Consider the following 72,089-nt stretch of genomic DNA (forward strand, 5'->3'; position numbering starts at 1 on the left):
TAAAATAAAAGAGACAATTGGAAACTATGAGTTGAATGATGATCTTGAGAAGAAAATATTGTATTTGACAAAGTTAGAGGAAGAGAGAATGTCATGCCCAAAATATCAGGGCAAAAGCACATGGATTTTTTTCAGTTTTTTTCTTTTTAAAGTTAATTAATCCACTGTGTTAATACATGCTACACTAAAAAGGTTATGGAAAGTTGACAAAGGATTAAGATAGTTTCGGTTATTTTCAATAAGATCCATAGTTGTATTTTAAACCATACTATATGAGTTCAAAATATTTAAATCAAGGTGCTATAGGAACACTGGGTTTGAGTTGACTAAACCCTAATTGTTGACCAAGTCAACATTTTTGACTTCTTAGCAATTTAAAATATCATGTTCATTAAATTTCATAAGATACATTAGGTTATTATTTCATCTTCTATTTGTTTCAATGAGTTAGTTCAATCTCCTAGGTGAAAAAGTTTGCATCTTCAACAAGTTTATCAAATACCTTAACATTTAATTTCTAATATTAAAAACAAAATTTAAACTTATTAAAACAAAATTTTAAACTAGTTAAAATAATTAAATATTGATTTATTAAATTATTCATGAATTTCATTTCATCCCTCAATCATATCCTCAAACACTACCAGGTTATCAATCTAAGGTTCTTTCAATGACACTTTAATTCGACAATCCTCAAAATTTGAATTAAAAGAACTTCCATTATTTCTTTCCTTATCTCCCAAAAATAAAATTAGTTTGTATTGAAAAGTAAGGGCCCATAACACCTTACTTTCTCCCTCTCCTCAACATGAGGAGAGACTCTACACTGACCTGAAGTCCAACCAAGCCCTCCTCCCATGCATGGCCACTTCTATCCTATTTGAGGGTGAGTAATGTCAACACGCCCTTAATAGTTTTCCCCATGAAACAAAAAGGAAAACATGAAAGGAATAAAATAGAAAACCCACATATCATCCATCCCTCACATGTTACAACACAAACAAGAAATACACATATGAAAGAGATTTACATAAGAAAGCAATGAAAAATGCATGAAAAACATAGCCATGAAAAATCCTACCTTCACAAAGGTTATGGCAATGGAGTTTGAGATGAGCTAGATCCTTCTTCCTCTTCAATTCCAAGTTTGACTTTCTCTAAATACAGAGAATGGGTGAACAAACTTCAACTCTCAAAATGGCCACTAAATGGGCTTCTAAACTCACCCACCTAAAATGACAATAACTTTAGACTTGACTTAAACCTTCTATGGTCTTCCCACTTGATCCTACCATCAAGGCAACCTTTTAGGAGAAGTGTAAACTTGACAAACGTCATGGAGATGGTCAATTTTCGCACCAAAGGGAAAAATGGATATTTAAGGGGTCATAAATGCTATTAGGAAGTTCTAGAAGGGTGCAAAATGTTCCCAACCCATACACATACCCCTTGGAAACTTGGATTACATAAAATTTGGCCTCAAGGATCATTTTAGGACCTATATAATTGGCTTGAAATATTTGATCTTTTAAAATCCTCAGGATGCAACCTTTCCACTAAACCCTGATTAGGGTAATTAATCTAGGTTACCAACTAATTAGTCTTAGATCAACATGTTACTCTGTTAACCCAAAATAACATGATGATACACATATATGTATTATGAGTGTCAAGTGACACCATAAGATTCATTGTTACGTAACATTAAACACTTTACAAATACATAATGATACACACATTCAGATTTTGATACAATTAAAACACTTGAAAATGAGGTTCGAATAACTTTATTGGATTCAACCTTAGTCTTACAATTTGCACATAGGGTCAATTACTGATTCTCCAATAAATTCTATGGTTGATTATCTTGCACATTTAATTTGAACATCAGTAGTTCGAGAAAAATCACATCATGTATATGTTTAAATATCTTTTGGATAATCACATTAATCAAAACATTAAACTTTCATTTAAATAACCTTTTTCTCATTTCTACATACATATTTGATCATTACTAATTGCATAATTTAACATATTCAAAATTCTGAATCATTTATTAAATTACATCATCATAATGCAACATGTCTACACATAAACATCAAATAACCTATTTAAACATTTTTAAAGTAAAGCATCACACAACATAAAACAATATAAATAATGTCCAGTCCATTAGATAATGTCTCAACATATCAAGCCATAATGTGTCAAAATAAAATTTATTAGATGTGCTATGATGGATCAAGACGAGGCCTCACAAAGAGAAACAATGGTGGATAGAATTCAGGAACATCAGGCTCATGTAAAGAAATTGTTTGACAAAAAGGCCTAGAAAAGGGTGTTCCAAGAAGGTGACCTAGTTCTTCTTTGGGATAAGCATTAAAATATTGTCATATTTTTTTTGGTAGACTTAGGGCCAAAGGCTTGCCCAAGTATCAAACCTTCCTCCTTGTAGACTTGGGACCAAAGGCTTGCAATTTTGAAACCATCTCCTTAGAGGGTTTTTTTTTTCAACTTTCACTATCAATTATTACTTTCCAAACATTATCTGTAACTCTACATCTTCTCTTGAAAAAAAACTTTCTCATAGGATAATTTGGACTTCTCACTCTATAGTGCTCTTCTAACCATCAAGTTACTTTCCTTCTCAGGTTCATTTGGTGAGTCTTCATGCACCAAAGAATTTTTATTGCTACCAACCTTCTTAATCAGATTCTTACATTCAAATGATCTACAATCTTAATCACCACAATTCTAACAAGTTCCTTGAAATCCTCCTATGTTCCTCCTCTATTATGACCACCTAGCTAATAACCTCCTCTACCTTAGGATGAACTTTCACATTTCTACTTGACCTTTCCTTTGTCTTTAATTTTCCACTCAATTTTGCTTTTGTCTTGATTTGTCCTTTCTTGATAAGTTCTACTACTTTCACCATAATATATGCCTCTTCTCCTAGGGAATCTACCACCTCTTCCTCTCTATCTTTTCTCATGTCTTTTATTCAATTTCTCCTCAGCTTTCAAGGAAAACTGATAAACTTCCTCAATGCTTTCCATCTTGACTAAATAGATCTCCTCTTGTATAGAAGATGTCAATCCATTCAGGTACCTTGCAATTTTTTTTGCACTTCATCTTCAATAAGTCCAGATGTAATGTCCAATTTGTAAAATTCCTCAGTGTATTCCTTCACAGAGCTATACTTTTGATTCAGACTTTGCTTTCTCCTAACTAGGTCAATTTGATAATCATAAGGAAGAAACTTTCCTTTCAAGTTATGTACCATATTATCCCATACCTTGATTTTAGTTTTACATCTTTTCTATATGTCTTGTTGTAAATGCTCCCACCACAAGGATGCATGACCTTTCAACCTTGTCCTTGCAATTTTCACCTTCTTCTTATCTGCTATGTTTTCATATTCAAAGTATTTATTCATCTTTGTGATCTAGTCCATCAACACATCTAAATCCAACTTTCCATTATACTTCGAAAGATTGAATTGCAGTGTAGACTTCAAAAATTTCAATGCCTTCGACAATATCTCATCTCCCTGATCCATCAAGGGTGCAAGTGCAACCATCTCTTGTACTTCTTTAGTTCCATCACCACTAACATCATCAAGATGTCTTTCATGACATTGAGTTGTCTTAGCAACATCTAAGCTAACAACAATCTACCTTAGCATATCAACCAATCCTAGATTTTCATCTCTCCTTCCACAAAGCATCTTGAAACCCTCTATAATTGCAGGTCAGATCACAATCTACTTCCCTACAATAAATCAACCAAGTAGGGTTTACAAGAAGGCTGCTGCAAGACCTAGATTCACAAACCTAGATCCAATCCTGCTTTGATACCACCTGTCCTAGGATCAAGACTAATAAATGGGGACAAAGGCTCACCTAAGTACAAAACCTCCCTACTTGAAACAAGCACAAAGAAATAACACATGAAGGAGAGATAAGAATGTGGATCTAGTTTATATATTTATTCAAAGTCTTGATACATGCCAGACTATGAGGCCTTCCCAGTTACAGTCATTACAAAATGAAGCAATTACAGTATTGTCCTTATACATGCTAGCTCCACGATCCCTAAATTCTAAACTCCTAACCCTTTTATCCTCTAAATACCTCTAAACCTACAATATATACTAGATGAAAAAACTCCAAGAACATTCTAGATCCAACATAAGAGAAAGAGATGGCCCAAAATAGGTTCACATGCTTCCCAATAAAAGGTCCCTTTATTCAATGATGACTCAAATTACATGCACAGTTGTTCCAGAAAGAAGAGCCAACACAACACCACTCTGTGAGGCTAGGAACTAAGCAACAACAACAATGAATATAAGATGCCAAGACAACTTGATGATAATGACAACCGACCACCACTTGGTGACATCAACAACTGATCAACTCCGTGAACAACAACATTCCACCAAAGTAGCTACTAAGAAAACCAAACAAATGTAACTAAGAACAACTGCCAAGTTACTGAGATACAAGATTGCTAATAAACCTAAGCATCATCCACATATAAAGGGCTATTGGGAATATTGTGAAGACGATTTCAAGGTGAGAATGCGTGATTGGATGAGGTTCACAATCCAACAAATTGTTGACTTCAAGATGGGGTTGAATGTAATAGGTATATTAGAAGACATATATGATTTGATTGATCCCTTTTATTTTGAGAGAATATAGATTTTAGAGATGCCTCGTATAAATTATTCCTTGCCAGAATTAAAGAATTTAAAAGAAAGAACCTTCGATGTGATTCAGAGCGGAAAGATGGCTATAAGGGAAAATTAGGGAAGTCACAACTACTAGGCCAACAAACAAGATAAAATCTTCCAGAAGTAATAACTTGCAAGAAGGAACTTCTAGGACAACCACCTCTTGTGCTTCATTAGTTTCCTCTAGCTCTCAATAGAATGTCAAAGGCAAGGATGACAATGAGGATCCCAATAAAGTAGTAGATTTGGCATCAACATGCAAGCTCGATGTTGTAACTTGGAAGAAAATATGTGAACCCAAAGAAAAGGCCTTGAATATTCCTATAGAGAAGATGAAAAATAAAGCCCATGAAATAAACACTCTAGCATTGTCATTTGTAGACCAAATGATTTATTATATAGCCTCACCTACAAACACTACTTATCCACATTAAGTTAATGTGTCTCAAGAGGTCTCAGTCCTAGAAAATATTGATGATCAAATATCCTCAGCTATGATTCTAAATGATCCAACAAAGACAAAAACATCATCAACATTCTCAACCCCTTGGTTGTAGTAAAGGTTGGAAAGGAAAATAAAGAGAGTTATACAACTGGAAACACCCAAAATTGATGCTGTAGTTGATTTATTACATGGAGATACAAAAATGAAGAAGAATAAGGTGGATTGCATTTTGACTGTGAACCTAGTTACAAGTAACCACTTTGTTTGAGTGGCCCAACCTATCACAAAAAATGATGTCATTGAAGGTACAAAACTTGATTTTAACATGTCCTAAGTGGATTTGGGAAAGCTAACACACAAAGATAAGGCTCATAACTTTCGAGTATTAACAACTATCTTAGTGGAGCAATCAAATAGCTCGATAAACAAACCAAAGATCAACTAAAGTGTTAAGTTTGAGCTCTACCTTCATGCATCTGATCAACGATGGGTTATTCATTTCCATCTATTGAGTCTTCTCCTACAGAGATAATTAGTGAACCCAAAAAGATGTTCGATGAAGATATTATTGAGAACACTCAAAAAAATCAAACATATGATAAGATGTTGGATGCTTGAATGAATTACATGAAGGAATGAGCCTCAAGTTTGTTTCAAGGGTAAAAGTCACATATGCCAAAGTGAAACACAGAGCAAGGGATTAAAAAAGAATTCGGAATCCTTAAAGAGTAACAATTATTCTAAAATGAAAATGACAGTAATTTGACATAAATAAATGGAATGAACAATAATTCAGTAAAATCTCTCAAATTGTTCCCAAGTGGAGAAGAGGAAAATGCTGACATGTGGTTTGAAAAATTAAATGGAAATGTGTTAGCGTTGATCAATAAACAAGTAAACAAGAAGACTTCCTATACACTTATAGGCAGCTGCAAACAAAAGCATTAAGAAGCATACTAGAAATTATAGAAAATATTCCTATCAATGAACATACTCAAGAGCCAGATATACCTACCATCTTAGGAAGCATAGAACTGAAAATTAGCTCAGAAATTGATGACAAACAATGTTCAGATGCAAATGTCATGGTAAGATTGAGTACTCTTTTGGTGGCATTTTATTCTTACATTCAATGCTTTCCCAATTATAGAAATGAGTTAGATGAAGTTAGGAAAGGCCATGATATGTGCAAGATGAAAATGTGAATTATGATTATCATTAAAAATAAGTCCTTGGCACAAGTGATCAAGTTATTCAGAGCATACAAAGCAAACTCACCTCAAGCACAACTATCACTTGCAAGTCAAAAAATAGTCACGAGAGATGCCAGAGCGGGCTCCTAAAAAGTTGGCTTATTTTTTTGTGCAAGTTGACCAAAGTTCTTGTTTTGGTTTTGTAGTCATTGTTTATAATTTTGTAAAGTGTTAACTTGGGTCAAATTTTGGTTTGAAGTTAGAAAGTTGACTTAATGTTGGGAAAATTAGAATTTAGAGATCGATTTTGCATAAGTTAAAATTAGTTATAAAAACACATTTGTAACTTCCCAACTCTAACTTTTATTAGTTTCTAACTTAGAGTTAGTTATGAAGAGGTGATGTATAAATGCCTCAAAAGCGTCATGTAAAGGGACTTTCTAATACTTTTATGAACAACCATATCATCGAAGTAGTATAATCTCATTTATTGAATACAAATTGATTTTGAAGGTACTTTCAATTATCATTGGGTGTTCAAACCTCATTTGTTATATGCATCGTATTGGAATATAATATACTTCATTGTTCTCTATTTCATATAGGTAAATTGTCATTGGAATTTGGTTTATGTGATTAAATATCTTTCTTAGGTATCATGGAAGTATGCTAGTTATACAAAAACATATTTTCTTCATTAGTGATTCACACGTGTAGTTCATTGGTGTTGATAATAAAGTTTAAATGGTCCTTTGTTTAAGTTCTTGTTAATAATTTCTAAATTCATTCTCAAGAACGATTGTTATAAGTCTTTGTATTTGTTATCTTTTCAAACTCGAAAAATTAAATTAAATTATACGAAGGAGATGCTCCTCTAAACATGGAGGAAGGTCATATATCAAATACCTATCCAACTGTTGGGAAAATAGTTTGCCACATACATTCCATTGTGCCAAACTACATAAATTTTAAGGTGAAATTTTGTTCACTAACATATTAAAGTAGTAAAATTAGAAAAAAATGCATTGATTATTATGCAAGCCTACATTAAGCATGTAATAACAAGGAATAAACATGGCAAAAATGATATTTCCTACCAACTTGAAAAAGAGTATAGGATTTGTAAACCACAAAGAATAAACTAGGAGTGACTAGATAAGGAAATCTCAAAGAATAACATGGCATTGTATCTTCTTATAAGAATTTGGCCATTGAAGAAATGACTAGTCAATTTGAAATTCAAATTGTGGTGGGAACAAATAGATTATTTCATTCAATGAATTGCATTTAATGTTTGCTTCATACGATGGATTTTTTATTTCAAATTTGTATTATTTGCTCTATATATATATTTTAATATATTGAAAAAGTTAAAAAATCTTGTGCTCATTTAAGCAATGAAATGAGAACTACAAGCTTATTCAAGCTCATTTCGAACAACCACACTAGAAACAACATTTGGAAGACCAATAGTCGCAACTTAGAATCCACCTTTTACAATGAGACAAATAGAACCAATAGCTTGACCAAGAGTCGCAACTTAGAATTCCACAATGAGAACTCATTGCTTCAACCAAGCTAAACCCCTTGGACACTCTTTTACTTTTTTTGCTTCTATTTGTTTGATTTAATTCTTTTAGTGAGCCTTACACCATTAGCTGCATGCAATACTAAAAGAAGTTGGCTTAAATGCTTGAAGCTATCACACCTTTTCAGGTTAATGTGCATATAAGAGTTTTTGAAAAGTGGTTATGCACCAATAACTATGTATGTTTGTATTTCACCAAATATGTAATGCACCAATTATCTTACATGTGTGAATATGAATGTAATATAGAAATTACATTAATATAATCATCTTGTATTCTTCAACCAATCATTGACTTTGTAAATATGTACAATATATTTTTTTAGCCAACATGTCACAATTTTTGTACAATGAATTGTGTAATAAAACATTATTGCACCCAAAGTACTTGTTTATGTATTAATTTTAAAGCAAATGATTATTAGATTTTCATAGTGAATCTTTTTGGCAAAACTTTGCCCTCATTTAGCTCCATTCAAAACATATAAATACCCTAATTAAAGGAAGGAGACTTTTTATTTTTATTTTTTATAGAAGGTTCAAGATTTGCGAGGCAACCAAACGAAGGCACGAGCCTTGTGATCTACCAACCAGTGAAGGCCACCACTCAAATAACTTAAGAACCTAATACACATCCACTCGTACTTGAAACCTCTTTGACTTGGAGCCAAGGACTCAGGGGCATCTATGTTGTCAAAATCACATGGAGCACTATCCCAGCCTCATCCCTTATGATGTCAAAGCCTTGCACTGAGCGAACCTTGATCCCTCACCATTCAACTTCACCAATAGACCAAAAGCCCATTAACAAGCAACATAACTTTGATTAGAAACTCTCGTATAAATATTTGTAAATATTACCCGCGTTTGTGACTGCTCCACGATACTTCACGTTTTAGTTGGCTATTTAGCCTTATGCCCGCAAACACTGGCTAGAGCTACAAAATGCGAGTGCAGTCGAGAACTCGCAGAACACATCTCGTTCATTTGTCTTTTGTTCATGGCTCTTGGTGCGGTTAAATCCTCGATTACAGCCCACAACAATGGCATTCACATCGAAGTGCCATTTCATAAACCCAACAGTTTTAGCTTACGAAAATCGCTGCAGCCATCTCCTCCCATCATTCAGACGACCAGCGGGGGGAACAAAAGGAAGTACTCTTCCATCAAGATACTCACCCGCAAGCCCTCTAACAATAGAGACACAGATCTTGTCTTTTACAGCAAAAGAATCTACATGCTCTGCAAAAATGCACAGGTCGATGAAGCCATCGGATTATTACGTTCAATGGAGAAGAATAAGGGGCTGGTTCCGGACACGGTAACATACAATGTTCTCATCAATGCCCTCTGCAGAGACGGTCAGCTTGAATTGGGTCTCTCGCTGCTGGGTGAAATGCAGGACAAGGGCTTCACTCCCACAGTTATAACATATACTACACTCATTCATGGCTTCTGCGAAGCAGGCCGACTGGAATGTGCCTTAGAGCTCCTGGAGTTGATGCAAAGCAGGGAGATTGGGATTACCCCCAGTACGGTCACATGCACGGCTCTGATCCAGGGACTATGTGCCCGAGGGGAGCTGAAGACAGCCCTGGATTTGTTTGATCAGATGAAATCTATGGGCCCTTATTCCGGCCCCAATGAACTAACATATAAGAAGATCATCCATGGGCTATGCCAAGGGGGGTTATATGAATTGGGTGTGGAGCTTTTGCACGAAATGATTCTAGGAGGCTTCACGCCCGATGAGAATATTTATAGTGCAATCACTAATGGTTTGTGCCAGTTGGGGGATTTTTCCAGAGCGGTTTATCTTGTCAGTGAGATGGTTCACGAGGGGCTTAAGCTTGATCATGCGACCTACAGTTGTCTTCTATATGCTCTTTGCAAGGCGGATGAGGCAGCCCTTGTGAGGGATATGCTAGGGCTAATGTGTGAAAGGGATGTGGGTCTCAATTCATCTAGTTGCAGTGGTTTGATTCAGAGGCTGTGCGGCGAAGGCATGGTGGATGAGGCCGTGGGATTATTGGAGGAGATGAGAAGGAAGGGAATTGAGCCCAACTGCGTGGCTTATACCTGTCTCGTTGACGGACTCAGACAAGCAGGGAAAAATAGCCGTGCATTGGAACTGGTTCATGAAATGGAGAGCAAGGGGCTTGAGCCTGTTGGTAACATTTTTAAAGTCTTGTTTCAGAGTTTTTACAGTTCGATTCGAGCTACTTCTAATGGGTGAGATCACGAGTCTTTTTCATTTGGAATGTTGTTATTTTCAAAATGTATAAAGCTTAGGAATTGTGGTGTCTAGGATATTGCTGGGCTCAGTTCGGGTTTCTTAGAAGATTATGTGCAAAATGTAACTACATGGATTCTAATATTTCGAGCTTATCAGTTTCAAAAAGACTAGCAGAGCGCCAATTATAGTCAACCATGGAACCATTTTACAACGAAAATGTAACAGAATTGTCTTTGAGTGAATTGGGGATTTCAGCTTTAATGAGACCACTAAGAAAGATACTTAGATTTTATTGTTTGCCGGGTTGTGGCGATTTCTATCAGGATTCGATTCAATCCTCAGGTCATCAGGATCAACTACCCAACTTTCAAGCGGTGCGTACCTCCACTTTAAGCTTAACTCCTAATTGAGCTATGAGCCTCATTAGCTGGAATGTGGCAGAGAGTAAAACCAAGAGCTTATCTCGGATATTTCAGTTTTATACATGCTATGCTTTTACAGACAGCCATGCTTGTGATATCTTTTAGACTTTTCCCTAGTTTATACCCTACAGACACAATTACAATAACTAGCGTTAGAGAGGTGTCCTACCAAGTAAGGTATTTCGTCCATTGTGCTTTGAATACAAGTCATGCAATCACATCATAAGGAACCAGTGCATACATATAAACTAACTATACTGTTTGTACTCAATGCTTCCTTAATGGAAGATCCCAAACTGGTCTCAAGGCAAATAACTTTCTTGTTTAAAGAACTTATCTTTGACCAGTGTTTAAATCCTTGTCCGGATAAGTGCCAAATTCTGATTTTTTTGTTGTTTTTTTTCTCTAATATTCACTTTTTTTGTTTTGGTCTTTTGGAAATACAAATAATTGCATAGAAAACAGTATACAAATTCCAGCAAGAACAATAAGCAAAATGCTAAGAATTTAATAGTAGTTTAATTCTGAAACAATACATAACCCATACAGGCAAACGATCTGATTTTTCTTTTATTCAATAATGGATCCTTGAATTAGTTTGATGCCTTCAACAATCTGAATTAATGTCAACTTGAGGAAGATTAACAGCCGTAAACAAGATGATACAATTTGCTGTCTATAACCTCTTCTCAGCAATACTCAACAATGGAATCAGCTACAAGATGGATGACGCCTCCAAGAACACTCAGGTGAGCTGCTATAGAGGCACGTGTAAGCTGAAATTATCTGGCTACCCAGCTGAAACCCACTCTACCAAACTAAATCTGCAGACAATGGTGAAATCGATCTCTACCTCTGACAATCTGAATGCCTTATCGAACAATTGCAACAACCAATCCTTGCCGAGGGTTATGTCCTAGCAATTCCAGTCCCCGGGTTTGTGTCCCAGACCTCCAATTCGCTGCACCAGAGCAATGGCAAATTTCAGAATTGTAATGTTCAAAAGATACTCAGAAAATAGGGTTGCTTCTCCTTGTATCCCCTTTCCAAAGCAATTCGAACCCTAAAAGGGAATTTCCCACTTTGCACTTTAATTAAAATAACATTTCCCATATATATGGCATCCAAACTTAGGAAAATGTTACTTTATTAAATTATCATAACTCAATGCATCAAATAAACTCCTGGTAGAGAAAATAAGTTATAATAAGTCAAGACCTTTTCAACAAGCTATCACACATAGGTATACAAACCCAAATTATTAAATTATTCCCTTATTACTCCAAAATGACCATAAATATAGCCTTATTCTAATTTATTTAATAATCAACTTTAGAAATATTAAAATATTTCCCTTTATGCCTCCAAAAGCCCAAATCAATTAGATAATCATAAAATTGACCATATCACCTGTTTGTGATTGACACTGAACAAGATGGGTCAACTGGCAGTCTTATCCCTAAAATATATAGATGCTCCTAAAAACTAGGGAACTCACCCAATCATCCTGAGGTTGAGGAGCCACATATTTGGAAGTTGCCACATCCTCTCCTAAATTTTAGGGAAACCTCCTAAAATCAAGGAACTGCTCCAAATTGGCCTAAAACTGCCTGAAATGCCATGTTCAACCACTGAATATCCTATGTGAGTCTCTGTCCAATATTGCTAGCCTACGAGACTCCCATGATAGGCTAACTCTCATGACCCTGATAGTCCAACTAAGGAGGGGGCATGATAGTCCTCCCCTCTCGGAGATGCCTGCCCTCAAGCTATTGCAATGTTGGGTGCTATAAAATGGATTCACCCCTCCCAGGTGGCATCCTCTATGGGAAGATCTCTCCAGTGCACCAAATACTCCCAAATCATCCTGCTCCTCCTCTGTCATTCCTTTACCTCAAGAATCTCATCAGGAACCAAAGTCAGCCTGCCTTCCTCATCCAAGGGAGGTAAATCAGGTGATGCTGAAATATGTTGTCCCAATGCCTTTTTTAGGCATGACATGTGGAATACATTATGAATCCTACTAACTCAATCTCATAGGCAACCTCTCAAACCCACTTGAGTACTCTGTATGGACCGTAAAAACAAGTTTTCAGCTTTTCAGCTCCTCTCCCTTTAAAGTGCTTTGTCTGTAGGGTTGTAAGTGAAGGAAAACCATGTCACCCACCTCGAATGCCTTCTTAGTCCTATGCTGATCAACGTGCATCTTTTTCTGATTCGGAGCATGCTATAAGTTCTCCCTGAGAGATCTCGTGATATCCTGGTTCTCCTATAACCAGTCCTATGCCAAAAGAACTCTATTGTCACTCAACACCAAATTAACAAAAGATAATGCATCGTAGACATAAAGGGCCTTGAAAGGAGTTATATCTATAGACATGTGGTGCGTAAAAATATAACAATACTTGCACAAATACAACCAACGCATCCATGCCTTCTGTTACCTTGACACATAATTGCGTAGACACCCCTCAATCCACTTATTAACTATCTCGGTCTATCCATCCATCTGAGGGTAGTAGCTTGTACTAGATGTCAACTCAGTGCCCGCAAGCCTAAAAAGTTCCTGCCAAAAAGAACTCATGAACCTGCAGTCCCTGTCACTCACTATAGTCTTAAGAAGACCATAGAGTCTAAACACCTCTTCGAAGAATAGATTGGCTATCTGAGATGTTGTGAAATCAACTACAATCAGAAAGAAGTGGGCATATTTAGTCAATCTGTCCACCACTACATAAATACAATCCTTCCCTTGAACTCGGGGAAGACCTGAAATGAAATCCATAGAGATTCTTGTCCACTTTTGTTCCGGTATAAGCAAGGGCTGCGACAAACCAGCAGGAAAAGTACGTTTTGACTTGTTTTGCTGGCAAGTCATGCACTCACGAACATGGTGTAAGAGATCATCCTTGAGACCTTTCCAAGACAATTTCTTGCGAACTGCTCTATATGTCTTACCATATCGTGGATGCCCTGCAGTAGGAGTATCGTGAAAGGCATGCAAAATTTGTTCCTTCAGCTGTGATTGAGGAACAAGATAGACTCTGTTTTTGTAGTAGGCAACGTCATCAACCACACTGTATTTGTCATCCTATATCAATCCATCCATGACCTCACAAGCATGCTGATTTTTGGAATACTCAACTAAAAGTTGACCCTTATAATCTGCTGAAAATGAACATAGGGCAACAAGTGACGGTTTTCTAGGAAGTGCATCAGCTGCAGTATTGTTCTTCCTTTTGACAAACTCTATGTCAAAATCATAGGCTTGGACCTTGGTTACCCATTTTTGCTGACGATCATTGAGCTCTTTTTGATCAAGGAAATATTTCAGACTATTGTGGTCCGTCCTTCCCACAAATTTGTTGCCAACAAGATATTGTCTGAGTTTGGCTAATGCATGCATAATAGCCAACATTTTCTTATCATGTGTAGAATACAATCTCTCACTATCACGCAGCTTCCTACTCTTGTAGGCAATGGGATGTTTGTTTTGCATTAAAACTACTCCAATGCCTTCACCCGAAGCATCACACTCAAGTATAAAAGGCTGTGAGAAATCAGGAAGTGCCAAAATTGAACAAGTGCTCATAACCTCCTTGAGCCTATCAAAAACTTTGCGCTTGCTTTGTCCATCTGATGCCCCCTTCTTCGTGAGATCTGTCAAAGGTGCTGACAAAATCGCTTCATGAACCTCCTATTATAAGCACATAAACCAAGGAATCCACATAACTCTGTAATGTTCATGGGATAGGGCTAGTCTCGAATTGCCTAGATCTTCTCATCATGCACTTTCACCCCATTAGCACTGATCACATGGCCTAAATATAAGATCTCCGTAAGTCCAAGTTCACATTTGGACAACTTAGCAAATAGAGACTAACTCTGCATGATGCTAAGTATCTCCTATAGGTGCCTGAGATGATCCTCCCATGTACGACTGTAGATCAGTATATCATCAAAAAACACTAGAACAGATTTTCTCAGTTGTTTGTTGAAGATGTGGTTCATACAGGACTGGAAAGTGGTAGGTGCATTTGTAAGGCCAAAAGACATCACCAAGAACTCAGTGCCCATAATGCCAACGAAAGACAGTCTTGCGTACGTCCTCGTCCCATACACGAATATGATGATAGCCTGAACGAATATCAATCTTAGAGAAGTAGATAGCTCCATGGAGCTCATCTATGCATGGAATGAGATATTTGTTTTTGATTGTCTTTTTGTTCAAAGCTCTATAATCTATACACATCCGCAGAGTCCCCATCCTTCTTCTTAACCAACACCACAAAAGAAGCAAAAGGACTAGAGCTAGGGCGAATGAACCCAATGTTCAACAACTCATGAATGGTCTTCTCAATTTCATCCTTGTATGCTCTAGGATGATGATATGGGGTAGTAATCATTGACTTAGCACCATCCTCCAACTCCATCACATGCTCAAAACCTCTACTTGGAGGTATACCAGGGGACATGTCATCAAAAACTCTACCATGCCGGTCCATCATTGATTGTATATCAACATGAAATGCCCTGCCATCCTAAGATGTGGGAGTTTTGGACTTCACATAACAGTTTGTAGCCCAAATCACATCATCATGTCTAATAATAGACTCCATCCTGCGGGAAGACACCTCCATAGGTCTACCATCTGAAGCTGCTCTCAAAACTCTCTTCTTCCCTCCAAAAATGAACTCTAACTGCATATGGTGGTGGTCAATAATGTATCATCCAATACCCTGTAACCACTGCATGCCAAAAACCACATCATAATCCTCTCATGGTAGCACATAGAAATCATTTGTCAAAGTGTAATCCCCCATTTGGATGCTAAGCTGAGAAATCCTCATAGTACAACAATAAAATATCCCACTAATGCTACTATACTGTTTGTACTCAATGCTTCCTTCATGAAAGATCCCAAACCAGTCTCAAGGAAAAGAGCTGTCTTGTTTGAAGAACTTATCTTTGATCAGTGTTTAAACCCTTGTCCGGGTAAGTGCCAAATTCTGATTTTTTTTTTGTTTTTTTCCTCTAATATTCACTTTTTTTTTTGGTCTTTTGGAAATACAAATAATTGCATAGAAAATAGTAAACAAATTCTAGCTAGAACAATAACCAAAATGCTAAGAATTAAATAGTACTTCAATTTTGAAACAATACATATCCGTACAGGCAAACAATCTTATTTTTCTTTAATTCAACAATGGATCCTTGCATTAGTTTGATGCCTTCAACAATCTGAATCAACGTCAACTTGACGAAGATTAACAATCGTAAAGAAGATGATATAATTTTCTGTCTATAACCTCTTATCAACAATACTCAAAAATGGTGTCAGCTACAAGATGAATGACGCCTCCAAGAACACTCACGTGAGCCGGTACAAAGGTACGTGGAAGCTGAAATGAGCTGGCCGCCCAGCTGAAACCCACACTACCTGTTGGAAATATTCAAGACTATGCTAAGTTACTGAGAGGTGAGGGGTGAATCAGTAACTTCAAAAACAATTACAGATCTTAATTGCAATATCCCAATTACCATCTAGATCATCATATCTGATCTAATTGCATGCATGAGAAATTGAAAACATAAAAGCATCCATAACACTTGAACACACAGATTTGGTGACCCAGAAATCTTCCAAATAGACAGTAAAACTGGGGTGGGGATGATACCCACAAACTTCAATACTGCAGCACAAAGTTGGCTGGTTAAGACTTACATTGATCACTTCTGATGATCTGCCCTGTTAGGAGCAATTAGGACTGCTAGGTCCATCTTGTTAGAGGTTTTACAAACATACAATGAAGTATGCACTCGGTAAAGAGATTTATGAAAGATTGTTAAGTCTACCTTGTTAAAGGATTTTGACTGGTTCACCTGTTAGGATGAAGCAGTAGATCTCTGATCTGCAACTGAATTTGCTGAATGAGATTCCTTGAATGTACTGATCACCTTTCTGTGATGGATATGTCTTTGCTGCTCCTTATGCTGATATGGCCTTTACAATTTGCTCTTCTTATGCTTACTTGCACAATTGCATTCACATGCATATACTTCCTCTAATTATGCTATGAAATGATACAACACATTACATATATATACCAATCCAAATTACATAATTACAAAGTCGGCTATCATACAAGTTAACACCAAAATTACAAAGTCGGCCCATATGAAGACACTCGGGTTCTGAAGATTGATTTGGTGAATTTCTGATACACGGCATCTATAGTCATTACTTGACATCGTCATGCACTCGGTAGACGTAGAGGCTCGGTCATACTAATCACTTCAAAGTAGTCTTGAACTCGGTCTGCACTAGTGACTCGGTAGATACTGTGCAACTCGGCATAAACTAAATTACTTGTTTACCATGATTGAACTCAGTAAACACTATCACCATAAGCTCGGTTAACACTAGCTTTGCATTGCATGAACTGCGAACTCGGTAGATACTGCAATGCTCGGTAACCACTGATAAACTTGGTGTATATTGAAATGCTCAGTTTGAACTGCTGGACTTCTCATTGACTGAATCTGCTTGGTGACCACTGATATACTTGGCAAACACTATAAATTGTACAATGAGCTTAGTAGCCATACAAAATCTAAGTGTGTTGTCACTAATAAAAAACTTCACTGATATGTCAACAATCTCCCCCTTTGGCATTAGTAACAAAAGCACTTATCAGCCAAAAACTAAATACCTTGTATTCATCACCACGTGATATTAGCTCGGTAGAATATACTGTTTTTGAGATTTTTCAAAACTGATTTTGTAAGGTATACTATACATCATATCTGCAAATTCTCCTCTGCCATATACATTCTGCCCCATAGCATGTTTCTCTCTCAAAACAATATATGTGTCTCTCCCCCTTTTTGACAGTAATGCCAAAGATTTATTCTGACTAATTTACATAGAGACACCAAAATGAGATAAGAAATCAGAATGTACTTTGAGAATGGCTGCCAAGGTTTTATCCCAATTCTCTTATAGAATTTTGCATATATGAATTGCAATTTGTACCTCTGCAGATAGTTCAATCATGTGCTCTGCAACAGAGAAGTTGTTATCATGGATCAAGGTTTTTGAGTATATAATATGTTTTTGCATTGTATCCATGTTTGGAAGGATCATATTTTGAATATCAATCAATGTTGACCGGATCTTTGCTTCTTCTCTTAACAATTTCACCTGCATATTTGACAAAAATCGGATCTTCTTGTGATATGTAGAGCTTGAACTAGGGTCAAGTTGCAACTGTTGAGCACTGGCTTTTAGATCCTCATCGATTTTGGACAATTTGCCCTTTATTTCCTTTGTGAATTTGGAAACATCACATAACTTCCCAAAAAGTGATGTCACATTAGAACAGGGTGTCTCAAGATTGACCAAAATTGTTGAAAGCTCAACTTGATGAATGGCAATTTGCTGAGCCATGTGCTCCAACACTTCAGTATTGAATTGCTTTTCAGCCTTTTCAATTAGCTTGTCCTAACCATCTGTGTCTTCATTGAATTTTTGGATTGCATTTGCTAATTGAAACAAAATAGGTTGAGAAGAATCAATCTCAACTTCTATTGCCTCTGCTAAAATGTTCTTGGCATCATCTATAATCTTATACTCCTTATCTCTTTCCTCTCTTAATCTTTACTGTTTTGCCTTTTTTTGGAGGAGTTCACCAAATATCTACATTTGGTCTGGAGTAAGCTTGTAGATATCCCAATTTGGGAATACTATCTCCTCATCTAAATCAATATCATCCACTATCTCCTTTCCTTTTCCCAAAAATTTTGTACTCGGTTGAGCCTTAGGTTCAATTGTCCTTGTACTTAATGCCTTCGTGTCCGGAATGGAAACAATAGTAGATATACTTGGACTTGCAGTAAAAATTGATACTATACTTATTGATGGAATACTTACAGGAATATTTGACGAATCCAAAATTGTTGAAGTCAAAATTGTAGAATCCAAAACTGAAGTAGATTAAATTGTAGAATTTACCGCTGAAGCACTCAAAACTATAGAAGTCAAAATTGGAGAGCTGAAGACTGAAGAGCTCAACTCGGTAGCTGAAGAAGGAGTTTGCAGCTCAGTAGATGAAGTGGAAGTTACTTCTGTCATAGATACACTGAGTTGAGTTGGGGCAAAGAGTGATTGGACATTTGATGTATCTGTAGTAGTCACAACCAAACTTGCTGAAGCTGTCTCCATACTTGATGTAACTAATGGTTTGCTTGGAGAGTGAGGAAGTGAGGCAATGACTGCCGCAACTATCTTGACTAGGTCAGTTTCCTCATCATCTTCCTTATCTTCCTCGGTAGCTTCTTGCTCCTTGAATTCCTGGTAATCAATTGCAACAAACTGAGTTGATTCTTCATCATCTTCTTCATCCTTGTCATCATCATCATCATCCTTTATTTCAACTGGATGTTCACTTGGCTTGTGAAGATGATAGATGTTTTTCCAGGTATTTGGGGCATTCCTCACAATATATTCAGTATCTTTCATCAAAATTAAACAAGTATTGAATTTTAAAGTCATCTTATCTTCATTCTCCTTTAATGACTTATTTACCTCAGCATCTGTCATGTTTGGTAGAAGCTTCCTCTGAGTTTGCCTGTATATGTCTCTGATAGTTTGCTTGGTATTTTCCCACCTTGGTCTGATTTTCTCCATCAAGGTACTGGGAATCTGTGAGGCTAGCTGGTCAAGTGAGTACTTCCACTTACCCATTTTGTCCATGACCAGATCTTCAATCTGCTTCTTCTCTGCCTCAGTTCTGGTATCATATTTTAGTGCCTTAAAATTTGTCATAACTGCACCTTCTTGTAGTTCCTTCAATTTGTCCTAGAAGGTGGGTGGAGGCCTGCTGAATATGACATCTGCTCCTTCTTTACTTGCCTTCTTCCTTGACTGCCTTGTAAAGATTGTAGTGGATGGCTTGGGTGGCTTGGTGATGATCACCTTACCTTTCTTCTTCACAGGTTCTTCTTTCTCAGATTCCTCCTCATCCTCTGCTTCTTTATTTGGCAGATTCTCACCTCTGCCCTCGGTTAATAGGAGAGGTGCACTTGATTTTAGTTTGGCTATTCTTCTCTTCCCTTTATTAACTGCCTGAGGGAGCTTTATTTCTAGCTCTATTCTTGCCTTGGCTTCATCATAGTTTCCAAAATATGGTGCCTTGGGATCAACTAGTTCATTGATGAGAGCTTCAATGATATCCTTAGTTTCATCAAGATCCACCTCATAACCAAGAGGTTTGACCCACACCACTCTAGGCCTAACTACCTGGATATAAACCTTGTCACTATCCACCATGAAGCACACATCATTCTTGTAATCTTCAACTAACTTCCTTGGGATTCTAAACCTATTGTTCATTTTCTCTTTGAATGCATCGAAGTAGTTGTCCATGATGCTGGCATAGTTTTCACCCATATTTGTAATGTATTCATTTATCGGATAAAGGACAGGCACATCCTTTCTCCAGACTACTGTGCCTTTAGATGGGAAAAACTTTTGGACATAGAAGAATAGACAGGTTAATAGTGAACCGAATTTGCATGGGTTATTCTTTGATGTCCTAATACTTTCCATATTTTTGTTGAATTGCTTCAACAACAAGTCGGCAAGGTCAAAAGCTAAGTTGTTTTTCACCACTTTGTAAGCCAAGTCCACAGCTTCACATGACACACTATTAAGATGACTTGAACTATATATCTTATGAGCAATGACATGAATTCCAAATTTCAGTTCTGTATTTGTGACATTGCTTATCTTCATACCTTTGCCATCCCATTTAGCTAGGGTTTTCTTCTCCAGTTCTGCCTAACCTAGGGTTTTTGTTGCTTTGCCCTTGGTAAGCATGGGAAGGCTGGTGATTTGATGAGTCATCTTTTTGGTAATCAAAATTGGTTGCTCTAACCACAGCTGACCGTTATGCACCCGACTAAGAATGAACCTAATCCATTTTATTTGAAATTCTCGGGGCATATGGGGAATATGAGTTAATCCTTTTGCTTCCAAATGTTGATGCTTGGGTTTTAGGGTGCCATCAACACACAACTGACCTAGGGCATCATCCGTCTCCAAAGTACCAATTTTTTGAATTGCACATTTAAAATGAGTGCAAATGTTGTTAATAAGAAGTACCTTTGGAGGGATTTGAGATTGAGCTCCGCTTGGGTCTAAGGTTTCTACAACTGTGGGTGCGAGTTTGAAATCCGGTGCTTTACATTCAACTCCTCGAACCAACATGTCCGACCCTTTCTTGACCTTGCTGTTGCTTGATGCCATCTTCACTTAGTAGCTTGATAAAACTTTGAAAAACTTCTGCATGAAATTTGCTCAAGTTGCTTGATCGCACTGGAAATCGCTTCTTCGTAATAGTCCTGAAAATTCACGGTGAGAAATGAGTTCGTCTTCATGCAATAGCTTGACAGGCTGTCATCCACTATTTTGCTTTGTTCACTCGGCAAAGGCTTTGCAACTCAGTAACGTGTGTCTTGTTACTGTCAAATTTGCTCGGTAGAGTCTATGACCCGAACTTACTCGATAGAGAAGGTAACTCGGTGATAATTGATACCGATCTTGCTCAGTGATCCCTTTGTATCTTATATACAGATTTGGATCTTTGTCACCTTTTAACTGCAACTGTTTTGGATGTGATCTCGATACCCTGGTTCTAGTTCTCCCTGGAGAATTTTAATTAGAAGGGGCGGAGTCACCTAATTCTTGAGTGACTTGACCATCATTATTTGAACCATTGTCCTTGGTAGACTTAGGAATCCATTGCTGTCTCATCTGCTTTCGGATGTTGTCAACTTTTGCTTTCTTTTCTTCTTCAATTCTACTTGTATTCATGTAATTCTTGGCAAGATGACCAAGTTCTATACAAGTGAAACATCTTTTGGTGGTATCTCTTTTCCTCATATGATGTTTAACACAATTCATGCCAATGTGTCCAAATTTTCCACAGTAATGACATCTACACCAGGTATTGTAGTCCCATTGAAATATTGCTTTCACAATTTGCTTTGCTGGATTTTCTTTCTTTTTTTTGCATTCTGATGCCTTGTGCCCTTGTTTCTTGCATTTGTGACACTTAGTCTCAAATTTTGGTTTCTCTTTGCATTTATTAGCCCTATGACCATGCTGACTGCAATTGTAGCATTTTCTATTGAATTTTGCTTTCCCATTACTCCAACATTTGTTTGATGTATGACCTATCTTACCACAGTGATTGCAAGTAGGTCTTTGATTCTTTTGAGCACCTTGTTTGGAGGATTCACCTTTTTTGTATCCAATTCTTGCTTTACCCTTTTGTCTATAGAGATTCTGCTCATTCAACTGATTCATGTCTGTTTGGGATTTCATTATTCTTTCACTGAGTTGCTTTTCAGAATTTAGATCATTCTGCAATCTTTCATTGATTTGTCTTTCAAAATTTAGATCATTCCTCATTTTTTCATTTTCAAATCTTAAGCTCATGATTTCCTCATTTGCATTGGAGAAGAGTTGATCAAGAAGGTTTGCTTGCTGAAGGGATTGGTTTTGAATTTTATTGTTCCTTTCATTCATTTCTTCTTTAATCTTGTTTCTTTGTTCCAAGACTTCACATAACCTTATTGACTGAATCTCTTGTTCTCTTTTTAGTTTCCTTATTTCTTTTTGCAGGGAACCATTCTTCTCTAAGAGTTCTTTGATTACATCATTTGCTTCATCTGAGTTACTTGGGAAAAAGTCTTCAATTATTTCTTCAATGTGCTAATGATCATTCATCTAATTTGCAAGTTCCTTCCTTCTTTTTAGGGATTGGGAGAGATGCTCCTTTGCTTTCTTGAGTTGGGCAATGGCCATTTCTAGATCCAGCTTTTCATTGTCAATAGCTTTGTCAAGTCTAAATATCTCCATAATCCTTGATCTTTGCTCAAGCTGTCAAACTTTCTCCCGAGAACCACAAAGCTCTGATACCAATTGTTGGAAATATTCAAGACTATGTTAAGTTACTGAGAGGGGAGGGGTGAATCAGTAACTTCAAAAACAATTACAGATCTTAATTGTAATAGCTCAATTACCATCTAGATCATCATATTTGATCTAATTGCATGCATGAGAAATTGAAAACATAAAAGCATCCATAATACTTGAACACAGATTTGGTGACGTAGAAACCTTCCAAATAGAAAATAAAATTGGGGTGGGGATGATACCCACAAACTTCAATACTGCAGCACAAAGTTGGCCAGTTAAGGCTTACATTGATCACTTCTGATGATTTGCCCTGTTAGGAACAATTAGGATTGTTAGGTCCACCTTGTTAGAGGTTTTACAAACATACAATGAAGTATGCACTTGATAAAGAGATTTATGAAAGACTGTTAAGCCTACCTTGTTAAAGGATTTTGATTGGTTCACCTGTTAGGATGAAGCAGTAGATCTCTGATCTGCAATTGAATTTGCTGAATGAGATTCTTTGAATGTACTGATCACCTTTCTGTGATGGATATGTCTGTGCTACTCCTTATGTTGATATGGCCTTTACAATTCCCTCTTCTCCTACTTACTTGCACAATCACATTCACATGCATATACTTCCTCTAATTATGCTATGAAACGATACAACACATTACATATATATACCAATCCAAATTACATAATTACAAAGTCAAATATCATACGAGTTAACACCAATATTACAAAGTCGGTCCATATGAAGACACATGGGTTCTGAAGACTGACTCGGTGAACTTCTGATACATAGCATCCACAGTCATTACTCGGCATCGTCATGCACTTGGTAGATGTAGATGCTTGGTCCATACTGATCACTTCAAAGTAGTCTTGAACTTGGTCTGTGCTGATGATTCGGTAGATACTGTGCAACTCGGTATAAATTGAATTACTTGTTTACCACGACTGAACTCGGTAAACACTATCACCATAAGCTCGGTTAACACTAGCTTTGCATTGCATGAACTGCGAACTCGGTAGATACTGCAATGCTCGGTAACCATTGATAAATGTGGTGTATATTGAAATGCTCGGTTTGAACTTGTTACAAGCTAGAGTTGCTGTTGCACCAAAAGATTGACCTTTTAATGCCCGATACAACCACTGGACTTATAGAACACAGAAGGTGGTTAAGCCATGTCACGAATCCCGAAGGGGAAGGTTGGCGGTTAGTCCAACAATTCCCCCCTTAGCATCACCCGAGGGGATTTGAACTTGTGACCAAGCTTTGATACCACTTGTTACAAGCTAGAGTTGCCGTTGCACCAAAAGATCGACCTTTTAATGCCAGATACAACCACTAGACTTATAGAACACAGGAGGCGGTTAAGCCATGTCACAAATCCCGAAGGGGAAGGCTGGCGGTTAGTCCAACAGAACTGCTAGACTTCTCACTGACTGAATCTACTCGGTGACCACTGATATACTTGGCAAACACTGTAAACTGTACAATGACCTCGGTAGCCATATAGTATCTGACTAAGTGTGCTGTCACTAATAACAAACTTGACTGATATGTCAACACTACCAAACTAAATCTTCAGGCAATGATGAAATCGATCTCTACCTCTGAAAATTTAAATGCCCAATCAAACAAATGCAACAACCAATCCTTGCTAAGGGTTACGTCCCAACAATTCCAGCCCCCAGGTTTGCATCCTAGACCTCCAATTTGCTCCACCAGAGAAATGACAAATTTCAAAAGTGTAATGTTCAAAAGATACTGAGAAAATAGGGTTGCATCTCCTTATATCCCTCCTCTCCAAAGCAATTCGAACCTTAAAAGGGAATTTTCCGCTTTGCACTTTAATTAAAATAACATTTCCCATATAAATGGTGTCTAGACTTAGGAAAAATGTTACTGTATTAAATTGTCATAACTCAATGCATCAAACAACATCCTGGTAGAGAAAATAAGTTATAATAATTCAAGACCTTTCCAACGAGCTATCACACATAGGTATACAAACCCAAATTATTAAGTTATTCCCTTATTACTCCAAAATGACTATAAATATAGCCTTACTATAATCTATTTAATAATCAACTTTGGAAATATTAAAATATTTTCCTTTATGCCTCCAAAAGACCAAATCAACCAGATAATCATAAAACTGACCATGTGACCTGTCTGTGACTGACATTGAACAAAATGGGTCAACTGGCAGTACCGTCCCTAAAATATAGGAATGCTCCTAAAAACTAGGGAACTCACCTAGTCGTCATGAAATTGAAACCATGGAATGGTCCCGAGGAGCCACATATTTGGAAGCTGCCACATCCTCCTAAGTTTCTAGGAAACCTCCTAAATCAAAGAATTACTCCAAACTGGCCCAAAACTGCCTGAAATGCCATGTCGGGCCACTAAATATCCTCTGCGAGTCTTTGTCCAATACTGCTAGCTTACGAGACTCCCATGATAGGCTAACTCTCATGACCCCGATAGTCCAACTAAGGAGGGCACATGACACTTAAGCTTTGCAAAATGATAATACAAAGAGATATACAATCCTAACCTAGAGATTAGGTAACAATATAATGTATATTTATGATTACGGAAGAAACATACTTGTAGCACTTAACTCTTATTGCCTCAACTATAATGAGGAATGAGATAAGAAAGACATAATGAGGTGTTTTCTCTGCCCTAGGCCCAAGAGTAGAAACTTCGTCCCCCTTGGCTTCATGTTTCATGGGGTTGGCATACCTTCCAGAACCTTTATAGTTTACACTTTTCCCCTCCATCATTTTACTTAAGTCATCTCATATGATTAAGGATCATTTTCTTAGCTATCACAATAACTCTCCCATATGAGTTAGTGGAAGGAATTTCAATAGGGTTTCTGTAACACAACCCTAGGCCCAAGAGTGGAATCTCTTGTTCCTCTTGGCTTCATGCTTCATGAGGTGGTGTACCTAGTAAGGCCTCACCGTTCCCCCTTATTGCAATTGCTTTCCATTCCCTAAATTGCAAATAAAGTATACAAAGTACTGATCCCATATAGATCTGATTTAAGGTGACAGTATGCAGTTTATAACTTTATTGGTATTTATATGATGCATAAACAGTCCAACATAGTATAATGCAGTCATAATATAATACATGTTTTTTTGGTAATAATATAATGCAGTTATATGCGATGCATAAACAATCCAACATTTATAACAGTGTAGTGACCAGTGTGAAGTAATTATTTTCATACTATCATGTTCTGGAAGGCTATTGGCCGGCAGTATTTAGGGGTACCTTTGTATCAAAGGTTCTAGATTCCAGATATGAACTATTATATATTTATTGTTACAGCTGTCTATCCTTTCTTCCGCTTTCTTCCTGTTCGTCTGATTCAATCCTCAATCGTTTCCTTGCTTGCAATGATCTGATTGTGTTCTTATTTGATATCTCTTCTCTGCAGCCAGTGGTGAATGGACAAGGGAACATGTTTATATCTTGCCTTTGATATGAATGTTCCCAAAGGCAAGCCTGTTCTTTCTCCTATCTCTTCTCAAGAGGTCGTACCTTTTTCATGGCATATCAATCAATCTAATATATCTTATTAATCACATCCTTTAGCATTTGTTTGGATTAATCCCTACTATGATTATTATGCCATATTGTATCCATTTGTTAGTATTAGCCTCATGCCAAATGAACCATCATGGAGATAGATTCACTGATTTAGGATTAATCAACAGTGGCATATTCATCTAACTATTGATGTTACTGACCCATCTTCGCTTGCTGACTCTATGATACAGAAAGATTTTTCATGACTTCTTGTTGGATGAATGGCTCTTCATCGTGGCTTAAAGATTGTCCAGGTTCACTTATTATTTTTATTGATGCAGAGGTAATATGTTTGACTTGGGTCTTAGGCAGTATTGTCTATTGATGATTGTAATCTTGTGTAGTCAATTGATCTGATCGCTAATTGATGGTTGCATTGATATGCTTTCAACTTGTCTCATATTTGTGAATCGATATCTCGGATCCTCTTTTCATGTATGATTGACACCTAAGACACTTTTGATATATAGTGATATGTTCTCTACTTGATAATCCTTGATTCCCTTGTTGAATTGATTAGATATTAGTGAATGCTTGATCGATGCTTGGCTTATATGTAACATATTTTAACTATTAGGTATTAGTCTTCTAGCTATTATTGGTTCTCTTCTTGTATAATCTTTTTGACACACCTTTGCAATCTCTCTATTTTGTACAAGCAAGAAGTTTAAAATTCCTTTGCTGAAAAAACTGATAACATCAAAGGGCTCTTGGTCTACTGGTGAAGTTGAATGGCTCACAAAGAGCCCACCAGGGATCAAGTCTTGCTGAGTGCAAGGCCCCTGACATCAAAAAGGGATGAAGCTAGGATCGTGCCGCGGGCAAATTTGGTGGAATGGACACCCCTCAGTCCTTGGTTCTTAACCAAAAAGGCAAAGCCATAAGGCTGAACCTTCAACAAAATATTTTTTGTAATATCACTTCAGGTAGAAGGATCAAAGCACCTCCAAAGGTGTGATTGATATAGAAAAATGTCTTGTTCCAAATTTAATGAACTTGGCAGATCTATGTATTTGACCTTGAAACTTGGAATTGCTTCTTGATTGAGTTTACAGATTCAATGGTCACATATCACAATTTGCAAGAGCTTCAACTTGAAGCCAAAGTCTTAAAAAAATAGAGGACTAAAGCCTGAATGACCATTAATAAAAGATTCTACAAAGTTAGCTAAGAATCACAAAAGATATTAAAATATTAGAAGAATTAAAAATATTCTAATATCCTTAATGATCATTCTATCAACTATACCAAGTTGCCCCACTAAATTTAAGAAACTTTTTTGGACTGAGACTTGGTGAGGGTATCTCTAGTGTGGTCCTCGGTGGGGACATACTGCAACATCACATATCCATCTTTGACAAACATGTGGATGAAATGACATTAAAGGTCCACATGCTTCATTAGTTTATGTAAGACTCGATTTTTACCAAGTTTCAAGACCCTAGATTAGCAGAGAACAAGGGAGTAGGCTTTACTTGTGACATGTGCATTAACAAGCATCCTTTTTAGCCAAACTGCCTTATAAATTGCCTTAACAGTTCCCCGATATTCAGCGTCGGTGGTGGAAAGAGCTATCACTTGTTGCTTGTTATTGATCATGTGACTGTGCACGTGCTCAAAATGAAAACATTTTGTCATCAACATGATCTGCCCAATTTAAGTATGTAAAACCAACGAGCCTAGGATCTGTGCTTCTGTTGTACAAAATCCCCAAATTAGGAGTGGCCTTCATATATCTTAGCACGTGCTTTGTCACAACCCTCTGAATATGTCTAAGGCTCATAAATACTATCACGAATGTTTTCCATAAGAGGAAAGTTGACTACGTTACGCTGCTCACTCTTATTCCCAGCTGATCTACCCTCAACAAGTTCATCATCATGAAGATTACTAATAGTTTTGATCCACCACTTGAATTAGAGAGTAGAAGAGCCAACATCCTTCACAGGAGGAACAACATCACCTGGTATCTCTGGATGTGGATTCTGAATGTCCTTAGGAAAGGAGGGTGGCATAATATCATTTGAATCCCTCCCATTAAGTGAAATGAATAGAAGTCAAACATCCAAATCTATAGCCTTTGGAGGCTGATCCTCAGGAGAAGGCTGAAACCATCATTGCTTTTCATCAAACACTACATCTTGATTGAATATGAGATGATTAGAATTAACATTAATTGGCTGATGAGCCTTATGACTAACACTGTAGCCTGTGAATATTAGTTTTTGAGTCTTTGAATCTAGTTTGGTGTGCTTGGCATCTAGAATCCAAACATAAGCTGTGGAGCCAAAAGCATTCAGATGATTTATTTTGGGCTTCCGTCCAGGCCAAGCTTTCTCTGGGGTCATCTTCTTAATAAATTGTGTGGGGGATTGTTTCAGAAGATAGACTGGGGTCAGCTTCTTAACAAATTGTGGGGGATTGTTTCAGAAGATAGACTGCAGTATAGACTGCTTCCGCCAAAACTTTATTCGGAACATTTCTATGTTCCAACATAGATTGAGCCATCTTAGTAACTGTATGGTTTTTGCACTCGACAACACCATGCTGTTGTGGGGTGTAAGGTGTGGTAGGTTGATGCTTAATGCCATGTGATGCACAAAAGTTGAAGAAATCAGAAGAACAAAATTTTCTACCATTGTTAGATCGAAGAGCAACTCTCTGACAACTTGACTTTTTCTCTATCAAGGACTTAAACTTCTGAAACGTAATAAACACCTCTGATTTATGCTGAAAAAATTACACCAATATTTTTCTCCTGAAATCATTAACAAATAACAAAAAAGTAAAAACACCTTTATCCAGCAATTGATGGAGTGTTCATGGGTCCACAGATATCCGCATGAACCAATTGCAAGACCTTGGATGCCTTCCAAGCATCCCCATCTAAAAACAGATTTTGTTGTTGCTTCCTAGCTTGACAAGCCCCCACACTACATGATTTTGAGTTCAAATCTCACACAATTAAACAGCTAACTGCGAGAGAAAGTGAATATGCAGATGCCCATATTGCTGATGCTAAAGATTGTTGATGGAAGTACTTTCAAATGGATGCCATGGCTTGCTCCTGAGAATCACCTATATCAACGAGTCTATAAAGACCATGATCCTTAAGACAGAATGCAGCTATAGTGTGATGATCCAAAAGGCACTTCAGAGAGTCAAACCTTAAACAGAAAGTTTGATGAGCAACACAATTTTCTGATTATGCTCATCAAATTTGTCTTGATTTGATCAATTTTGTGTAGGATGTGTTTCCGTACTTAGAATAATCTTGTCAAGGCATTGATATTCAAATATTGTCATCATGCACTGCTTCCAAATGTTGTAGTGTTGGTCAAAGATGCCATCATGGATATAAGGTTACTAGAAAACCCTGTGAAGGCACAAAAACAGAGGCAGGACGTGCTGATCAGCCGGTATAGAACTCAAAAATATTATTTCAAAGAATTCAAGGCACAAATCCTGGGATGCAAAACCAACACCACAAAACTCTAGGTTGCACATTTTCTGCAACAAATAGCTTCAAAAAAAGCATGTGAAAAAAATGTGAGCTGCAAATCGTGCCCAGAATCCCTGTAGAAATACCTTGGCTGAACTCCAAGATCATTGCTGAAATGCAACTTTAGAAGCACAAAAAGTTCGCAGAATGACACAGGGTTTTAGTCTCATTGCAGAGAAAATGGTTGCTGAAAAAAAATGTGAGGAAAATTGCGTCTTAAAAAAAATCTTTGAAACACAATAAAAAATGGCATTGTGTTTATGCAGGTTGCAGAAATTGCTGGTTTATCAAAACTTAGATTAAGAATACAATTTTAAAAGCTGCATGAACCCACAAACTTGTCGATGAGAATATAGATAGATCTGCTCACGTTGCGACATGAGGAGAAACTTGAAACCTTCGAATCGCGAAAATTTGAAACTTGAAACCCTCGAATCACGAAACATCCAATTTTTCCCTAACCCTAAGTTCCTTTATATTTTAACAATCAAATAGGCTATAAATCATGTTCACATGCATGGGATTAATAGTTATAACATATTAATTATTCTCGTGAAATGCCTTAACTAACAAATGAAGATTATTTACTTTATTTGATTACAAATACAAATAAATAGTGTTAAGGAGAGATCATTAACTGACTGAAAAATTAACTATCACTTCATATAGCTGAAAGGAGTAAATGAAACTGTATATCTATATTTACATATATCAAGCTGATCTTGAAATAAAGTATAAAGGAAAAGTAAATACCAAGTCTGAACCATATCAAAATGAGAAAATGCATCTTGAACTGTCTTGTGCAAGTCTTGGTTTTGGAGGTGAGGAGAAGAATTTTCAGAGGCTTAACCTCCAAACCACAAACCTAGTGTATCCCCTCTGACTCTTAGCTGAGAATGACCCTACCGTGCACGGGATAAGGCATAAGAACACCATCTCGTGCTACCACCTGAGGATCTTGGTGTTAGAGTGCCAACTGAACAGCCGGCTAGACTGTGGAATCCTTCCATTAATCCATCCATCCGACTGTAAGCTATCCTGACCTCTAGTGATTACAACAACAACTTTTGCCACTAAAACTAGACTGACCAGGGATTTACATGGACATGTGCGCGATCACCCACCGCTTGACCTGACAACAAGACTATTCCCTATTGCCCACCATGAGCTAACTTGGTTTACAAATTTAGTTCTTAAGTTTTCTTTAATGCTTAATTGATCACTGATCTCACTTCTTGATTTGCTGGTGTTTGCGTTAGATTTAGTATGTAAAAGATATAAAGCTAAAGCCAAACATCTAACAAACTAAATCAATTAACATACATATATGATAAACGAATAAGGAAATCTAAACAATGAGAATGCAAACCTGAATACCTCTGTAGCCTCCTTGATGTGTTGATGTGGTCATGATTATGGATGTGTGCTGAATTGTATGCTTGATGCTTCAACAATGGATGAATTTGATAGATGGATGCATGAAAATCTGAATAATGCCAAATAACGCCTTGAAAGTAATTAGCTTTTGAAACAGTATAATAATCCTACTCAGAGGTGGATGATTTGTGGGGAGCAAAGGGCTCAATTTATAGGCAATTGGGTGACGAGGAGATAAGAATCCCTGATGGATGGTTAACTAGGTGAGGTGTGAGATAAGCTTGAGTTGATTGTTATAGGTGGAGGAGATGGACTTTTGTGTTTAGAGATATGGAAATGCAATTTTTGCCAAAACCAATATAGAAGCTCATATTACCAGGTTAAACATCATTTGATAGGCCCACCAGGTCAAAGGGTTACCATGTGTGAGGGGTCCCAAAGGGAGGTAAAAAGGGGTTGCCGGCTCTTCAAATAACAGGTATGTTAAAAGAACAACAAGAGGCTGATAGGTTAGTGTCAAAGGTGAAAAAAGATAAATCAAAGCAAAAACCACCAACATCGCCCTCTCAAACAACCACTAGACCACATCCCTTCTTACCTACCTCATTTATGGATGAAGATGAAGTAGAAACACACCCATCCTGCAAGAGAGGCCCATTAGATAAGGCATTTGAAAATGAAAAGAGAGAAAATGCTGACATAAAGATTGGGGCTTGCCTCATTACGAATGGTGTTTCATTCAATCTAGTGAGATCACCTTATTGGAGAAAGATGGTGCAAGCAATAAATGAAGCATCTCGTGGTTATCGAGCCCCTAGATATGAAAAGTTGAGAACCACTATATTGCATAATGAGAGAAAAAATGTAGAAAACCTCCTCAAACCAATAAGAGATTCTTGGATCCAAATGGGGTTGAGCATTGCCTTTGATGGATAGAAAGATTGCAAAAACCGTCCATTAATAAATGTGATTGTTGTCTGCTCCAAGGGGGCAATGTTTTTGAGGGCGGTTAATTGTGAAGGGCAGGTAAAGGATGCAAATTTTATTGCCGAACTTCTCATTGAATCCATAGAGTCTGTGGGAGTTGACAATGTTGTCCAAGTAATAACGGACAATGCTAAAGTTTGTAAGGCTGTAGGTGCTTTGGTAGAAGCATGATATGAGCATATCTTTTGGACACCATGCACTATCCACTCCTTGAACTTGGTGATGAAAGCAATTGGCACCCAAATTGAATGGATGAAAATGTCATGCTCGAAAATTCTACGGGGCAAAAACACAACTAATTTTTTTTTTTGAAAACGTAAATATTGTAATTTAGTCGAAGGACTTGAAGTTAAATTTGAATGGGTTTAAACTCAAATCAGGTTGTGATTATTCTTGAATGGTACTTGTTATATCTGAATATGTATAAGTTGCATTCTAAGGTTATGGGTTACGTCAAGGATTTGGATATTGCCGATTGTTTTTTGAATTTTCGACTAGATAAGAAATACCTAGTCTATACTTTAACTTGGTATGTTGAAGTTAGCGGTTGGGATGAAGATCGCTCCACTCGAAATCTGGAGTCGAGTTCTTTTTTTTCCCCATGTCGGGTTGCCTGGTTGTCTATATTGTTTGCAAACTATGTTAAGATGATATTTAATTATTTTTATTATTTACTTGGTTATAATTTAAGGATATTTATTTATTTATTTATCTAGTTTAGGTTTAAATTTAGGTATTGAAGATTAATTCTTATTTCATTCATTTATCGATCAGTAGCGTCAACCCCCAATTGCAAGGGTAAATCAATACATTCAATTAACTTGAATTAATATGATAATTCACAAAAGACATAATATCTAAGGCTAGCATTACTAGTAATTTTTTATTTGTTTATTTAATTAAAGGAAAACTAATATAACGTATTCCCCATCAAGCAACATATTTTATTTATTTAACAACCCTTAATTCTACTTACCTTTATTAATCTCAACTATATATTATAGCCAAATTTTATTTCTATCTAAACATGGCTCAATAGCAAAATAAAATAAAATAAGAAAAAAAAAAATACTAAAGAGAAACAAATTACTTTACCTTCCTATGTTCCTATGCCCACCCATCTAACTATTACTTAATATAATACACTTTACCCCCCCCCCCCCTTCCCCCCTACATTTACCTAAGTTTCCTACATTCACAAAAAATTCCCATACTCTTCTCCTAGCGAATTTTCCTAGGATTTGCTCCCACCCACCGCCATTCAAGTGGAATGTCCTTGGTTCCATTGCCTAGGGGTTACTTTGTGGCAAGTGGACGTGGGTACAAGGTTTTTTCCCAATGTAGTTGTAAGAAATCAGTTTAAAACAAATCAAGTCTTTTCCAAGTGCTTTTTCCTCCTTTCCTAGGCCCACGTAGGTGAGCAAATTGGGATGTCTTTAGTAATTTTCATTCCTTTCAATATCTTCCAATGCTAGGCGTGTAGGAAGATGTCTGCCCATGTTAGACTTAACATAATTGCTTGTTTGCATATCCAAAGGTCAACCACTTGCATGGCTTTTGCATGGCCGCCTAGGGGGCAATCCCATCATTATTTGCTTATTTATTATTATGTTTTTTTTTTGCTTTGGTTTCTTTTTAAATAGAATAAGATGTGGTATGCTTAGGTAAGAGGGAATGGGCTAGGATTTAAAAATATATTTCCTCATTAATTATGTTAGGTCAGTTTAGGATAAAAAAAAGATTTCTTTCTTTCTTGATTTATATATATATATATATATATCTTTTTGTATAGGGTCATATCATGAATCAAGGACTTCTTCACTCAAGTCTGACATTATTAATGGGGAAGATTTTGAAAATGATTAATTTCTAACTAATCAATTTTCAAGATATTAATGTTTATTCAGGTTCTATTATTTTAATGGATTGTAATAGAATGAGATATTATTTGGTTTTGCCCATACATTTTCCAGAAACTAATATTCATCTAGAGGCTCTTTGTTATCTTTTGTGTAGCTTATTGCCTTATTTTCTTTGCAATTTTCTCTATGGTAACTCATAAATTGAACTTACTTAATTTGAACTTTGTATTATGAATTTCAAGCTCATTCGACATAATGAAATCTAAGATTGAAATATGAAAAATGCATTAAAACTATCAAATTAAATTGCAAGATACTTGGCATCAGACACAATACAATCCTTTACTTGTAACTTCTTGAACTTCCATTATTCAAATTTTATTGTGAAGTATTCATCATGTCTACGAATTCATTATCAGTTAGCAACAAATTGTATACTTGATATGATTCAAGAGTAAGCACAAATGCATCTAATTATTCTTATGAAACTTGAGGAAATAAGGAAACAAAAATGATAATCTCCTATTTATCCTTCTAATGTCTGCCATGACGCTTAATTCTTTTCTTCAACATGATCATATCCAAGAAAATGGAACTACAATTACAATTCAACATAATTTCCTTCCAAAGTTTTTTCATTTCTTCCATACTACATTCTTGCCATACATGAACATAGGGTGGTGAAGGCATTATTCTAAAAAAAAAATATACACAATAGAAATATCTTTTCTCACTACATGGATGACTCTGAATCTCTCTATTGGCAAATGGAATAGGACAAGACAACACTCTCACAACACAATATAATCACATAACAAGTTGAAGTTTATTTCTCCATTCCAATACAATACAATAGAGTTTTCTCTCCTATGCAATGAGTAGATTACATGAAACTCCAAGCTTCCAAGCTCATCAAGTAAAAACTTGCAAAGGAGAGACAAAAAAAGGGGAACCATGGAGGCTCACCTCCCAACCTAGGCCTCAAGGAGGCCACCCACCGAGCTTGGGGAAACAAGACACAATGGTTGCACACTACACAATCACATAGCATACATAATCATATCAATATAACAAAACATTACACCATACATTGCAAGACAACCCAACCCAAGGCTTTGACAAAGATTCAACAATTGAATCAAGTTATAGAGTGAAGGTGGGCTCTCTCCATGAGGAGGATTTCCAAAACTATGATTCACAAATATATACATATTCTCATTATCAACATGCCCTTTCGAGGCTTACAATAACTTTCCTCTTCACACACCTCCGTATACCTCCCAAAATGCAAGTAAACAAGTAGTCCACATTCCATTGAACACATAAAAATCATCTCCACACATGGGAGAGTTCTTCAACTACATGTGTGAGCCCAATTAACCCTTTCACCCAAGCATCTCTTCCCTCCCAAGGGCGAGTGATGCTTCACACCCATTACACAAACACACAACATGAAACAAAACAAGATTCAAGGAAGAAATCACATAAACTTCTCATATGCAACACTCAAACAAAATGATCCTTATTCACAAACCACATCTACAATACACCAAATTTACTATGGAATGAAGAACACCATATCAACTCTACATGCAAATGAAAAACACCATGGATCATGGATACCAACCTCACTACAAGCAATGGCAATGAAAAGTTGTAGTAGAGTTCCTTATCCTCTTCCTCCAAACCCTATTTGTCTCTAAAGATAGAAAGTGGCCAAGTGAGTTTCTAATTAGGCCATGCCTCTGTATATCACTTTCATTTTCGGATTGAATAAAAAATGCATTCTTTTTGGGGTCTCTTAGGTCTTCTAGGCACCCTAGTGGTCACTATTAGCCCCGTAACTTAAAGTATTAACATGGGTAGGGTTTATTTTTATCACAAATTCACCTTAGGGCTACTTTATGGCCCTCACAATGCTAGGTAAGTTCCAATTTCAAATTTCCTATAGTGGTAACTTTGTTCTCTTTACTAATTTAAGGCAATAAGTCAAATTTCTCAATTACGGTATTTAACTCGGAATAAGGTGGCCACATGATTCATCATCAAAGAACATGTCATTTTCACATAACGAGTACAAGTGTCAAATGACACACAAAATTCACTATACATCACACATGACACGTTCAGAATCTACACATGAAATACGTACCACACACATACATCTCACGTTTACAAAATAAACACATCACAACAAGGTTTATGAATCTTATAAAGATTCACCTTGGCAGAGTCATATTTACATGTGTTTATACTCTGTTTCCCCGTTAAGTTTCCATGGTTCCTTTCCTGCACACTAAACTCGAACATCAGTAGTCTAATGAAAAGTCACATAAAAAAAATACATATGAAAGTAAAGGTACATAATAATTTCATTATTCTACAATTCACATATAACACATTTCATAATCAACTCTCTATTTTGTCGTCGGTAGAAATTGTGTATCGGCCGACGGGTCCCTTTGGGAAGGAAATTGTGTATCGGCCGACGGGTCCCTTCGGAAAGGAAATTGTGTATCAGCCGACGGGTCCCTTCGGGAAAGTTCTTGTTATGTAGCCGACGGTAAATAGTTTGTAGCGGACATGATGTATCTGGCCGACGGATACCTTCAGGAAGGTTCTTTGGAAAGTATTTATAACCCCTTCGGGAAGCATTGTAATGAACACATATCATCATATCTTATCATCGAAGCATAATGTATTGTTGGTATATGCGAATAATAATAGAAGTTCTGCTATTTGCTGTTCGGTGTTCGTGTCTATTTCCTGTGTGTGTTGCTTAATTAATCCATACGGTAAACATTTGGCGCCGTTGCCCGATGGATCTGGCACGCAAGCAGGCGGGTATGAATTAAATGCCGAATCAGTTGAACAAAGATAAGAGTAAGCTGAAGGAAAAAGATGACATACGCGTTGCGCAGGAAAATTTAATTTTGGCTCAGCAGATAGAGCGTCGAAGGAGGTTTCAGACGATTTCCGACGGAAACAAGAGCGCGGAAGGATTGTTGAAGGCGACTCGACAACGGCTTGATTTTGTGGAAGAAGCGAGGGAGGAGTTTCTGAACCTGCATACGCCACGGGAAGAGGATCCTGATGGAAGGAGATCGACTCGCACGGCTCGGTGTGCCGAAGGAGCACGAGCGCGGAGTGACCTCTTCGTCCGAGATATACTTCCTGGACGAATAACTTCGGTGGACGAACCCTCTTCTTCACCAAACAGCGCGGAAGCAGAAAACAGCGTGGGTGTGCAGAACAGCACGGGTGTCCAAAACAACACGGGTGTACAGAACAGCGTGGGTGTCCATAACAGCGCGGGTGTGCAGAACAGCGCGGGTGTGCAGAACAGCGCGGGTGCTCAAAATAGCGCGGGAGTGCAAAACAGCGCAGGTACCCAACAAAACCCTCGACATACAGTAATAATGGCAGGTCCGAAGGAAAAATTGCCTAAATTTGATGGTGATGAAGCAGCTGATCCCATTCGACATTGTAAAACATGTGAAACGATTTGGAGGGCGAATGGCATAACAGATACAAATGAATGGATCCGACAATTTTCCGCAACCCTACGGGGTGTTGCCATTGATTGGTTTACTGATGCCGATCCACAGAAATTAAATAGTTGGGATAACATTAAGAAGGAGTTCATCGCAGAATTTCAACTTTTGCGTGATGACAATGAAATTGTCGCAGAGATATTCGATACCAAGCAAAAGAAGAATGAAACTGTACGGGTCTTTGCCAGGAGGTTGAAGGACTTAATCAGTAAGATGGAGAATAAGCCCGCTGACGGGTTACAGAAAAGATGGTTCATTGAAGGCCGTCACCCGAAGCTGCGGAAGAAGATGAAGATCGTGCCGCCATCCACATACAATGAAGCGTACAACCGGGCAATGAACCTCGAAAGTGACCAGAAGACAGAGAAGAAGAAGAAGACCAGCTCGTCCGATTCAGATGACGATGTATCCTCAGGAAATGATAGCAGCGATGACGAAGGAAGCAACAAGAAGGTTCGTGCCCTTCAGAAAGACATGATTCGGATGATGAAGGAATTCAAGAACATGAACAAGGAAACTAAGGGCAATGAACTATGGTGCACTGAGTGCAAGAAGGAAGGCCATACGAAGGGATCCTGCCCAAAAGAGCAATTTTGCGAGATTTGCCAGATTATGGGACACTCAGTAAAGGAATGCCCTTTCAATTTGAAAACAAGAACACCACAGCAAGTGTTCCTGACACAGGAGGCCTCCCCGTCCGGAGGGAACGGGAACACCAGTACGGAAGGTGCCACATCGGGTGGATACAGAAACAATCGGCACGGTCAAAATAACAACAATACCAGCAACAACAATAATGGCGGAAGGAGTCGAATTCAGTATGATGCGAATGGTCGGCCGATAGTTCAATGTCGCGCATGCAATCTGTGGGGTCACTTCGCCCGAGAGTGTACAACAGCGAACACACCGAAGTTGTTATGCAGATGGTGCGGACCTGGTGATCATGAAGATGCTAGGTGTCTGAAGTCGGGAGTAAACTTGATCACTGTCGGGACGAACAAAGAAGAGGTTTTGGCCATCACACGGAAGCAAGCAAAAGTGTACCCCGACGCGGCGGAAGAAAAGAAGAGACTGGAAGAAGCACGGGTAGAGATCCAGAAAGCAACACAGGCAGAAACGACACACCTGAAGGACACGCCGAGTACTTCCGTACGGAACTGCGCAGAACAGAACATTGTCCGGCAAATTTTGCAAGCCGAGATACCTGTCAGGATAAGTGATCTGTTGCTCAGTATGCCTCAGCTCCGATCGGCACTCACAAACATTGGTACCGCTGCTCAACTACCAGGAGAACATGGAAGGAAGCAAGAAAGTGGAGCAAGTACAGTGCACAAAAAGGAGAAGGAAAGTGGCGCAAGTGCAGAAGATCTGATGTTGTTAGCCCTCTCATTCGGACGCCATCCAACAGTCGTCGAAATGGGAATTCTCGGGACTGTATTGACGGAAACAATTGTGGATGGAGGGTCCGGTGTCAATGTGTTGCCTGAAGACACTTGGAAAAAGTTGGGACAGCCGTCATTATGGCCGCCTACATTCCAGCTGCTAACGGCCGATCAACATGGAATCAAGCCATTGGGAGTCCTGACAGCACAACCAGTGACGATTGGAACACAACCGTTCCTGTTGGACTTTGTCGTGATCCCACTGAAGCGGAGAGGATATGATGCCATTCTGGGTCGGGGCTGGTTGATACAAGCCAAGGTAAAACACGATTGGAAGAAAAATGCGTTATCACTTGAAAGCAAAGGCCGGAAGTATGTCATTGATCTACACACTAAGATGGTTGGAGAAGAAGCTCTATCGTCGGATTCCAAAGGAGAAGATGATGAGAGGAGGCAGAGTATGGAACCCGATCAGGAGGGAGTCCTACGATTGGAAGGAGATGATGATTTGGATTCAGTAAATGGTCTTTACCACTGGCAGATAGAGGATTATGAGCTCTTTCCAAGTTGTAATATGCTAAGGATCGACGAAGGTAAGAAAGAAGGAAATGAATGTCCGAAGGAACACAGAGAAGCCGAAGGAGGAAATGAATATCCGCAGGAACACAGAGAAGCCGAAGGAGGAAATGAATATCCGCAGGAACACAGAGAAGCCGAAGGAGGAAATGAATGTCCGAAGGAACACAGAGAAGCCGACGGAGGAAATGAATGTCTGAAGGAACACGGAGAAGCCGGAGGAAGAAATGAATGTTCGAAGCAACATAGAGAAGCCGAAGAAGAAAACGCGGATATGACTGAAGCTGAAGGACAGAACATACATTACGAACCCAAAAGAAGGAAAGATTCTACTGTACGACTGCGTAGGAAGAAAGTATTATGTCAAACCACAAATATAGCAGAAAGGTACCAGCAGCAACGAAGACACACGATACGGTCTGCACAGGAAAAAAAGCGGAAGGCTCTAATAAAAGTTGCAGCAGTACGGAGTGGACGTGTTATTGGCGCCCAGAAGGGGCAACTGATGGAGTCCATGCTACGGAGCTTCGGGAACAAGCTGGGTGGTATGGAGATGACACAGAACAGGCGTAGCAGGTTTCAACTCGGACAGTGGGTATTAAAGTACGATGATCGGAATGAGATCAAACCAGGCAAGTTCAAAATTAAATGGGTCGGGCCGTACCAAATTCGGGAAGTAGGGGACAATAGAGCAATCAAATTATGGACTTTGGATGGACATGAAGTGCCTTAGGTGGTGAATGGGTCGAAGTTGAAGATATATCACGATCGGAAGACTTCTGCATCAGGAAATGGCCTTCGGGAGACCCTTCCGTCACTGCAGACTGACGGGGACGACGGTCGAAGGGAAAATTGACTGTTTTTTGTTGTTGAAAAAAAAAAAAAAAAAGAAAAAAAAAGAAAAAAAGAAAAGCACCGTACGGTTTTCACTTGGTTTTTGAGTTGTACGGTTTTTGAGATGGGAGCTGGTGTAAGCACCGTATGGATTTTGGAGGAAGTGTACAGTTTTGCAGATTGTAAAGTCTGAGATGTACGGCTTTCTCATGTACGAATTTCCAGCAAAGGTACGATTTTCTTTTGGTGTACGGGTTTCAATATTTGAAGATAGTGTATGGGTTTCAGGAGCTGCATATTGTAACATCAATTTGAAAGTCCATCGTACAGTTTCCTGAAGGCTGATGCACCGTACGGATTTTAGCTCGTACGGTCTTTTAAAGTTATTTTTTGAGAGGTTGTACGGCTTTTACCGTACGTCTTTATTAAAATATGAGTAATGTACGGATTTTAATAGATGTCACCGTACGGCTTTTAATGGTCATTAACCGTACGGGTTTCAAGTTCATTTGCAAAGTGGCATACAAAAATTGCAATAAAGACTACAATGTATGGATTGCAAGTTAGCATACAGAATTTGGCAATCACTTTACCGTACAGATTTGGTATTAGCTTCTTGTCAATCACGCACTGCACTGTACGGATTCTTCTTCTCAGTTCAGCGTATGGATTTCAAGCTTGGTGTGCAGTTAAGCTTTCCAGATTTGTGTACGGTTTTTTCATGCTTGTACGGACTTTAAGCTGTACGGATTTCTAGTATATATCTGGCCATACGGATTTCAACCACAATTTGGCGTACGGAGTGTAAAATTTAAATTATATGTTTGAAAGATTAATGCATGGAGTAGCCGATATTTGGCATCTTTGTCAAGGGTTAGAGAAATTGTGGAAGGAGGTTTTGTAATAACAAAAAAAAAAAAAAACATCGACAAATCAAGAATGCTCAGAATGAATATCAGATGAACCATAGGAAGGGGAAGAATCAGCGATTGCCAGAAAGAGTGTAGAATCGGCAGAAAATGACAGAAATGGTGTGTTTCGTGCAGTTTTGTGTGGGTTTCAGAGTGCTAAATTGGTGTTGGCGGCGAGGGGCGTTGCCCCCTGGACCCCCAGTCGTTGCGGATATCAGTCGTGGGAGTCTGACTAGTTGAGAAGACTTGGAGCTGCGGCAGGCATGGAGTGTCTGTGTATCAGAGGCACTGAGAGTAGGTGTTGGCCATGAGGCTGTCTTGGTGGATGCGTAGAGAGCTCGGGAGGAGCTGATCATCTAGTTGGAGGCAGTGCAGCGACACTTGGTTCAGTGTACTCGGAATTGGAAAGCAGAAAGCGGCACAGGTGGCTATCAAGGTCAGATTGGCTAAGGTGTCAGTGTTGAAGACCAGTTAGTCAGTCAATGTATTTTGGTTGTTGATTTGTCTCAGAGATTTTGTAATAGTCGTCAGGAGACGACTTTTCTTTTTGGGGGGATGATGTCGTCAGTAGAAATTGTGTATCGGCTGACGGGTCCCTTCGGGAAGGAAATTGTGTATCGGCCGATGGGTCCCTTCGGGAAGGAAATTGTGTATCGGCCGACGGGTCCCTTTGGAAAGGAAATTGTGTATCAGCCGATAGGTCCCTTCGGGAAAGTTCTTGTTATGTAGCCGACGGTAAATAGTTTGTAGCGGACATGATGTATCTGGCCGACGGATACCTTCGGGAAGGTTCTTCGGAAAGTATTTATAACCCCTTCGGGAAGCATTGTAATGAACACATATCATCATATCTTATCATCGAAGCATAATGTACTGTTGGTATATGCGAACAATAATAGAAGTTCTGCTATTTGCTGTTCGATGTTCGTGTCTATTTCCTGTGTGTGTTGCTTAATTAATCCATACGGTAAACATATTTCTATCATTTACATATAACATTTAATCATTAGCCTTCAAGAATTGTACTTTACTTACTTCCTTAACAAGATCACATTAAGCATTAGAATCACATTAAAACCCATTTCTAACATAATAATGAAGTGCTGAATAAATATCCATTAATTCATCGACTATGCCAATTATGTCCTAATACATATCATAATGGAAAACCACAAGGTAAATATCATCGGTTAAGTAGCAAAATTTACTGTCCATCAAGTATCAAAATATATGTCGAGATATCCAGTCCTAGGTAACAAAATGGAAATACAATATCTATGCTATGATGGGTCGAGGTGAGGCCTCACAGAAAAAAGTGTATGAGTAGGGTGAGCAGATCCAAATGTTTGTGACAAACCACCATGTCACAAGCAATTTTCAGAACTTTCTCCCACTTGGAATTATTGAAGGTAAATTTTAAACTTTATTTAGCGTCATTTATCATTTTAATTTTTGTGTCATACTTTACATGATTTAATACATATTTTTAAATTTTTGTGTTATTATATTAACTTACAATTTGAATTAACATGGTAATAGGTTGCTGAAACAAGGTTCGCTTCACACACAATCGTCCTTAGATGACTTGTGAGGGTGAAAGATGCATTGTATCAAATGGTTATTAGCAACAAATGGGGTGGATGGAAGCAAACTGATACAGAAAAGGCTAAAACTATAAAGGATTTGATCTTGAGTGATGATTTTTGGAATAGGGTGGAATATGCATTAGAACTCACCGAGCCCATCATGTCTATGCTTTGGTATGCCGACACCGATGAGCCTTGTTTGGGGGACATATATGATGCCATGGACTCCATATGCTAGAAAGAATGAAATCAGTAAGTTTAAATTTTTGTACAATACTTTATCCTTGTTTATTGAGATATTTTGATTTTTGATTTTAATTAAGTTATTAACACTACATCAAGATAACTTACATGTACATCATTTGACATCCTAGGTCATTCAGAGGAGAGAGCAAGATCTCGAGGATACCTTGTACAATAAGGTGAAGAAAATTGTTCTACATCATTGGAACAAGATGACTACACCTTTACACCTCCTGGCATATGCACTTTTCCCAGATATAATAGTGGTGAGATACTTTCTATTCCTAGTAGAGTGGCACCATATAGAGATCTTGAAGTTGCTACTGAGTATAAGAGGGCATTTAGCAGACTCTTTAGTGATCTTGATGTGGCATCGAATGTTAGGAGAGTTTGTAGATTTTGTCTAAGGCAAAAATGCAGATCCTGATGCAATCAATGACCAAAGTAGAATGGATGCCATTGGATGGTGGTACTTAAATGGGCAAAGTTACATGTACCTCCAACCTCTTGCCATTAAGATCTTGTCACAAGTATGTAATTAAGTTTTTTTTTCCTTTTCTTATGGCCACTTAGCTTGTTGAATTAGCACTCTTAAATTCCTATTGTATTGTAAAATTACAATTTCTAATTTTTTTAAATTGTGTTGGTTGTCTCTCTAGGTTGTGAGCTCTTCTGCTGCTGAGCAGAATTGGAGTACATACTCCTTTATCCACTTAGTGAAGTGTAACTGGTTGGGTTCAAAGAAAGCAGAGGATTTGGTATTTATTCACAACAACTAGCACCTCCTATCACGCAAGGATCCAGGATATAAAAAAGGGACCAAAGAATTTGTGTGATGTACTACCCGAGACTTCTGACTTGCATATGACTGTCCAGGATATATCTAGAATTGCCTTGCTAGATGTTGAGGAGGAGGAGGATGTGGTTGCATCTGGGGCTAGTGGAACTAGTTTGGGTTCTAATGATGAGGAAAATGATATAGATGAGGATGAAGCCATTGATCCCTCATATTTTGATGACCCATTTGACCCTTGAAGGGCATTTGCATCTTTGATAAACTATGTTTAAACATTTGTCATTGACTCATTTATGATTTATCACCATGTTTCAAACTTTATTAAATTATAATTTATTATCTATCAATTTGATGAAGTAGTCTATGTTTTGAAATTCCATTTTGCATTTTAGTAATTCAATGTATGATTTTATTTACAACATTAACATAGATTAATGAGTGAGTATTTAATGTTTATCTTTGACATTTGGCATTGATCAATAATCAAGTAACATTGATATATTCATACTATGAAATGACTTAGTAAGTTAGTTTTACAACTATACAATTTTTTTTTTTTTTTTTTTTTGCATATATATATATATATATATATACTCACGAACCCACCCACGAACCCAAATGGGGAAAACAAATTTGCCCGAACCCATGAACTTGAACCCCGAACCTGAATCTATCCCCGAACCCGAATCGACAACTCAGTGTAATAGCATAACGACTAACCAACATCTTCCATTTCACATGAACATAACAAATAACCAATAGTCCTATTCATATGAAATCAAAATGAGTGACAAATATTAACTAGTCATTTCAAATTAGCTTGAAACATTAATGGTTGGATAAATTTTTCAAAATCACAAAATAGGGGATGTAACAGAAGTAATATATTCAACGTTACATATAACAATTTATAAGAGCTTTAAACTGAAGCTAAAGTCCTCTGAAAATAGAAGACCAAAATGCAATAATAAATAAAACACTTACATTCTTAAGTTTATGAACCAGAATAATAAGCTTATATCACAAGAAATACAAAAAGTTAAATAACAGATAACACAAGAAATCCTAGGAGAAACCCTCCTGCTCGAGGGAAATAACACAGCTCACAGGGTAGTTCCTTTATCCAAAGTCTCTTGAAACAATTACAAGATCTCTGCATATGGATGAATCCTTTCAGAATTGATCATCCAAAAATCATGATAAGATTTCATAAAAAAATTACAATATCTGATAATGAACAAAACAACTTATCAAGAGTATCACCAAAATTGCTAAACAATCATGAACAGATTGTACCCTTCATAGAGAAAACTTGCTGCTTCATATATCGATTATTAGAATACAAAATAATAATTGATACCGAAAGAAGATCGAGCCTTGTCTTGAAGAAACTCGGAAGTAATAGTTTCCTAGCAATCCAAAAACTGCCACATTTTAGTTGTATGAAGAAAACAAACCCCAACAAACGTTACTAAATAATGAGAGAGAAAAATGAAAAATATGAATCAACATCTTCATTAAAAGATTGTCGTTAGATGATAATTGCTGTCTTCAATAACGGAATAACTTCAATGGTGAATGCTGCCAGCAACACAAGGAAACTTTCATTAAGACAAAACAAAAATAGTCATACACGATGCCTAACTAGAGGCAAGGTTGGATAGAAAAACATGCATGGTGCCAATAACATAATAATAGAACTGGAAAGTACACAATCATAATACTAACGGTGCCAAGTCACATAATGATTTTCCAATGACAATAGAAAATAGGATCAAACATGGCGCCAATTAAAAAAACGTGAACAAAAGGAATAGAATGAATTGCCAAAAGGGATAGAATGATTTGCCATGAGCAGGAGCCATAGAATGTTTCAGGAGAAAAGATCTCTATCACTGCTATAAAATTCAACACTCCCTCTTAGCAAAAGAGAGATCTGTTAATAAAAATCTCATCATAGATTTTCTTAATATAAATTGTTATCTCATCATAACAATATTCACCATAGCTACTCCTAGAGGGTTGGAAAGAAACACAAAAAATTGAAGTCATGGAGTCACACACGACTTCCACCATGGCTACTGCCTAAGAGTGGATCCACCATAGCTACTTCTAGAGGGTGGAACAAGGGATTTGACCTTGAACTTCTATCGCAGAGAACTCATTAAGAGATTTCACCTCAAACTTCTCTTAGAGAGAAGAACTCATTAACAAGGGATTTCACCTCGAACTTCTCTCAGAGAGAAGAACTCATTAACAAGGGATTTCACCTCGAACTTCTCTCAGAGAGAAGAACTCATTAACAAGGGATTTCACCTTGAACTTCTCTCACGTAGAGAAGATCTCATTAACAAGGGACGCACTCGAACTTATCCCTCACAAAGAAGAATTCATTAACAAGGGATTGTACCTCAAACTTCTCCCTCACAGAGAAGAACTAATCAACAAGGGATTGCACCTCGAATTTCTCCCTCAAAGAGAAGAATTCATCTAAATGTTGAGACTCCCTCTCAATCGAGACTCATTAGGAGCAATGATCTACAATACTGAGAAATTGGCTCCAATGTTTATTTAGCAATGAGCTTTTATAGTCATACCGCTACACAAGCTTGTTGATCCTCTACAATGGATTTGTCATTCTACATTTGCCACTCAAGCTCCCTTTGATTCTGAAATAATCTCCCTTTGAATTTCATTTCTTCCAATTTGAAGAAACTAATAGCAATGACAATCTGAATAGGTTCTTTCTCTTAAATTTCCATCAACATGCAATCAGCAAGAATTTCTTAGTATTCAATAATCCATTGAACCACATATTTGACACCCATTAGTCATCACAAATCTTCTAGAATCCAATTTTAGTTTGGTTTGGAATGTTTTCTTAGACCCGCTGTGATACTATGCTACACTTATGAAGCAGAACAATAAGCTTGCATCAAAAGAAATACAAAAACTTAAATAACAAATAACACAGGAAGTTATCTAGGTAAATACCCTCTTACCCAAGGGAACAACCCAACCCACAGAAGATAGTTCCTTTATTCAAAGTCTTTTGAAACAATTACAAGATCACTATACATGGATGAATCCTTTCAGAATTGATTATCCAAAAGTCACGATACAATTTAATCAGAAATTCACAATATCTGATAATGAACAAGACAGCTTATCAAGTGTATCACCAAAATTACTAAACGATCATGAACAGATCATACCCTTCACAGACAAAACTTGCTGCTTAATATATAGAAGAAAAAATGCACCAAAAAAGTATATCCAAGTAAGTAAAAGCAAGCCAATATATCAGAAGACAAAATGATAGTCAATACCAAAAGAAGATTGAGCCTTTTCTTGAAGAAACTCGCAAGTAATAGACTCCTAGCAATCTAAAAATCGCCACATATTAGTTGCACAAAGAGAACAACCCGGAACATCATCAAACAGATGTCACAAAATAATGAGAGCGAAAATATGAATTGATATCTTCATGAAAAGATTGCCATTTAATGATAACTACCATCTTCAATAAGGGAATAACTTCAACAGTGAATGCTGCCAGTAATGCAAGGAAACCCGCATTAAGACAAAACAAAAACAGTCATACACGATGCCTCGGTGGATGCCAGGACGGATAGAAGAAGAGACATGGTGCCAATAAATAATAAGAGCTGGAAAATATGCAATCATAATACTAACGGTGCCAATAACATAATAATAGAGTTGGAAAATACACAATCATAATACTAATGGTGCCAAGTTACAGAATGAGTTTCCAACAACAATAAATAATATGATCAAACATGGCGCCAATAAACGCGAACAAAAGGAATAGAATGACTTGCCACAAAGAGGAGTCAGAGAAAGTTATAGGAAAAAGATCTCTATCGCTGCTATAAAATTCAACACTCCCTCTTAGCAAGAGAGATATTTAGTGTGTTATCGCTTGACTATTACACATAGCTGCAAAACAAACATCAATAAAAATCTCATCACAGATTTTCTTAATATAAATTGTTGTCTCAGCATAACAACATTCACTATAGCTACTCCTAGAGGGTGAAATAGGAACACAAAAAATTAAAGTCAAGTCATGCACATGACTTCCACCAGGGCTACTCCTAGAGGGTGGATCCACCATAGCTACTTCTAGAGGATGGAACAAGGGATTTCACCTCAAACTTTGCATAAAACTCATTAACAAGGGATCTCAACTTGAACTTCTTTCACAGAGAAGAACTCAATAACAAGGAATTTCACCTCGAACTTCTCTCATAGAGAACAACTCATTAACAAGGGATTGCACCTCAAACTTCTCTTTCAGAGAGAAGAGTTCATTAAGAAGGGATTGCACCTCGAACTACTCCTTACAAAGAACTCATTAGAACATATCAAGGATCATTTGAATACTGAGATTCCCTCGCAACCAAGACTCAACAATAGTAGTAATCTCATAGCTTTGATTATCACAATACCAGGAAATTGGCTTCAATGTTTGCCCAACAATGAGCTTTTGCAGCCACACTCCTACACAAGATTGCTGATCCTCTGCAAAGGACTTGGCATTCTACATCTACTACTCAAGCTTCCTCTGAATCAGTTGATCAGTCTCCCTCTGAATGTGATTTCTTCCTCTTTAAAGAAACTAATTGCAATGACAATCTGAATAGGTTCTTTCTATTAAATTTCCACGACTATGCAATTAGCAAGAATTTCTTAGTATTCAACAATCCATTGAACCACATATTTGACACGCATTAGTTATCACAAATATTCTAGAATCTAATTTTCCTATTCTGGTTCTGATCGTGTCCTTAGACCTGCTCACCATGTTAAATTTATGAACCAGAATAATTAGCTTGCGTGAAAAGAATACAAAAACTTAAATAACAGAGAACACAAGAAGTTATCCATTGAAAAACCCTCCTACTCGAGAGAAACAACCCAACCCACAGAAGATAGTTTTTTTATTCGAAGTCTTTTGAAACAATTACAAGATCATTGCATATGGATGAATCCTTTCACAATTGATCATCCAAAAATAATGAAAAGATTTAGTTTTTTTATTCAAAGTCTTTTGAAACAATACAAGATCATTGCATATGAATGAATCCTTTCACAATCGATCATCCAAAAATCATGAAAAAATTTCATCATAAATTCACAAAATAATTTATTGTGTATCACCAAAATTACTAAACGATCATGAACAGATCGTACCCTTCACAGAGTGAACTTGCTGCTTAATATATAGAGGAAAAATCTGCACCAAAAAAGTATATCCAGCTAAGTACAAGCAAGCCCTATAACAGAATAGAAGTTGATAATTGATACCAAAAGAAGATCGAGCCTTTTCCTGAAGAAACTTGGAAGTAATAGACTCCTAGCAATCCAAAAACTGCCACATATTAGTCACATGAAGAGAACAACCCCGAACGTCATCCAACAGATGCTACAAAGTAATGAAAGAGCAAACTTATGAGTTGACATCTTCATTAAAAGATTGTTGTTAAATGATAACTGCCATCTTTAATAAAGGAATAACTTCAACAGTGAATGCTGCTAGCAACACAAGGAAACTTGCATTAAGACAAAACGAAAAATAGTCATGCACGATGGCCAGCTGGATGCCAGGTTGGATAGAAGAAGACATATGGTGCCAATAACATAATAATAGAGCTGGAAAATACACAATCATAATACTAATGATGCCAATTCACAGAATGAATTTCTAGTGACAATGGAAAATAGGATCAAACATGGTGCCAATAAAAAACACTAACAGAAGGAATAGAATGAATTGCCACGAACAGGAGCCAGAAAAAAATACAGGAACAAAGATCTCTATTGGTGCTATAAAATTCAACATAAATGACCATTAATAAAAAGATTTTACAGTAGCTAAAAATAGCTAAGTTATAAAAATATTAAAAAGAGTATAAAATATTCTAATAGATCCAACAGTTTATCCTGTGTATCTAGTGACACAGAAGAAAGCATTTATTTGATGCATAATTAAAACCACAAAGAGTTGTTCAAATGAATAGGACACACTTCAAAAAGCGAACATTAGAGATGAAGTTTGGTATCGTGTCAGAATTCCTGACAGTTCAACTGTTGCAATTCAGTTGGATTAGCATGCAAACAGTGGAAGTTGAACTGGAGGGCAGTGAAAATGTGCTTATATGTTGTACCTGAAGTGGAAATGTTGACCATTAATGCCACTAGTTTTCTGTAAAGAAATGAAGTATGAAATTAAGCAATGTATAAGGCAAGAACAACTTTGAAACCAACAGTTAATTATTTTTGGTTAAAAGAAGAAACAATTTAATGACTGAAAAAACATATTAAATTATGATAGGAATGACTTGTCTTCATATGCTTCAGGCATTTGGTTAAATGCAATATCTTCATGTGTTGGATGAAATTAAAGCTAAAACCATTGCAGTGGATTTGATACCTTCATAAAATCAACTTTCATGCTGTTTTGAAAAAGCAAGCTGTGAGATGACAACTCTGGGTACTTGCAGCTTGGATGTAATTCAGGCAATATAAGATGTAATTCATTCTAGATGGCTTGGAGTGCAGGGACACCTACACAGGGATGTTAAAATGTTGTCACCACGACTGCCCTAGTAGATGTGTATGCAAACTAAGGAAGCGTAGACACGGAACATGAATAGTTTACCAAAGTCCCTTAAAAAGAGATGTCTCATGGAGTGCGACAATTACATGATATGCACGAAATGCATTCGTTGATAAGTCCTTAGAAACTGTCGAGAAAATGGAATCTGCAGGCGTAAAGCCAAATTCCACAACTATTCCCAGTTTCTTGTCCAGGACTCTACAAGGGTCACCTAGCTTGGAACTCAGAGAGTCTTGGTGTGTTCGGGAACTTTGTTACAAACACTAATGGATTACTATATTATTAGAGTAGGAGGAATATCATACCAAATGGCCAACGTTGTCTGTCAATATGTTAAGCACAACTAATTTTTATTTAAGCGGTAAACATATGGGTCCACCCTATCTTCATATAGTACAATTACAATAGATATCTTTTGTTCAATCCAGCTCCAGAGTGGAATGTCACATCACAGCAATCAACTGACAAGTCAGATTTTGGAGAAGGAATCTTTGGCTCAAAAGCATCAGAAATGTCAATTTCTTCAACAACCTTCCTTAATGGTCTGAGTTGAAATTGATGCCTAAGATATGCCTTACTTTCCATCGTCATATAAAAGATGAACTGAGAAATATGATTCCCATCTTAACTTCCTGTAATAATAACAGCATGAACAATATTCTTCGATAAGTTGTAATTACTAATCAGGATTAACCTTATCGGGAGCTACATAATCAAGAGTTTCTCTTAGAGTTTCAGAATTCTGCACCCAACAAGTAATGATCCAATTACAATATGGTCTCCTAACCAAATCAATCAGGTACATGATGTTGATGTTTTGGTAGCTTTAGTAGGATAAACCTGCGAGATCAAAGAGAAAAATTATAATTTCATATATATATATATATAAAATAAAGTTTTCCATTAGATTAATTATATTGATGAATAGACATGTCTCATGAAGGGACATGTCTCTTCTCTTGGTTTATTCCTCATACAAATACAAGAGGATGCTGCCATTTGGAAAGTACATACCAAACATTATTGTAGTGCTATTACATTTGCAGCGATTCTCAGAAAAAACAACATGGTATCAGAGCCAATTGCAAATGTAACTTAATGCATGATAGATAGATTGAAGTTTAGAGACTTAGCAGTTAATAACCAGACTTACAGTAAATGAAAATCGGGTATGACTGAATTTATCGATTTTTGCTACAGCTGTCGAACTTTATAATTGCTGACTGCAATGATAGTATATCAAAATGTTGCTAATTTAGATAGATAAGTGTCAATGTCTTCTTATTTAATGAGCAGAATTCATATGCTATATTTGTCTCAATGGAATGTCGACAATAGTGGCAGGATGGCTTACTTTGAGATTCTGCAGAGCAGGATGGACACTAGGTATAAGAGAAGGCTCACTTATATATCATTCATAGGCCAGAATAGATACAGTCATGCAGATTACAGACTTCCACAAATAAATGGCGAAGGCAAAGAGTTCTTGCACTTTCATACCAACGGCTGAAGGAGATAAAGTAGAGAATCATACAGTTCAGAGGCACAGGGAAATTTACATTGGAATTGTAGAGCAATAGCAGAGAACAATAGAGAATGATCGACCTGAACAAAATCTACAAAATTTGCCTTTATAATGTAGGCATAACTTAGATGTCCTCTAACTGTAGTTATTCTATAACTATTGCATTGAAGTCTTACAGAGAACAATCATGGAGAAAATTTCATTTGGGTACAGATTTAGATGCAATGATATTTGACCTCTGTGTCAAATAATGCCTTGAGAAGACAGAAACGACGCCATTAAGCCACTCTGACCGGGTAGGTGGATTGCATCGGGGGGGTAGAGTGTTCTTCTTTGTTTCGCATTCACTTTTGGTGGTTGGGATTGATTACAGAGATCAGATCACATAAAAAAAATCCCAACTTCATTCCTGAGCGCCTGAATCAGCGGGGTTAGCAAGTCGACCAAACTCTGCATCCAATACGGGCCACATGGGCCAATAACCTCCTTTTATTTTGCCACCTTGCGGAAGTCTAACATGGTTGACCATCCTTTTTATTACTAACTGCGCCATCCTGCAAACCCTGACCGTGACGGTCACAATAATTGTCGTCGCATCTAGCCGTTACTGCCTCAACTGGACCCACAGAACTCTGAGGGCACGTGGCAAATCCTCACTATGTCGCTATAGCTAAAGATCGAGCATTTTTTCATAACGACATAGCGAGAAACGTCGATCTTCCACCATCCGACGGCCTTGAAGATACACCCACTTTGTCAGTGTGCTGACCAATAGAAACCTGGCCTTTTTCCAACTGTCTGACAAATCTTCATTTGTGGTCTGTTGAGGGAAGTAGGACCCACACCCATGTGTCGCCAGGTCGCTAACTCGCTATACCTAAACAACGTGCATCTTCCCATAGCGAGTTAGCGAGGACCATAGATCCATGCTGATTTGACGATAAGTAAGACGCACTGAAGGGACTGGCCCACATTTTGCACTGTTATCACCCTAGCCAATGAGAAATCAACCAACTGCCAACGTGTCATTAATCTGTACACTCATTCCTGACGCATCATTGGTTTGGGGTCCACCCTGTGGCTTATGGAACAAACCTGGCCCCACAAGACACGCGGCAGCGAATTGCTATCTCGCTAGGCATATCTTTCAAGCAACTTCCCATAGCGAGATAGCGAAAGCCATTGATCTGAGGTCAATCCAAGGGTGGAGAAACTGCATCAGGCATTCTGAAGATTGGTGGGTCCCATGCTCGCTATGTCGCTATGAGTAAACAACTTGCAACTTTCCATAGTGAGATAGCGAGGATTGTTGATTTTGCATTGATCCGTCGGTTAGAATCCCACTTAAGCATTGTCACCCTTCCACGTCGCATGAGGTCCCACCATCACTCATTTCACGGTGACTCGTTATGTCGCTAACGGTGAGATGCTTGAGTTTTCTGATAGCGAAATAGCGAGTGCTGGGGGCATTATCAAAACTCGGCGCCAGAGAAACAAAAACACCACCACTGCCAAACTGGGCCCGCCAATCCACGCGGCAAACACTCGCTATGTCGCTATACGTAATCAACGTGCAAATTTCCATAGCGACATGGCGAGGGCCGTAGATGTAGATTGATCTGACGATGAGGGACTTGCGGGCCCACAGAAATGAGTCACAAGGTTTGATCATTTAATCTTTTCGATATTTCTGGGGCGTTTAAAATAATATTAAACTGGGGAGGTGACTGTTGGGCGGGCAGTATTTAAAATTCAAATATTTGGCAGGGAGGCACAAAATGTAACATTTTTGGCGACTCATAGGGGACGCAAGCCAACTATGTGTAAGACCAGTGGCTTGAAGCATCCATTGGGCTATAGAGTCAAAAAGATGCGGATCCTGAGCACTGTGAAACCCTAACCCTACCTCTGAGAGGAAAACCCAGAAACCCCTGTCTCTATAGCTGAAACCAGAGATCAAATCTTCATCTGCAACCTTCAAAACTCCAAAACTTGTTGTCTCACACAAACTGTGCTCATGCACTTCTTGGAAAAGCAGGAGACAAACAGAAAACAAAACAAAACTAACTATGTACATGGAATCTCAAACCCTCAGAAACATGGCTTGAGATAGATCCCATTGACTGGGATAGGCAGAATCTCACCACCAGGCCTGCTTAATTGGAAAGCGTTGGCCTGCTTGCAACTGTCGATCAGATAGGGACCACTCCACAATGCATCGAACTTTGAGTGTCTTCCTGGTTTTTCCCTATCTGCATCCCATTTCAGAACCAAATCTCCCTCCCTGAAGATTCTTACCCTAGCCTTCCTGTCAAAACTCTTTTTTACTTGTTGCTGGTGTGTCTCTAGGGTCTGCATGGCTTGATTTCTTTTCTCTTCTAGCTCCATCAGTTCTGCCATTCTCACTGTCATGGCGTCATCTTCAATTAGTTCCAATTGATGAGCTAGCTCTAGGGATGGGAACTCCAATGAAATTGGAAGCCTTGCCTCTCTACCATATACCAACACAAATGGTGAATTCCCTATTGATCTTTTAGGTGTTATCCTGTCAGCCCACAGAGCAGTTTCCAGTTTTTTATGCCAACACCTCTGGTTATCCTCTATTGTCCTTTTCATGATTCTGATCAGGTTCTTGTTGGAGGACTCAGCCAAACCATTACCTTGAGGATAGTAATTTGAGGATGTGCTCAAATAGATATTATGGTCCACTGCCCATGCACAGATCTATGCTCCAACAAAAGACTTTGCATTATCTGAAATAATAGTTGAAGGGGCACCAAACCTGGTCACAATTCCATCAAGGAACTCAACAACTGAAGATTCAGTGGCATCCTTCAATGCAATTGCCTCTGTCCATCTAGTGAAGTACTCTGTAGCAGCTAAAATCCACTTGTGACCAGAACTGGAAGAAGGATTGATAGGGCCTATGAAATCCAATCCCCATTGAGCAAAAGGCTGGTCCACCTGAATAGGATGAAGGGGAAGAGCTGCAAGTCTTTGTTTGCCAGAGAAGAAGGCACATTTTTCGCACTTCTTTACATACCTATGACAATCATGAAACAGAGATGACCAGTAATAACCAGCCCTCATGATCTTCATTGCAGTTGTCCTTGCCGAGAAATGACCACCATCAGGACCATCATGAAGTTCTTTGATAATTCTTTCAGCTTGGTCTGTATCAAGGCATCTTAATAGGGTTCCATTAAAATCTTTTCTGAAGAGGACACCATCAACTATGACATAAGGAATTGACTGTAATCTATACTGTCTCCTTTTAGTTCTATCCAATCCTTGAGGGTATCCATTCCCTAATAAGAAACTCTTCATATCATCCTTGGATGATCATTTCTTACCTCCTGTTCTTCTGTTAAAACCATGGCAACTTCCTCATCCAATTCTTGAGATGATAGCATCTGTTTACACAATCCCTTCCCTCTTACCAGCTTGGTGATTTGGATGTCAACATCATATTCCATCACTTTCGTAATCCAACCAGATCTTTTCTCACTAATGTCCTTGCTCAAAAGGAATTCCTTCACACTGGCATGGGGTACTAACAAATGAATCTTGTTATGGGACAGGAGGTGTCTGAATTTCTTCAAAGCTCTGATGACTGCAAGGGCTTGCTTCTCTACATAGCTGTACTTATCTTCATACTCCTTGAGCCCTTCACTAAAGAAGGCTATAGGCTGCTCTTCATTCTTGTCATTTGTTTGAGTCAAGACAGCATAGATACTTGACTCACCACCTAAGGTATAAAGAATGAAATCCTTCTCAAGATTTGGATTCATGAGAGTAGGGGCTGAGGCTATGGCTGCCTTGATCTCTTCAAAACTTTCCTTCCCTTCCCTGGTCCATGCAAAGACCATACCTTTCTTGAGCATAGCTGTAAGGGGTTTCACCATGGTAGCAAGATTAGGGATAAACCTTCTCACAAAATTTATCCTACCAAGGAAACTTTGCAGCCCTTTCTTGTGTTTAGGAAGAGGGAGGGCGAGTATTGCTTTTGTTCTCTTTGGATCAATGGTTAAGCCATCTTTAGATACAATGTGTCCTAATAATTTTCCTTGGTTAGTAGCAAAGACACGCTTGGGTTAAGGGAAACCCCAAACTCTCTGCATCTTAGGAATACTTGTCTTAGATGATCAAAATGATCTTCTACATCCTTTGAATACATAGTGATATCATCAAGGTAGACTAATACAAACCTTTCAATCATATTCTTGAAAGCCATCTCCATTGCCTTTTGAAAGGTAGCACCTGCATTAGTTAGTCCAAATGGCATCTTACAATAAGCATAGGTACCCCATTTAGTGGTAAAAGCAGTCTTGTACCTATCAGACTCTTTAACCAGTACTTGATTGTAGCCAGAAAATCCATCAAGAAATGAAAATCTCTTTGAACCACTGACTTTGGACAGAATCTGCTCCATAGAAGGGAGAGGATGGTGATCTTTAAGGGAAGCTTGGTTAAGGTTCCTAAAGTCCACACACAATCTAATTTCTCCGTTCTTCTTCCTAACAGGGACAAGGTTTGCTACCCATGATGAGTGCTTGATAGGAAAAATTATATTGGCCTCAATCAACTTGGATAGCTCCTTTCTCATTAAGGGTTCAATCTTGGGATTCACTGGTCTCTGTTTTTGTCTTACTGGTTTTACATCATCAACTAAATCTATGGTATGCTGAAACAACCTTGGGTCAAAGCCCTTTAAGTCATCATATGTCCAAGCAAATACATCATTAAATTCTTGACATAGATGAACAAAATTTTCTTGTTCAATTTTAGAACATACCTTACCCATGTTCAAGGACTTTCCATCAACAATCATGACTGGAGTGTAGTCACTTTCATCAGCAGCTAGGTTCATGGCCCTGCCTCTTGCTTGGTCATCAGGATTAAAAACACTCTCTAAGGTAATGAGACCCTTAGGCAACTTGTTGGAGCCGAGGTTAATGATTTGATCACCATACTAATCCTGCAGTCTTGACTGATTTCTCTCTGAAAACTCTGCCTCATTCTGCAAGAAGCTCACAATTTGTTCATCAAACCAATGGATGTTGTTATCAGGGATGGCAGGCTTTACTACCACTCTGATTTGTTGCTTCTTCTCCTCTTCAAGATTCCTTGGCACATCATAAGATGCACCTATTGCTGCAAGCCTATCAGCATGTCTGTTTTCTTTTTAGGGATGCTTTGAATATTAAATGCATTAAAACCCTCAAGGAAATCCCATACCCTATTTTTATAAGACTTGAGCAAACCATTCTTGGTTGTATTCTGATTTCTCACTTGATTAACCACCAACTCACTGTTCCCATACACCCTTAAGGCTTGGATTCCTCTTTTTTGAGCAAGTAGGAGACCTTGAATCAAGGATTCATATTCGGCTACATTATTAGTGCAACTGAATTGGAGCCTAAAGGAGTAGTACCTTACTTGTGCAGGAGAAATCAACATCACACCAGCCCCTGATCCATTTTTATTCCTTGATCCATCAAAGTACATACTCCATATCCCACTCACATCTTCTTTAGTACCCACAAGATTGGGAACTAGAGCATCTTTTTCCAATATACAATATGTACTGAGACCTGTCTAAAGGATTTTCGATGTAGAATTAAATTGATATGCATCAGCCCACTCATCCAAGAAAAAATTAGGTATCTTTGCTAGGGAGGTGGTGGGCTCATTCACTATGTCATTCTCATCCATCTCTAGGATAGGGCAATTCATGTTGATGGGGTTAGGGGTGTAAGATTCAGTATGATGGAGGGCTTGAGGCTCTGCTCTAATTGAAGTATTGGCTCCATATCTCGTCTTGAAGGACATATATGACCAATCAGAAGATATGAAACCACCTATTTGGGCAGTAAAATCTCTTGACAGACATATGGCAAAATATGGCTTGACCTCAGCAACAGAGATATCTTGGGTTACAATACAACTAGGGCATGCATGTAAGGCCATCTCCACATTCCTAAGGATCCCTACAGTCTTGACAGTACTACCATCCAACTGTAATACCTCCTTAACAATGGGCTCATATTTCATTCCTAAAGCATCAACAACACTCCTAGGCATCACTGAATTGCTAGCCCCTGAATCAATCATGCAATTATGGACTAGCTTGCCCCCTATAATTAGAGAAGCATAGAATGGAGGAGGTCTAACCTTTTTGCTTGTTTCTACCTCCCTTGATGGTTGTACTAGGCTTGTGGCACTTTCCATACTAGGTGTCTGATCCTTTGGTTCAATTCTTTCCAATTCTTGCTGCAACAACCTCTTTTGCATGGGTATAGTAGCAACAACATCCCACATAGAGATATTCACATTTGTCTTCTTCATTTGCTCTACCACACTGAATGGCATAGCAGGTGCTTTGATAGAAACCTTGGGAGCTGCAATTGTATGAGGTTGAGATGGAGTAACCTGAGGATCACTTGCATCCTTTCTGCCATGATTTTGCCTTTGCTGCTGAAAGGTACTTGATTGATTATTTGCTGCTTGTTCATGAGGTATTGCATTTGAAGTCGAGGCCTGATTGGGAGGAGGGATAGCATCTTCCACAACTCTTCTCATGCTCCTGCTGTTATGAGCAATGGAATCTTGGTTTACATTACAATGCTCCTCCATCTGATGATTCATAAAAGAGCAATCACCCTGTCCTTGCACATATGAGGCATCCTTAAATTGGTCCTCTTTGTATGATTGTTTTGCTGCAGGTTCTTGGACTGTCAAAGCCATAAAAGATTCAGCCTTCTGACACATGCAATAGGCATAGGAGTAATTGCAGGAGGGACAAAAATCTTGATCTTGAGCCATATTGTTTTGAGGGACTATGGCCCTACTTTGGCTTACATTTGAGGTTGAAGCATGGCCACCTTGCCTACTCTGATCAAAAGAATTGTTCCAATGATTAGGATTTGGAGGCCTACCACCGCTTGGAGTTTGATATTGCAATTGATGAGGTTTACTACCTTGAGCTTGCTGTCTTTCTAAAGTCACCACCTTGTTGCTCATTTTCTGCATCATAGAGAAATTATGCTCTAGCCTCTTTCCTTGATCTTCTAACTTCTTCCCTTGATCTTGCAATTTTTTATCAAGGTTCTCTCTTTTGTCCATGTTCTGCATTAGAGATTGCATCATCTCTTTAATTTCATCTATCCCACTTGAAGATGTGGAAGCTTGAGGGACTAGGACAAGGGATTGTGATGTAGAAGTTGTGGGGAGAGGAGCCATTGCTGGTTGATGATTTGGAACATCAGGGAAGAGAGGCATAGGAGGCCTTGGAGCTAGCTTACTTCCTTGTATTAGGATGTTCTCTGATTTTATTGCTATGTCATAAGCATTAGGCAAGGTATTTCCTCCCATAGTTTGGATTGTAGTGGCAATATCACTGTTAAAAGCTTTAAGATAATGCAAAAAGGCATTATCAGGGGTAGGCTTCACTGAAGTAGTTATTCTATCCCATGTCTTTTGACATCTATAATTAAAATCAGTCATACATTCATGAGGGGCTCTTTTTATAGTGGTCAACTGTTCTAAGAGTGACAAATAGTCACTTTTATCCTCAAAATGTTTGCACAATCCTGCTCCTAATCCATCCCAATCTGTTATAGAACCATGAGCTAAACCTCTATACTATTGTAGTGCTTTTCCTTTCAAGGATGAGGCTAGGAGCCTAACTGCAACATCATCCTCTGTAATACCATGGATATTGCAGACATTTGCAACTTCTTGAATATGTTCTGAGGGAGAGATATAAGTTTCACCAGTAAACTCTGGTATACTTTTGAGGGCAGCTATTGGTATGTCATGTCTTTGGGCTAATAAGAGAGGGCTCCTACCATGAAAGGTGGCAAAAGTGTGAGCTCTAGGCAACGCCATATAGACAAGTGATCTATTGATATGTATTGATGGCAATCTAGGCTGAGATTTAACAGCAGGAGGAGTAGAGATAGATCTTGTAGGTGTACTTGCTACTACTGCACTCCTAACTGGTGATAAAGATATTCTAGTCTTCCTTCTTCCAGGGTTTGAAAATGAAAGCTCTTGATACTAAAACTTACCTCTAGAAGATGCCCTTGTTTCAGCTCTAGGCATGAATCACTGCAACTTTGGCCTGGAACCAGATATGTATTTGAAGCTCAGAGTCACCAAGTACTTTGAAGAATGAGCCTCTTGAAGGCTTAAACACCGAAGCCAGTACTACCTCCTCGGTATTGATCTTAAAATCTTCCCTTTTGACACCAGTAGGCTTGAAATTTTCTGAAAGGTAGTCCCACCGGGCATGCCAAAAACTATTGTCACTTAAGTTTGCACCCTTGTCCAAAGCCTATGCATGAGGACAACCTAGTGAAACATGGAAACAACCTCCAAGCTGTGGGACTTGAATTGTGAGGTTGAGTCTTCGAAGAAGGCCGGCTTCCTCTTACTGTCAGGATGCACCTAACTACTCTTGGAGAGGAAAAGGGAGAAGGAGAGCATGAAAGCAAATCCACCTAATCTAATCTAAAGAGGTGATGCTCCAAAATAGAGTGTTCAGACCAATCTCTGCCCATATATGCACTATTGAACCAGAATGAAACTAAGGATATACACATTCAGACTTGCTTTAATCTAATAATCACATGTAGATCAGAAAACCAGAATGAATGACACAAGGAAAGAGAAGATTCACTTATATATCATTCACAGGCCAGAAGAGATACAGTCATGTAGATTACAGACTACCACAAAACAATGGCGAAGGCAAAGAGTTCTTGCACTTTCATACCAATGGTTGAAGGAGATAAAGTAGAGAATCATACAGTTCAGAGGCACAGGGGAATTTACACTGGAATTGTAGAGCAATAGCAGAGAACAACAAAGAATGATCGCCCTGAACAAAATCTACAAAATTTGCCTTTATAATGCAGGCATAACTGAGATGTCCTCTAACTGTAGTTATTCTATAACTACTACATTGAAGTCCTACAGAGAACAATCATGGAGAAAATTTGATCTGGGTACAGATCTAGATGCAATGATATTTGACCCTCTGTGTCAAATAATGCCTTGAGAAGACAGAAACGGCGCCATTAAGCCACTCTAACCGGGTAGATGGATTGGATCGGGGGGGTAGAGTGTTCTTCTTTGTTTCGCATTCACTTCTGGTGGTTGGGATTGATTACAGAGATCAGATCACATAAAAAAAATCCCAACTTCTTCATTCCTGAGCGCTTGAATCAGCCGGGTCAGCAAATCGACCAAACTCTGCATCCAAAACGGGCCACGTGGGCCAATAACCTCCTTTTATTTTGCCACCTCGCGGAAGTCTAACATGGTTGACCATCCTTTCTATTACTAACTGCGCCATCCTGCAAACCTTGACCACGACGATCACAATAACTGCCCGCCGCATCTAACCGTTACTGCCTCAACTGGACCCACAGAACTCTGAGGACACGTGGCAAATCCTCGCTGTCGCTATAGCTAAAGATCGAGCATTTTTTCATAACGACAGCGAGAAACGTCGATCTTCCAACATCCGACGGTCCTGAAGATACACCCACTCTGTCAGTGTGCTGACCAATAGAAACCTAGCCTTTTTCCAACTGTCTGACAAATCTTCGTTTGTGGTCCGTTGAGGGAAGTAGGACCCACACCCATGTGTCGCTAGGTCGCTAACTCGCTATACCTAAACAACGTGCATCTTCCCATAGCGAGTTAGCGAGGACCATAGATCCATGCTGATCTGACGATAAGTAAGACGCACTGAAGGGACTGGCCCACATTTTGCACTGTTATCACCCTAGCCAATGAGAAATCAACCAACTGCCAACGTGTCATTAATCTGTACACTCATTCCTGATGCATAATTGGTTCGGGATCCACCTTGTGGCTTATGGAACAAACCTGGCCCCACAAGACACGCGGCAACGAATCGCTATCTCGCTATGCATATCTTTCAAACAACTTCCCATAGCGAGATAGCGAAAGCCATTGATCTGAGGTCAATCCAAGGGTGGAGAAATTGCATTAGGCATTCTAAAGATTGGTGGGTCCCATGCTCGCTATGTCGCTATGAGTAAACAACTTGCAACTTTCCATAGCGAGATAGTGAGGGCTGTTGATTTTGCATTGATCCGTCGGTCAAAATCCCACTTAAGCATTGTCACCCTTCCACGTCGCATGAGGTCCCACCATCACTCATTTCACGGTGACTCGCTATGTCGCTAATGGCGAGATGCTTGAGTTTTCTGATAGCGAGATAGCGAGTGCTAGGGGCATTATCAAAACTCGGCACCAGAGAAACAAAAACACCACCACTGCCAAACTGGGCCCACCGATCCACACGGTAAACACTTGCTATGTCGCTATACGTAATCAACGTGCAAATTTCCATAGCGACATGGCGAGGGCCGTAGATGTAGATTGATTTGATGATGAGGGACTTGCGGGCCCACATAAATGAGTCACAAGGTTTGATCATTTAATCTTTTCGATATTTCTGGGGCGTTTAAAATAATATTAAACTGGGGAGGTGACTGTTGGGCGGGCAGTATTTAAAATTCAAATATTTGGCGGGGTGGCACAAAATGTAACAGCAACCTTGATGAGAGGGAGGAGATAGAGGATATGATTCGGTCAACTTTTGGTGATCTCGGTCATATTGATTCAGAGGGAGTAAACTATGTTGAGATGGATTGTCCAGTAATCAATAAATTGTAGTGGTCAAGAGAACTATGATTCATGAATATACTTCGTGACTGTGATTTTAATGGGCCTACCCCCTGTGTACATCATGAGGAAGTGATGACTTCCAAATGATGTCACTTGTATTTGCATAAGTTATTGAAAGGTGATAAGCTTATAATAACTTATTTTCTATAATGATGGATATCTTACGATGTCTATGTAGATTATGATAGATTATATTTTGCATGGTGGATGTTTATATGGTACACATTATGAGAATGTGTGTGCACATACCTTATAAACATTTTTTCAGTATATGGTGAATGTTACGCAAATTGATCTTCTAGAGGCCATTACACAGAGTACGTGGTGAATATCATACGACTTGATGTTCTGGAGGCCATTACTCAAAGTGCTTGGTGAATATCTTGCATCTCATTCTGGAGGCCTTTACTTGAAGAGTATTTGGTGAATATCATATGTTGATATTCTGGAGACCATTGCCTTATTGAGTACATGGTGAATATCAAGTGTTGATATTCTGGAGACCATTACTCAGAGTTTTGGTGAGTATCATATGTTGATATTTTGAAGGCCAATACTCTTGATATCATATGTGATATCAAAATGGTGGATATCTTTTGATCAAAGATATTTTTAAAATTTGTAATACCTAATATTACCAATGGTGTAATAAGTGTCCTGTGCTTATTCTCCCTAGCTAAGAGGGAGTGTTGATGTTTTGGTAGCTTTAGTAGGATAAACCTATGAGATCAAAAAGATATATATATATATATATAAGATTAGGTTTGCCATTATATTAATTATATTGATGAATAGACATGTTTCATTAAGATACATGTCTCTTCTCTTAGTTTATTCCTCATACAAATAGAAGATGATGCTGCCATTTGGAAAGTACATACCAAACATTATGGTAGTGTTATTATATTTGCAACGATTCTCAGAAAAACAACTGTTTCAGTCTAGAGCATTAAGATTGAGAACTCTCCTTAACTTTCACTTTGTAGATTAGGTGGAGAGGTATATCCCATATTTTCAAGCTTACATGTTGCATTTGATGAACTTTCTCAATATTGCCTTTGTGCATAATATCCCAATTTGCTGAAGGAAACATCAAAGCTTTTCTTAATGTTGAAACCTGGCTAAGAAGAGTTGGCACTCGTGTTCATGGATAACCCTGAAGGATTCCTGCTAACATATCAGTATAAATGGTGTTCTTTCCTGAAATATGTTCAGCAGTACAATTGAATTGATTGAGATAGGCTTGCCATCTGACATATTTTCCAAGTTCATATATTCTTCGATGATCCTTTTCTTTGAATTTGATGAATTTACTGCAGTCTGAAATGATCTAACCACGATTTTTGCAGAAGCTTTTTCTTCTGTGTTTGATATAATTCATTGCAAAAATCGGTTTGTGAACATGATCATTAAGCACGAACAATAACATAAATTGAATTTTAAATGGAATTACAAGAAAGACGTTATCTCAAACATTCAACATTTTAGAAAGAAAGAAATATACTGGAAATGGCTGGCCTTAATCAATGTCTGAGATATGTCATTACTACAACACGCAGCTTAAAAATCTGAAGCTGGAGTTGATTCAACAAATGAGGTACAGAATTTCTGCAACTAAGTAATCTGATTGATTGAAGAAACATCTGCATATTCTGTGACTAATGAATAAACTGTGATTCTGATTTGGAGGGAGATGCCTAAACTCTCTGATTCAACCCTTTGAATCTTTGGTGTATTGATGCAGATTTTTGGCTCTTCCTTTCCACTGAAATGATCTATATTTGCAGCTTGCGATAATTTGATTAGAGTGAATGCAGGAACTTGGGGTTGCATTTCAAATGGCAGAGGTTTTGTCCTGGGAAAAGTGAGAAGTTCGCTTCCTTGCAGAGAGTAAAACCATAACAAAATTGATAGATAGCATAATGATCTTTGAAACCCAGTGAAGTCTTGTATAAATGAAACTTCCTCCAGAAAAACATTCAAGTCACTTCATATTTCTGGCCTTCAAATCCAGGCTTTGATATTAACATTAATTAACAGAGAGTCTACCACGAGACATTGCCTAGTAATAAGTAATAAAAACATTGTAACTTAAAAGTGGCCCCTTCTTTTGTACATAACGAATAATTAAATAGACTTTAGTTTTTTGGGCTTATAGACTATAGTTAATTATTTACTCATTCCCTTATTATTCAGTTAAGGAAAATTCTAGGTATTTCCTCTCTGCTAAAGGGGACATTACACAATCAATTTTTATGATAAAAGATTGAAGATGCATAGGTTTTAAACAATTTTTTTTGAGACACTTGATTATTCCATAGACTTTTTTTGTGAGGATATCCATTTTCTTACATCTTAGGGAAAACATCACTATCATATTCAGCAACATATTCTTTTCGATCTTTTAAGGAAACTAGATATCCTTCCCAAGTATAGTAAGAGGCACTGATACAAAGGATATAATCTTTTGTTGTTGGAACAATGAGGTTTGGGTCAACACTTATCTTCTTCTGAATCTTTGAACAACAGCAGTATGTTGATCAGTTCATTCATTTTTTTTTTCTTTAATAATTATTGGAGTGGTTCCCTGAGGGTCCCGTCATTTGGATAGTAACTGTTTACATAATTCAAGATTCATAAGAAAGTTGAAGCTTCTTTTTATCAAAAGGAAACTCAAATTATAGAACTTTCTCTTTCATACAAGGTTGGACTTCTAAGACTTCAAACCTTAACTATCATGCCTAGTAAATTACTAAACTCTTTACACCACTGGATCTTATTTATAGATAAGACAATACCTGTAGCATATGCAAGGTTATAAAATATTTCTAAATGGAATTTATGGTCATCAAAATTATTATTCAAAACACAAAAAATCATCTATATATACACACAAAATCTTCAGTTCCCCTGAAGATTGAATCGATCCTTTCTTAGAAATATGGCGCTGCATTCATCAACTCAAAAGGCATTACTGCCCAAAAGGACAACTGAATGCCATCTTGTGCTGGTTGTCTTCTTTGATCCTTATCTTGTAGAAACCTGAATTGCGGTCAAACTGAGAAAAGACTTTGGAATTAGCAACATTCTGTAATAAGTGATTTTGTCAGGTATATGATATGGAAATGGTTCTGTTATTGCATTTAGAGGCTTATAATTTATGACCATTCTCTTTTTACTTCATTTTGTGCTAAATGCTTATTCATTAAAAATACAGAATTGACAGAATGGAGACTTGGAGGGTCTGATGAAGTCTCCTTTCCTTAATTGTTCAATAGCATTTGGCATATCTGTATAATCATTGGCTGCAATTGGTATCTGTTTGCCTGTTTTCATCTGTTTTCCTCAAGTTTGCACGGGGACGGGGGTACATGGGGTACTTAGGTACCGGTATGGGTACGGGTACAACTCTTTTTCATAATAGGGGACGGGGTTACTTGGGTATGTCAAACTTTATTTTTATTATACTTTTATATTTATAGAAAATCTGAAATAATGAGTCACAACAATGGTTTTTCAAAACGAGAATTGTGATGAAGTTTGCAAATGTAATGTATTATTTTCAGGTTCAGATTTGCTATATGTTTGTAATAATAATATATGATCAATGATTAGATGCATAACAGAGAAGGCAGACTTTAAAGATGAACAAGAATATCATAAATCATATGACAATGACATATTGCAAATGATAAAACTCTGACTTGAACAGTGATAAAGTTTATTGTTAATCATATTGGATCAAAGCTTCAAATTGATTAGGTATTGAATTAAGCTTGATAAACAGCAAGCTGACATGCAAACAAAAAACTGAAGAAAAAAATCAGAAATCTTAATGAAGGTCCTTAGCTATGATGCTCTCCACCGAGTACCCGGTACTTAAGATACATGTATCTGGTACTTGGGTACGTGGGTACGAGTACCAGGAGTTTGGGTATGAGTACCGATGCAACCTTGGTTTTCCTGTATTCTTTTCCATTACTGGCATATTCTTTATCTAATTTTTTTGGTGTGTTTAGAACAAATATCGTTGATGAGGTCAGGGGTACATATAATCTTGCCCATAGTTGGAAAAATCTCACTTGACAACAACTCGCCAAACCCCTAAAAGTTTATTCGGGAAAAAATTTGCCAATTTTTTTAAAAAAAACTTGGGAACCGAAAAAATTGCTAAAATTTAATTAAAAATACATTTTTTTTTTTTGCAAATTTCAATGAGAAGATGGATTTAATGAGTTAATCAAAGAGAACACAAAAGAAACACGTAGAGTTTAGATATATATAAATGCATAGTGAGTACAAAATTGCATTCTCATGTGAAATGCTAATGGCGGGAAGCAAAATAGTAAATAGTTTCTATAAAATAATAACATTTTCGGCTTTAACCTGCCGCAGCTGAGTTGCTTTGTAAAACTTGCCGAGTTTTTTTCCAAATACTCGGCGATTAAAAGATTATTTTTTTGAAAAAAATTGCGATATTTTTTCTGTGAGTAAAACTGCCAAAAACTCGCTAGGGAGAAAAACTTGTCAATTAGTGGCAAATCATTGAGTCGTCGACGATTATGCCAACTATGAACTTGCCCATGTCGGTACCACCATCCAATGACATCCATTTTGCTTTGATCATTGATTGCATTAGGGTCTGCATATTTTCTTGAGACAAAGTTTGCAAACTCTCTCCTAACATTCGATGCCACCTTAGGATCACTAAAGAGTCTGCTCAATGCCTTCTTATACCCACTAGCAACTTCATGATCTTTGTATGGTGACACTCTACTAGGAATAGCAACTATCTCACCACTATAATACCTGAGAGAAAGTGCATGCGCTAGGAGGTGTAAAAGTGTAGTCATCTTTTTTTAGCGATGTAGAACAATTGACTTCACCTTTTTGTACAAGGTGTCCTCAAGATCCCGCTCTCTCCTATGAATGACTTGGGATGTCAAATGATGTTCATGTAAGTTATTTTGATGTAATGTTAATTAAAATTTAAAATCAAAATCTCTCAATAAACAAGGATAAAGTATTATATAAAAATTTAAAATTACCATTTTCACTCTCTAGCATGGAGTCCATGGCATCATAGATGTCCCTTAAACAAGGCTCATCAGTGTTGGAAAACCAAAGTATAGACATGATGGGCTCAGTGAATTCTAATACATAATCCACTCGACCCTACTAGTCATCATCCAAGATTATTGCCATTACCTTTTGAGCCCTTGTTGTATTGGATTTCTTCCATACACTATTGATTGCTAATTTGGGACAATGCATCTTTCACTCTCCTAAGTTGTCTAAGAACAATTGTGTGTGAAGCAAATCGAGTTTCGACAACCTATTACCAAGTTAATTATAAGTTAATAATACATTTCAAATAGGTAAACACAAAAAATATTCTATTCAATTATGTAAAGTATGACACAAAATGATAAATGAAACTAAATAAAGTTTAAAATTTACCTTCAATAATTCCAAGTGGGTGAAAGTTATGAAAATTGCTTGTGACATATGGTGGTTTGTGACAAACATTTGGATCTTTTCATCCTACACTTTTTTCTCCCATTCAATTTGGGTGCCAATTGGTTTCATCACCAAGTTCAAGGAGTGGATGATGTATGGTGTCCAAAAGATATGATCATACCGTGCTTCTACCAAACCACCCACAACCCTACAAACTTTAGCATTGTCCATATTACTTGGACACCATTGTCAACTCCCAAAGGCTCTATAGATTCAGTGAGAATCGGGATGATAAAATCTACATCCTTTGCCTCCCTTTCATAATCAAGTGCCTTTAAAAATATTTCCCCCTTGGGGGAGACAACAATCACATTTATTAATGGACAATTTTTGCAGCCTTTCTATCTATTAGAGACAATACTCACCCTCGTTTGGACCCAAGAATCTCTTATTGGTTTGAGGGTTTCTACATTCTTTCTCCCACTATGCAATAAGGTGGGTTATAGCTTTTCATATCTAAGACCTTGGTAACCACGAGGTGCTTCATTTATTCCTTGCACCATTTCTCTCCAATAAGGTGATCTTAGTAGATTGAATGGACAACCATTCACAAAGAGGCAACACCCAACCTTTACATCAACAATTTCGCGCAATTCATTTTGAAATGCCCTATCTAATCAACCTCTCTTGCAGGTGGTGGCTTGGGGCATTTCTACTTTTTCTTCATCTGAAGAAGGGGTAGGTAGGAGGGGATGTTGTCCAATGGTTGTTTGAGAGGGTGATGTTGGTGGTTTGTGCATTGATCTTTCTTGTTCCCCACTTGACACTAACCTATTAGCATATTGTTGTTCTTTTAACATGGTTGTTATTTGAGCAACTGGCAACTGCATATCTCCTTGTGTGCTCTTACACATGCTGAATTTTTTACCCCCAGGGCCTATTAAATGATTTTTAACTCGGTAATAGGATCTTCTATATTGGGTTTTGCAAAAAGAGCATTTCCATATCCACTCCCCCCCCTGCATTGTTCAATTCTTGTTGTATACTTCTACAAAGGAGAATTTTTATCAATTTTACATCTTTGGGATCCCTCCCAACCCATTGAACTCTGACTACTCATTCTTGTAATTTATAGCAAAAAGAAAAAAATTATATTCCACAACTAGTTATATAAAATCTTGATAAATTTTAGATCAATAAAAAAAAATGAAAACAAACTATAAAAGAAGCAAAAGGAAGGATCGAATGAATACTTGAACACTCAGCATTGATTATTGGAAGGATTTGAGACTCCACAAACAAGCTTTACAATCTTCTCGTCAAACTTGTAAAATGGTTATGCCAAAATGAGAGAGAAAAATGAGAAAGCAAATGAGAGATTAGATGAGTCAAATGTATTTTATTAGGCTCCTTTTAGGGTTCCAAAAACAAATATTAAAAAGTGCATCCTTTTAAGTATTTTTTCTAACTTAATTGGCTCCACTACCATGGGTCTACAACGGTCCTTCATGGGTTCGCTTGGGTCCGTCCAGATTCACCTAGGTTTGGGTATGGTCCAGATTTCAAACTGTGGGTATGCCTGGGCTCGCGCTTGCACAAACTTGAGTGGATCCATAGTCTAAAATTTGGACCCTACCCAAATCCACAGCGGACCCAAGCTCAAATACGAACCTGGATGAATTCAGACCCAAACCTGAGCTCCAAGGTTCAAACTTGATATCTCAGGGCTCTATTCATCATTAGTTTTGGATAAACATCATTCACTAAGACTATCTACTTCTGTGAGTGCTTTTGCAAGATCATCTAATTGGGCATTATCATCTGCATTTTATTCTAATATTGGTGCATGAATTTCATCCTACATATATAAATCTTTATTTTCATCTATTCTATCTCAGTGTGCTGATACATTTGTAGAATTATTTTCTTTGACTGCTTTATTTTTACAAGAACATTGTGTGGACCTAGGCGGATCGACAGTTTGAACTCTAGGCCTTGTTGGGACCTGAAGTAGACGTAAGCTCGAATCTGAACGCGAACCTGAGCTCCAGGGTTCAAACCTAATATCTCAGGAGTCTATTCATCATTACTTTTGGGTAAACATCATTTGCTGAGTCTATTGGCCTCTATGAGTGCTTTCACAAGATCATTTAATTGGGCATTATCATCTACATTTTATTCTAATATTGGCGCATGATTTTCATCCTGCGTATATAAATCTTTATTTTCATCTATTCTATCTCACCATGCTGCTACAGTAGAATAATTTGCTTTGACTGCTTTATTTTTACAAGAATATTGAGGAGTTCTATTTCCTGGTTGATTGCAATTCTAGCAGATTATTTTGTCAGATTTTGAACTCTGTGTCCTTTGATGAAGATGTTTGGAACTTGGGGAGCATTTGAGGAAAAGTTTGCCTTTTATAACTGAGTTTATATTTTTTACTTTTTAGCTTGTTTGCAGCCTTCCTTGGCGAGTGAGTATCGGCCATATTGTTGTGTTTCATGGAACATGTGAGAAAAATGTTTAGCCTTATGAGTATTGAATTTCTGTGTGACCTGAGCATCATTTATGGATTTGAGTATTTCATCTCTAGCAACTAGATTATATCACTGATTGCACAAGCTGGAAGGTGTAGGCTTCTAATAATCAAATAACACTTGACCTTATCATAGATATTGTAAGACAATCCTTCTATAAATTTTACTTTAGTCTTGTTCATCCGAGCAACTTTCATTCGGTAGGTTAATTCTCTAAAATCATCTTCATGTTCTTCAAAATCTTTTGAATCATGACTTTTTAGATATTAATCAGAAGCTTAGCATTGCATATTTGTTTATCCTTGTGCTCTAAGTTGTTGTCTTATTCTATATTTCATTTTATAATTATAATCAATAAAAAAATGCATTTTAAAAATATGTTCAAGTACATATTTTCAAGTTTTGATTAAGTAAAGTTTGAAGGGCCCAAACCCATTACATCAAAATAACACGAAGTCCTTAGAAAATAAAAATAATTTCATTGTCATCATTGTTTTCCATTTCCTTTCTTGTAAATTTTTTGTTTCAAGGGCAAATTCATCTATCAAAAGATTGTTGAATTCTCGCATTGGCTTGGGTCTATTGTAAACTAGCACATTCTTTTCAGTACCTGTCTTAGCATGGCACCTATTTTTTGTAATTCCCCATAGATACTGGATAACTAGTTTTTCTATTTAGACTTCAATTAGTCTCCACATATTTCCATATTTCCTACTTAAAATGCTAGTTATGAAAAGATGTACTACAATTATACAAAATAAGATACAAAGATGTAAAAACCTTAAACATTGAACATTGCATTGAAATTTTCAATTTGAATATCATGATTCATGATCAAGTGACAAACAAACAATGAACATTTAACATTGAACATTGAACATTGGACATCAACAAATAATAAATATTAGTCTATATACTAGTCTTTAGAGCAATAGTATGAGTATCGTATCATGTGCCATGAATCATGATATCAAAATAAGTATATAATGCAAACAAAAACTACAAGTCTCTAAGAGTCCAAATCAAAATGCCAAATCAATGATCAATAATCATCCCTTGGAGGTTGGAAGATGAAACTCATCACCATTGGAATTATCAGTCTCTCCAAGATCAAGAGCCGAAAAGGGAACACCAACTAGCTCTGTGGTTGTATCTAAAACATCCCCCCCCTTCAACAATCTGCGATGGCTCCTTAGGCTCTACATCCCATCATGACGTTGGGCTGTCCATGTACACACTTGTCTTGCGGTCATCGATACACAACACATTGTGTACATTCACTAGCTTCTTTGCTCTTTGAAAGGTAAGTCTCTTAAGAGAGTGGATGAAGCTATATGTAGACCAATTCCTCTCAGAAGCTGAGGAACT

At 37.7% G+C, this 72,089-nt stretch overlaps 2 protein-coding genes across 3 annotated transcripts; both read left to right on the forward strand.

Moving 5' to 3' along the window:
- The first annotated feature begins 8,837 nt into the window (after positions 1-8,837).
- Positions 8,838-26,712, forward strand: LOC149538245 (uncharacterized). Of its 2 annotated transcripts, XR_016356019.1 has the most exons (3): positions 8,838-10,199; positions 26,064-26,160; positions 26,407-26,712. XR_016356019.1 is itself a non-coding variant. In XM_089799621.1 (2 exons), exons 1-2 carry the CDS (start codon positions 8,968-8,970, stop codon positions 26,071-26,073), a joined length of 1,242 nt encoding a protein of 413 aa, XP_089655747.1. In that variant the 5' UTR covers positions 8,838-8,967; the 3' UTR covers positions 26,074-26,211. The 2 variants fall into 2 exon arrangements, 1 of the variants encoding a protein (XP_089655747.1); XM_089799621.1 differs by lacking the exon at positions 26,407-26,712 and having other exon boundaries at positions 26,064-26,211.
- Positions 26,713-26,747: 35 nt separating this feature from the next.
- On the forward strand, positions 26,748-44,181 carry LOC149538246 (uncharacterized). Its single transcript, XM_089799620.1, has 4 exons — positions 26,748-42,609; positions 42,740-43,038; positions 43,161-43,559; positions 43,689-44,181. Exon 1 carries the CDS (start codon positions 36,799-36,801, stop codon positions 40,186-40,188), a length of 3,390 nt encoding a protein of 1,129 aa, XP_089655746.1. The 5' UTR covers positions 26,748-36,798; the 3' UTR covers positions 40,189-42,609; positions 42,740-43,038; positions 43,161-43,559; positions 43,689-44,181.
- The last annotated feature ends 27,908 nt before the right edge of the window (positions 44,182-72,089 follow it).

The sequence above is a fragment of the Cupressus sempervirens genome, chromosome 9 (assembly GCF_028749045.1).
Source record: "Cupressus sempervirens isolate cs-2001-9-10 chromosome 9, ASM2874904v1, whole genome shotgun sequence".
Classification (NCBI taxonomy): Eukaryota; Viridiplantae; Streptophyta; class Pinopsida; order Cupressales; family Cupressaceae; genus Cupressus; species Cupressus sempervirens.

Excerpts from the sequence above, each read along its gene's own strand:
- LOC149538245 (XM_089799621.1), top strand. The coding sequence starts at position 8,968 with ATGGCTCTTGGTGCGGTTAAATCCTCGATTACAGCCCACAACAATGGC.
- LOC149538246 (XM_089799620.1), top strand. The coding sequence starts at position 36,799 with ATGCCGAATCAGTTGAACAAAGATAAGAGTAAGCTGAAGGAAAAAGAT.